General features: G+C 39.3%; 2 protein-coding genes and 5 long non-coding RNA genes across 12 annotated transcripts; all 7 read right to left on the reverse strand.

Annotated features, from left to right (window-relative positions):
• Positions 1–14,964: 14,964 nt before the first annotated feature.
• LOC124254631 lies at positions 14,965–15,707 on the reverse strand. The gene is made up of 2 exons (XR_006892505.1): positions 15,343–15,707; positions 14,965–15,244 (listed from the first exon to the last, which is right to left on the reverse strand). It is a non-coding gene; the product is annotated as an uncharacterized LOC124254631 (long non-coding RNA).
• Positions 15,708–16,468: 761 nt separating this feature from the next.
• Positions 16,469–18,947, reverse strand: LOC124254611. The gene is made up of 2 exons (XR_006892500.1): positions 18,885–18,947; positions 16,469–17,530 (listed from the first exon to the last, which is right to left on the reverse strand). It is a non-coding gene; the product is annotated as an uncharacterized LOC124254611 (long non-coding RNA).
• A 77-nt stretch (positions 18,948–19,024) lies between these two features.
• Positions 19,025–21,619, reverse strand: LOC124254610. The gene is made up of 7 exons (XM_046688445.1): positions 21,103–21,619; positions 20,371–20,656; positions 19,920–20,075; positions 19,609–19,627; positions 19,386–19,438; positions 19,203–19,298; positions 19,025–19,053 (listed from the first exon to the last, which is right to left on the reverse strand). Exons 1-7 carry the CDS (start codon positions 21,109–21,111, stop codon positions 19,025–19,027), a joined length of 648 nt encoding a protein of 215 aa, XP_046544401.1. The 5' UTR covers positions 21,112–21,619.
• Positions 21,620–21,705: 86 nt separating this feature from the next.
• LOC124254634 (location of vulva defective 1-like) lies at positions 21,706–44,380 on the reverse strand. Of its 5 annotated transcripts, none has more exons than XM_046688477.1 (5): positions 44,236–44,380; positions 41,127–41,453; positions 31,181–31,332; positions 29,354–29,700; positions 21,706–22,684 (listed from the first exon to the last, which is right to left on the reverse strand). In XM_046688477.1, exons 1-4 carry the CDS (start codon positions 44,291–44,293, stop codon positions 29,413–29,415), a joined length of 825 nt encoding a protein of 274 aa, XP_046544433.1. In that variant the 5' UTR covers positions 44,294–44,380; the 3' UTR covers positions 21,706–22,684; positions 29,354–29,412. The 5 variants fall into 5 exon arrangements, with proteins under 5 accessions (XP_046544433.1, XP_046544430.1, XP_046544429.1 ...); XM_046688474.1 differs by lacking the exons at positions 41,127–41,453; positions 44,236–44,380 and adding exons at positions 32,887–33,198; positions 35,814–35,895 and having other exon boundaries at positions 22,578–22,684; positions 31,190–31,332; XM_046688473.1 differs by lacking the exons at positions 41,127–41,453; positions 44,236–44,380 and adding exons at positions 32,887–33,198; positions 35,814–35,895 and having other exon boundaries at positions 22,578–22,684.
• LOC124254637 lies at positions 37,269–39,815 on the reverse strand. Its single transcript, XR_006892510.1, has 2 exons — positions 39,675–39,815; positions 37,269–37,494 (listed from the first exon to the last, which is right to left on the reverse strand). It is a non-coding gene; the product is annotated as an uncharacterized LOC124254637 (long non-coding RNA).
• Positions 44,381–53,465: 9,085 nt separating the features above from the next.
• LOC124254635 lies at positions 53,466–58,053 on the reverse strand. Its single transcript, XR_006892507.1, has 8 exons — positions 57,942–58,053; positions 57,521–57,667; positions 57,111–57,138; positions 56,863–56,902; positions 56,394–56,480; positions 55,905–56,012; positions 55,053–55,770; positions 53,466–54,955 (listed from the first exon to the last, which is right to left on the reverse strand). It is a non-coding gene; the product is annotated as an uncharacterized LOC124254635 (long non-coding RNA).
• A 100-nt stretch (positions 58,054–58,153) lies between these two features.
• Positions 58,154–61,421, reverse strand: LOC124254636. 2 transcript variants are annotated; one of them, XR_006892508.1, is made up of 3 exons: positions 61,133–61,421; positions 59,978–60,167; positions 58,154–59,599 (listed from the first exon to the last, which is right to left on the reverse strand). It is a non-coding gene; the product is annotated as an uncharacterized LOC124254636 (long non-coding RNA). The 2 variants fall into 2 exon arrangements; XR_006892509.1 differs by having other exon boundaries at positions 59,886–60,167.
• Between the last annotated feature and the right edge of the window lie 5,871 nt (positions 61,422–67,292).

Genomic DNA, 67,292 nt, shown 5'->3' on the forward strand with positions numbered 1-67,292 from the left:
CAGCATGGTTTATTATGAGAGCTCCAGAGAATCCTCTCATGCCGGGCGTCTTGCAAATGATAACGATGATGGCGATGTTCCCTAAAATGCACCATGCGTTGACTATTCCATTTATCGCCGTCGTAACTGTTGCTGTGACTGTGAGAACTATAGTTTCATTACCGTGACCCATTATAAAAACACGTTGATTGGTACCAAGTGCTACTGTGAAACAAAGTATCGGAGAGAGAGAGAGAGAGAGAGAGAGAGAGAGAGAGAGAGAGAGAGAGAGAGAGAGAGAGAGAGAGAGAGAGAGAGAGAGAGAGAGAGAGAGAGAGAGAGAGAGAGAGAGAGAGAGAGAGAGAGAGAGAGAGAGAGAGAGTCCTAAATGCACATTTCACTGTATTATCGGTGCACATGTAATATGTTACGTGCCCCAATTATACTTTCGAAGGGGCGGATAGAAAATTCAAAAATACGCTCTATGATGGTTCTGGAATCAGCTCCTTGTTGCACTTTCCAGGTCGGTTTTTTTTCCTTTTTTCTTAATCTAGTACTGCTATAAATATAGACACTGTCTATGCTTGAGAGTGAGAGATAATGTGTCAGAGGGAGGAAGGGACAGAGAGAGAAAGAGTGAGAGAGAGAGAGGAAGAGTGTGTGTGTTTGAGAGAGAGAGAGAGAGGAGAGAGAGTGGGATGTTGGGTGGTTTATTCGGTCTTAAGGCCACAGGCCCGAAGGAAATGCATTTCTCAGATTATAAGAAAGAGGGAGAGTATAACTGTACGTGTATTCATGGGTTTGCGGCACATTATCAGTGAGTGAGTTCAGTTTGACGCCGCACTCAGCAATTTTCCAGCTATGTGGCGGCGATCTGTAAATAATCGAGTCTTGACTAGACAATCCAGTGATCAACAGCATGAGCATCGATCTGCGCAACTGGGAACCGATGACATGTGTCAACCAAGTCAGCGAGCCTGACCACCCGATCCCGTTAGTCGCCTCTTACGACAAGCATGGGTTACTGAAGGCCAATATTCTAACCCGGACCTTCACGGGTCGAGTCCAGATAAATGCATAATTGATGTGCAAAAGTGCGCAGTAACATTCCGTCACGAAGAGCATCCACGTTAATCAAACCACGCCTTTCCATAACAAATTGGTAAATATTACGATTGAAGGCTATTGTAGGACATGATTCTTCGTTAACTCTACTGCAAGCATTCTGCTATTAACTCTTAACCTTCTTTAGTCTACATTTGTATTCAACCAGTTATTTGTCCGATATATGACCATTCTGGACTTTGTTTCTAACCTGCATCCCTAAGTGTATGTCTGGCTTTCCACGAGGTGATCAATAAATACTTCCTGAAGTAACCTGGTGGAAAATCACTATTCTGTCCATATTTTTGAAGAACAATGTTGCATTGTTGTCCCAATGGACATGCCAGTGTTAATGGTAAGGGACCCGACAAGGTCTGTTTGTTTTTTCAATATAGATTCTCCCCTGACAGAAGGTTCCAGGTCATCCACGTAAAGGAGATGAGGAAAAGGTGTTGACATCTGAACTGAGGAGGTCGAAGATGAGGAACTTCCTCTTTGTTGACCATAAAGCATACACATTTAGTGACAAACAGAAACGTAAAGGCCTACATTAATCGCCCTGAAATGTATTAAGTTGTTTGTTCTTGAGAAGTCCAACTCCACAGTCCATGTAGTTATGATCAACCAGAGCCTCTGTGTCACCCGCAGTAATGATCTCCACGGATATCACGATCATCACATTTGTCTGAGCGCATTATTTACATAACACACATGTGTTCAGCCATCGTTTTGGCTGAGGCAAGGTTAATGTCTCATTATAATGTGTTTCTTGATTAGTCTGTCTAATTAATGTGTTATCGTTACGGTCAGATACATGATTTGTATTACGGTATTCAATATAGTGTACGTGTGTCTGTCCGTGTGTGCTTGCCTGCTTGTGGCTTACTGCATATAGTAAAGACATGTGTCAAACAATACATCCTGATCAGGAAATACTTACATGAATACACATTCATATTTAAAAAGTAAAGGTATGAGACTCAACGTAACAAAAGTACTAGAATCTGAACTTTAATGAGAAAGTGTAATTCCAAATATAACATATATTACACACATACACTTGTAAACCTAATGTATTTCCTGATTAGGATTTACTGTATATTTGAAACATTTCATGTAGGTTGACACTTATACACACATCTAAACATCAGCATCACCATCACCATCATCATCAAAATCATTATTACGTGTGAAAGCCACAGGTGTCTTTAAGGAAATTGCTAACCGATATCATATTATATTAAATTCTTAGGTAAAGGATCTATCCCGCGAAGTTCTTTATAAGTTGGGCATTGCAACAAAAAGTGATGTTCATTTTCTAAATCTACTTTACATACAGAACAATTTTTTAGAGAGGCATCAATATTTTGCCACCTTCCTACGTTAACATGAGATTATATTGCCAACTATTATGTTGGGAATCCTGCTTTTTCATTTGGAAATAGTTGGAATGTCATTCTGCACATAACACAAGCTAGGACGACGGACGATGAGATATTAGCGTACTCGTGTGAGGTCCCGTGTCCCAAGTAAGAGGTATAATTGTAAAAACAAAAGCTGACATTGTTGATAAAATGGGGTTACCGAAGACTGTTCGGGAAGCGTTTGACTTAAAATCATGTTGCTACACTTTTAAATATTCTAGGAGTGCCGCCGAAATGCATTTAATATGTGATTCAAATTAGGCTTCGGACAATTAAAGTGTACGCCAGTCATGACATTTAAGATACTATTTTCTTAGTTTAGACAGAGTTGCCATAAAATATATTGAAATATCTTAAGACGTTACCTTTGTTCAAGACGTTCATTCCCAGATTAAAGAGCCACACTAGCGAGCGATGCCTTAAGTCACAGTGCACCGTTGATGAAGAATCGCCGGACACCTTCTCATACATGCTGCTAACAGTCCATGTCGTGGTGATCATGATATATCCTAGTGCTGATTGTAGCTCCTCCCACAAGACAGTGCCCGTTCTTCAGAGGAATCCGAGCACACGCCTACGTGAGTATAACTCAATCTCCTTATTATTCGGTCACCGCACTGTCCATCTCCTACCTATACACATCTTCGTTCTACATTTGCAACCTGACGTCTGTCTCCTACCTATACGTCAACATATCAACGTACCGACCGTCTCCGATCTATTCACATCTTCGTTCTACATTTACAACGTGACGTCCGTCTCCTACCTACACGTCAACATATACAACGTGACGTCCGTCTCCTACCTACACGTCAACATATCAACGTGACGTCTGTCTCCTACCTACACGTCAGCATATACAACGTGACGTCCGTCTCCTACCTACACGTCAACATATACAACGTGCCGTCCGTCTCCTAACTATACGTCAACATATACAACGTGCCGTCCGTCTCCTAACTATACGTCAACATATACAACGTGCCGTCCGTCGCCTACCTACACGTCAACATATACAACGTGCCGTCCGTCTCCTAACTATACGTCAACATATACAACGTGCCGTCCGTCTCCTAACTATACGTCAACATATACAACGTGCCGTCCGTCTCCTACCTACACGTCAACATATAAAACGTACCGTCCGTCTCCTAACTATACGTCAACATATACAACGTGCCGTCCGTCTCCTACCTATACGTCAACATATACAATGTTCCGTCCGTCTCCTACCTACACGTCAACATATACGACGTTCCGTCCGTCTCCTACCTATACGTTCAGCACATACAACGTGCTACTCTTCTCTAAACTATACGTCAACAGACACCACGTCTTATATTTCTGCCAACTATACGCTCACATAGTTCTCAAACTGATATGATCAACATTTACGATGCACCATCATCCTCATACTTATACGTCAGCATATACCACGTATAGTCCTTCTCATAAGTACGCGTCAACACTTACTATGTAACGTCCTTTTTGATATATAGTCACATGTGTGATATACCACCCTTTTCCTAACTAGAGGATCACATATGTGATATGCCGCCCTTCTCCTAACTATAGGATTACATATGTGATACACGACCCTTCTCCTAACTATAGGGTCACATATGTGATATACCACCTTTCTCCTAACTATAGGGTCACATATGTGATATGCCGCCCTTCTCCTAACTATAGGATTACAATATGTGATACACCACCCTCTCCTAGCTATAGGGTCACATATGAGATATACCGTCCTTCTCCTAACTATAGGGTCACATATGTGATATACCGCCCTTCTCCTAACTATAGGATCACATATGTGAGATATCGCCCTCTCCTAGCTATAGGGTCACATATGTGATATACCACCCTTCTCCTAACTATAGGGTCACATATGTGATATACCGCCCTTTTCCTAATTATAGGGTCACATATGTGATATACCACCCTTCTCCTAACTATAGGGTCACATGTGTGATATACCACCCTTTTCCTAACTAGAGGATCACATATGTGATATGCCGCCCTTCTCCTAACTATAGGATTACATATGTGATACACCACCCATCTCCTAACTATAGGGTCACATATGTGATATATCGCCCTCTCCTAGCTATAGGGTCACATATGTGATATACCGTCCTGATCCTAACTATAGGGTCACATATGTGATATACCGTCCTTTTCGTAATTATAGGGTCACATATGTGATATACGGCCCTTTTCCTAATTATAGGGTCACATATGTGATATACCGCCTTTCTCCTAACTATAGGATCAAATATGTGATATACCGCCCTTTTCCTAATTAAATGGTCACATATGTGATATACCGCCCTTATCCTAACTATAAAGTCACATAACATATTACACCCTTCTCCTACCTATAGGGTCACATATGTGACGTACCGTCCTTGTCGTAACTATAGGGTCACATATTAGTCCATGATCCAGATGAGATTTGACTACCAAATTGAGGGGCAAACAGTCTCTATGATTTCCATATAGCTTAAGGTCTGTACTTTATGAAACTATGTGATATAACGCCCTTCTCCTAACTATAGGGTCACATATGTGATTACCGTCCTTCTCCTAACTATAGGGTTACATATGTGATGTACCGTCCTTCTCCTAACTATAGGGTCACATATGTGATGTATCGTCCTTTTCCGAACTGTAGGGTCACATATGTGATGTACCGCCCTTCTCCTAACTATAGGGTCACATATGTGATTACCGTCCTTCTCCTAACTATAGGGTCGCATATGTGATGTACCGTCCTTCTGCTAACTATAGGGTCACATATGTGATGTACCGTCCTTTTCCGAACTGTAGGGTCACATATGTGATGTACCGCCCTTTTCCGAACTATAGGGTCACATATGTGATGTACCGTCCTTTTCCGAACTATAGGGTCACATATGTGATGTACCGTCCTTTGCCTATTAACTAAAGGGTCACATATGTGATATACCGCCCTTCTCCTAACTATAGGGTCACATATGTGATTACCGTCCTTCTCCTAACTATAGGGTTACATATGTGATGTACCGTCCTTCTCCTAACTATAGGGTCACATATGTGATGTATCGTCCTTTTCCGAACTGTAGGGTCACATATGTGATGTACCGCCCTTCTCCTAACTATAGGGTCACATATGTGATTACCGTCCTTCTCCTAACTATAGGGTCGCATATGTGATGTACCGTCCTTCTGCTAACTATAGGGTCACATATGTGATGTACCGTCCTTTTCCGAACTGTAGGGTCACATATGTGATGTACCGCCCTTTTCCGAACTATAGGGTCACATATGTGATGTACCGTCCTTTTCCGAACTATAGGGTCACATATGTGATGTACCGTCCTTTGCCTATTAACTAAAGGGTCACATATGTGATATGCCGTCCTAATCCTAACTATAGGGTCACGTATGTGATGTACAGTCACTAAGCTATTGGGAGGATGGTATATGTATATGCGTCCCTCTGTGTGTGTGTGTGTGTGTGTGTGTGAAAATTAATTATTTGTTGTACTATTAGATTATCCATTTGTATGCAAACACTTTGAGTTTCGGTAACGTTTCTACTCCTAGATCTGAACCATCTGTGGCAGTATGACCAGCGGTGAAGATTTCAGTGAGGATAAATTTTTATACTACGAGAAACAGAAGTTAGCCTACTTGAAATTTTGAAATAACATGCGTTGTTATGTCACAGTTTGGGTCCTATTGATTTCGGTATGTGCATGTTGAAACGCATGCAAAAGTGGGGCACAGCAGGCAAACACGCTCAAGTTGAGCAGGAACCCAAAGGGCCTCTGATACAAGAACTATTCCCTCGATTGATGAAATTGGTATCAACCGACAGATCGTTATTAATAAGTTTGTGTTTCTTTGCTAGTCAGAGCATATCCCAATAACGTTTGGGTTCAGTGTTTCAGTTGCCATGATTCACTCCGGTTTGGTTGGAGGACACCTGAACGGTAGTTTAGTCACAGCAAGCTTGATGTGAGAGGTAAGACTAAATATTGGTGAGACTCATCTACGAGTTTACTGAAACATAACCATGGCGAATCCAGGTTCGAATATAGGATCAGAGATTTTTCGGTCTGTCTGCCTCGCAAACCACGATATTCTCTCTTTCACACACACGCACGCACGCGCACAGACACACCCACACTTCTGTACACTTTCAAACATAAACACACACGCCGTTGAGGATGTTGTGTTGGTCTGACTCAGCCTCGCAAACCACGAGACTCACACACACACACACACACACACATGCACGCACGCACGCACGCACACGCGCACACACATGCGAGCACAGACACATCTAGACACATTTGTACACACTTCCACTCGCATATACATGAGCACTATACACTTACAGGCATACACACATTCGCACTTACAAATAGACGCTCGCTCAATTAGTTACGGGGGGTGTAGCCTCGTGGTAAAGCGTTCGCTCGTCACACCAAAGATCCGGGTTCGAGCTTGGGTACAAAGTGTGAACCGAATTTCTGGTGTCCCCCGCCGTGATATTGCTGGAATATATTAGTAAAAGGGGCGTAAAACTAAACTCACTCACTCACTCTTAGTTACATAGCTATTTGCCAGGTAGTACGGGATGGTACGGCCACTTGAAGTCGTATTTCCTCCGGCCTTCAGTCTCGGCCTCAGGAAAAATCCTTGCAACGAATTTATTATCCTTTAGATTTTTTAGGTGCCAAATGTTAGTAAATACCATAATACAGTTATTCTTGAAACGTTTCTCTTCTATTTCTGACGCAGCACATCACGAAAGGCGTCTTGACATGATGAAGTGACGAAGAAGAACATTATCGATCGTTATTTGAAGGGACATAACTCTTGTAGGCTTAAAAACTACTCGTTACTTTAAATGATACCACCGTTTTGGATATTTCGTTAGGTACAATATTTTCCACTTCATAAAAAAGCGTTTTCTGAAAAGGCATTGGTAAAGTACTTTTCGTGTTAACGAGTAGGATTTTAATGTCAAAGGTCGCAAACTGTCAAGGACGTCCATGCCACCTGAAACAGGGTACGATGGATTCATTCTACCTGTGAAACAACTGTGTTGTGTCAGGCCATAAACCAAACGTCTGCAAATCTATCCTAAATTGTAAAAACTCATATACTCATTCGCACGCGCACGAACACACGCACGCACACACACACACACACTATCCGTATCCACGTGTACATTAGAGAGTTTAAAGAACCCAGACATTATTTTCGTATCGTGCAAGGCAGAAAAGAACGCCAACAATTCACTAAAAAGTCTTAAACGTCGGGTGTCTTTACAGGCGACGAAGAGGATCGGGTGGTTAGACTTGCTGACTTGCTGATACATGTCATCGAACCCAGCTGTGCAGATGATGTCAATCACTGAAATGTCTGGTCCAAACTGGAACATTATGAAACAGCCGCCATTTTGGTGGAATGTTGCCGAGTCCGGTTCTAAACATGCAAGCAAACAATATCTCCATAGCACGTGACGTACAACCGTGACTGACTCCCCTCAAAAAGTACACACATGCAGTCCAGTAAAGTGATAAAATGACTTCAAAATGATTGGCTTGTGTTTAGGCAGATACTTAGCGGATTCTCACTGTGTGTATTATGTTTTCGACGTGTATATTTCTATAATACAAACGTTCAGTTGTTGTATATTACCAATTCGCAAATGATAGCATGGCATTAAACTCCACGTGCTGTAGGATGAGCAGTGTTCGCGTATGACGAGTCCTCGTCGTATTTCACTGGTTTCAGGAACCTCCGCAAACACTGTACTCAATATAAATACTAAAATAATACATTTTGTGAGTTATTGATTTGAAAGATTTCATTTTAAAAACGTTAAATCATTGTATTCATTTGTGAAACAGCCACTAGGCAGGATAGAATTCATATGTTATACTATGTACGTTTAATGATAGTTTCCCTAATCTGTCACAAAACATCGTCAGTTAGAGTTAGTTCAGTAACAATACAACTAGATGCTAGAGGCTTCCTCTGATTAATGCGTCCTTTTTTTCTTCATTAAGTATAATGTTAAGTATCCGAGTCTATTAGTCCTGATCTATCCAGGACGCATAACAAACGGTCGGATCTGTAAATCAGACATTTCCGATTCCGTGTTAGTGGTAATAACCTCCAATCGGGGTAGTTTCCATACAGACGTGTCAAGTGTAAATACCATGGTCATATATCGTGCGTGGCAGATGCATCATGTGAATGTCTCCTTGTCCACCAATATAATTTTGTAGAAGCCATCATATGTTGTAGACAGTTCCTGTAGCGCCCTGATGACTCTATTCACTCCTGATAGACTTTGGGCGTCCACCATGTTGTCAGGAAATCAATATTGATGACGTGGTTGTATTGTTCAGAGCATAAACTGTGTGGGTTTCTCAAGGTGGCTCTTTGAAAAATAACATCGCAAACACTATATGTATTCACATGAAGAAGATGTAACAAACACAAACTCCCATGTATTGGCGGAAAGATCTGACACAAGAATGTCAGTTACCATTTGTGTCTTTACTGGTCCGACACTGCAAGGGTGAACACATGTTGCAATTAAGCATTACATTTCATTTAGATTTGCACTCTTGTCTAAAGGATTTGCCTGCGTGGACTAGGTTAACCAAAGTATGTCTGCGCCGTTATACAAGTCATTACCAGTAAATGTAATAGAATATACATTGATGACTTCCCCAGCAAGCCAAACAGCTATTATTGTTCGTCCTTTCATGTCCAGGAATGATCTAATTCAGGACTTTGTCAGCTCTCTTCAACGAGATATTACTGGGACTTGAGTGCAACTATCACGTACTAACTCGCACTGAGGCAGAGCTTAAACAGTGACGGCGGCGGAGTAAATAAAAACCACACGAATCAATTCTCTGAGCAGAACACATTACATATGTAAATGTAGTCTCTCTCACAGTCCCTGAACCACATTATTTTCCCTACTGCCAAGCCCTCTCTGCAGTGCTAAAGCCCTAAATAAAGCAAGTCTAGATTTCTCTGAATCTCTGGTCTCCTTAGGGCTCCTTTTCAATATAAATGGGATATATATTCAGAGACTAAGCCTTAGTCTAATGTAAATGTAATAACCTTTTTCTTTTTGATATCGATAACATACAAGTATTAGCAAGGGATATCTGGAACTGGTTTTAATTACGTTAAATGTCAATGAAATATAACAGTTTATGTAATGGGTACGTTTCTCGCAAATTACAAAGCCAGTGGATAAAAAATCAACAATCCACTTCCGTCCTATACGGATACAGATGCCAATACGAAAGGTCAGCTAGTCACTACTAACAGCTCTTACAAACAAACATAGAGTCACCCTTGTCACTGGACGATCGAGTCAGATTTAACCATCAGGAATCTGGATACTCTACATGGATAATTGCTGTTATTGCGGTGTGCAAGTCAGTGTCTAACTATGAAGTATCATTTACATACTTGTACATCTTCGTGGATATACATCTCGAAACTATATATTTAGCAAGGACTTTTACAAAGACATTATTTGACGATAAAGAGGTTACAAGGCGTTTGTGTTTTGAGTTGGTTAATGTCCTTCATTAGGAATCGGAGCGAGGCAAGCTAAATGCATATTACTAGTTCTTAATACTGGACAGGTACAATCTCAAAACACATACACTGCTTCTAGACACTCACACATTGATGATATGGTTGTTCAGTGATAATATGTCCCATGGTTTTCGTCACTAACGTTTAAAGTGTCTGTTCAAACCTTTAAAGAACGCCCGAACAACAGAATATGTTACTGTGTATAGTGTATAGAGTCCATGTTTCATTATTTAAAATATATCATAACTCTGGTTCATATATTTAGGATCTATCCGCAATGGTGAAATTATTGTGTATGCAGGAAGTACTACCGCTGTCAAATGTAGCCCCAAACCATACATTACCGAAATGTACAATTTCGTCGCCTGAAAACCAGTGTACTAAGTCACAAAAAACTATTTTCGAGAAAATCGATCTAGAAGTTTAGGACAACAATATATTCTAAACTATTCAATCGAATACTTTGGAATTCTTTGCATGGGACATGTCAAACAGTATCAGAAAATAGCAAATTATATTCTCAATCTATTGAACTATATAAGAAGTCCACGAACAATGATTGGTGATAGAACATTTGACCAAAGAAAATCGTGATTTTTCTCAAAACCAAAGTGTGCTAAGTGTCAGAAACACAGCCAAATCTCAGCCTTATTATTATTATATGGATATTTGATTCTTATTTCATTTTTACAAGGTATTTTTATTTTTGTCGTTTAAACCTTTTTTTACTTGCATAAGGACTATACTTAATGAAATAAAGCAGAAATAAATAAAGAGTTAAAATGTTCCATTCATGATGAAAATCACTTCAAAATTGGTAAATCTCAATGTCACGTGATCAAATTGTGCTTGCTCATTGGCCAATTGACAATTTAGAACACTCGAAGACTAACAGCATGTGATTTGTCATGGAGATAGAACAAAGTTTGTGCTTGAAATACCACCTTTAAAGCTAGATAGCACTGTAAAAGTTGCTAGAGAAACAGATTATGCTCTAAAACCTACCCCGAGCATACTAACTCTAATTGTCAAAAAGTGGACTTAGAACACTCTGGTTTCAGGCGATGATTTAGTTGAGTTAGACATGAAACTGTGATTGATATCTGTTCTTGTACCTCTGACATGCACTACTTCTTTACACGGTCTCACCACTAACTTGTCACACAGTACTTCCTTACACGGTCTCACCACTAACCTGTCACACAGTACTTCCTTACACGGTCTCACCATTAACTCGTCACACAGTACTTCCTTACACGGTCTCACCACTAACCCGTCACACAGTACTTCCTTACACGGTCTCACCATTAACTCGTCACAAAGTACTTCCTTACACGGTCTCACCACTAACTTGTCACACAGTACTTCCTTACACGGTCTCACCCATCACACAGTACTTCCTTACACGGTCTCACCACTAACTCGTCACACAGTACTTCTTTACACGGTCTCACCCATCACACAGTACTTCCTTACACGGTCTCACCATTAACTCGTCACACAGTACTTCCTTACACAGTCTCACCACTAACCCGTCACACAGTACTTCCTTACACGGTCTCACAATTAACTCGTCACAAAGTACTTCCTTACACGGTCTCACAATTAACTCGTCACACAGTACTTCCTTACACGGTCTCACCACTAACTCGTCACACAGTACTACCTTACACGGTCTCACCCGTCACACAGTACTTCCTTACACGGTCTCACCACTAACCCGTCACACAGCACTTCCTTACACGGTCTCACCACCGACCCGTGACAGTACTTCCTTACACGGTCTCACCACTAACCTGTCACACAGTACTTCCTTACACGGTCTCATCACTAACCGTCACACAGTACTTCCCTACAAGGTCTCACCACTTACCTGTCACACAGTACTTCCTTACACGGTCTCACCACTAACCTGTCACACACTACTTCCTTACACGGTCTCACCACTAACCCGTCACACACTGCTTCCTTACACGGTCTCACCACAAACCCGTCACACACTACTTCTTTACACGGTCTCACCACTAACCCGTCACACAATACTTCCTTACACGGTCTCACCACTAACCCGTCACACAGTACTTCCTTACACGGTCTCACCACCAACCCGTCATGCAGTACATCCTTACACGGTCTCACCACTAACCCGTCATGCAGTAATTCCTTACACGGTCTCACCACTAACCGTCACACAGTACTTCCTTACACGGTCTCACCACAAACCCGTCACACACTACTTCTTTACACGGTCTCACCACTAACCCGTCACACAATACTTCCTTACACGGTCTCACCACTAACTCGTCACACAGTACTTCCTTACACGGTCTCACCACTAACCTGTCACACAGTACTTCCTTACACGGTCTCACCACTAACCTGTCACACAGTACTTCCTTACACGGTCTCACCACCAACCTGTCACACAGTACTTCCTTACACGGTCTCACCCTTGACACGGTATACTACTTAAAGTCACACAACTAACTCGTCACTTCTATTTCCTTGACAGCAGTTAGCTGTGATGCACTAAGGATGCCAGTCCATCCGGTGATGGACACAGCTTCAACACAAGACAGATAGACTCACCCCATAGTGGGAAACTGTGTAACTGCTATTCGCCTCCGTCGCCCGCTCCCCTCTACTCGTGTTAAAGGTCTCTTTTCACTTGGTTCGAGTCTGACCTGATCTTGACCACATGTTCCCATACCTCGTTTTAATTCGTTAACTATTTCTGACTCTGAACTCATGTGTGTCGCGATTGGAAATATAACGGAGATCACTGATCGGTGACTGATCCCTTTGCAACTGTTCTTTGTTGTTTAAACGTAATTGGTAATTTGTTCTGTCTCTAATAGTGACTGTCTTCTTCACTTGCCTCGCGAAACCTACGACACAAACACATCTAACTATTGATCTACTTGTAACTGGCGACATTCTGTTTCCATTGCTTTCCCAACCTTAAAGCACTCATGAGAATAGCCGCAAATCTATATAAGGATTCTGATGTAATTTTCTTGTGGGTTTAGGATGCATTTTTACCTTGTAACAATACTATGACACACCGTCAGTGCAAGGCAGTGTTACTCTGCATAGGAGAATCCCTACTATGACACACCGGAAGTGTAAGGCAGTGTTAATCTGCACATGAGAATCACTACTATGAGACAAAGACGGTGTAAGGCTGTGTTAATCTTTACAGGAGAATCCCTACTATGACACACCGTCAGTGCAAGGTAGTGTTACTCTGCATAGGAGAATCCCTACTATGACACACCGGAAGTGTAAGGCAGTATTAGTCTGCACATGAGAACCACTACTATGAGACACCAACGGTGTAAGGCTGTGTTATTCTTCACAGGAGAATCACTACTATCAGACACCGACGGTGTAAGGCAGTAATAATCTTTACAGGAGCATCACTACTATGACACACCGGAAGTGTAAGGCAGTCATAATATCTTTACTGGAGAATCACTACTATGAGACACCAACGGTGTAAGGCAGTGATAATCCTTACTGGAGAATCACTACTATGAGACACCAACGGTGTAAGGCAGCGATAATCTTTACTGGAGAATCACTACTATGAGACACCAACGGTGTAAGGCTGTGTTAATCTTTACAGGAGAATGACTACTATGAGACACCAACGGTGTAAGGCAGTGTTAATCTTTACTGGAGAATCACTACTATGAGACAACAACGGTGTAAGGAAGTGATAATCTTTACTGGAGAATCACTACTATGACACACCGTCAGTGAGAGGCAGTGATAATCTTTACAGGAGAATCACTACTATGAGACACCGTCAGTGCAAGGCATTGATAATCTTTACTGGAGAATCACTACTATGACACACCGACGGTGTAAGGCAGTGTTAATCTTTACTGGAGAATCACTACTATGACACACAGTCAGTGTAAGGCAGTGATAATCTTTACTGGAGAATCACTACTATGAGACACCAACGGTGTAAGGCAGTGTTAATCTTTACAGGAGAATCACTACTATGACACACCGTCAGTGTAAGGCAGTGATAATCTTTACTGGAGAATCACTACTATGAGACACCAACGGTGTAAGGCAGTGTTAATCTTTACAGGAGAATCACTACTATGACACACCGTCAGTGTAAGGCAGTGATAATCTTTACAGGAGAATCACTACTATGAGACACCGACGGTGTAAGGCTGTGTTAATCTGCAGAGGAGAATCACTACTATGAGACACCAACGGTGTAAGGCAGTGATAATCTTTACTGGAGAATCACTACTATGACACACCGACGGTGTAAGGCAGTGATAATCTTTACTTGAGAATCACTACTATGACACACCGACGGTGTAAGGCTGTGTTAATCTGCACAGGAGAATCACTACTATGAGACACCAACGGTGTAAGGCAGTGATAATCTGCACTGGAGAATCACTACTATGACACACCGTCAGTGTAAGGCAGTGATAATCTTTACTGGAGAATCACTACTATGAGAAACCGTCAGTGTAAGGCAGTGTTAATCTTTACAAGAGAATCACTACAATGACACACCGACGGTGTAAGGCAGTGTTAATCTTTACAGGGGAATCACTACTTAGGCTCACCATTAGGCTTCAATTATAAAGTCACAATGTTTGCTGAAGTGATTACCACAATTTTAAACCAACAAAATAAGCAGCCTGTAACTGCAGAGGTAATGGAAGATATTCGTGGCCTGGGGGTTCTACGACTCATCAATTTTCATTGGGAAGAATATATTGACCGTCTGACTATGCAAAAGTTGAGTATAAAGAAAACACATATAAATGAAACCCGTTCGAAGCACCAACACAATATTTATTTTGCATTGTGTGTATACCGTTGAAACTCCCAAATCTAACAAAAATAATGTTTGCACAATGCATGTCTGCCTTGTATTTTAGATAAATGCTAGCAAAGTATCAAATAGTATTTGTAAATGAAGAGGTAAATACTCTACATACTATTTATGTATGTGCTGTCTGTTGGGTAAGACAAAATACACGTACTCGACTAGGTAAAGAAGCGCAGACAGTTGTGGCGGTATAACACAATGACAGCATTCAGTCACCACGCTGCACCTCAGTATACAACCCAACGGTGACAGTATTCAGTTACCATGCTGCACCTCAGTATACAACCCAACGATGTCTGTTACTATTCAGTCACCATGCTGCACCTCAGTATACAACCCAACGGTGTCTGCCTTACACAGTATTCAGTCACCATGCTGCACCTCAGTATACAGCCCAACGAATGCCATTACGGCTGTCAATTCAAAACCCTGACTGTTATCAGATCGCATACAAGCGAAGATGCCCCACTTTGCTTTGGTGAATTCCTACCACGTTGCATTATCTGGGGATACTAAAACCAACAGACCGAGTCACCGACCTTGGCTTACAATGCGCACATATAGGCGTGTTCAAAACAACAAGAGCAAGATAGGCCTCACTATCACACTCGACATGACCTACAAAAGACACAATAGATAAAGGGGCCAGTTATTAACTGCAGTATTCTGTTCCCTCAGACATCCACCACATAATCACTATTCACAACACTGCATTAGCCGATGGTTTGGAGCTATCTCACTGTTATAAATATACAATATCGTTTAAAATATACACAACACAATGGGTTGAGTTAAACGTGGTTTGACGGATAGGATTCCCATGCGGTCGCTCGTTACGTTAACTATCCTTCGGTATTCGGAAGCAGGTTCATTGGTGTGCGATGATCACGCAAACATTATGACCCCCAACCGCCCCATCCACCAATATATGTATATATGTGTGTGTGTGTGTGTGTGTGTGTAAATATATATATATCACTTCTCTTCTTTCTCTGTGTGTGTGTGTATATATATACAACACAACCTACTCCATTAAAAACTTCACTTCAATAAAAAACAACTAACCTAACATGGCGGTAATACCCTTTCCATGCAAGAGAATAACGTCATGGTGATCCGCGGATAGTCTCTCAATTACGTCATAGATGCATAGGTAGTTCAGTGAGACGTTTGGCTCAATTATACACTGATATGCATCACGCCTACAGTATTGTTTTACCATCTTGTATATCTAGCAAGTTATACGACACTTCAATCACACAGAAAGTTATAAAAAATACCTTTTTATCTACATTTTGATAGTCTGAAGGACCCTAGAATATAAGTGAAGTTGGTAAAACCAGGGCGTAAAACCGACCATATTTTTTTACATGTCATGAAGTAAACGTAAGTTATTTGGAGTGAATCTTTGTTTTTCTTACGTGAAGTCACCAAACAAGTTAAATAAGAGTCTTGTTTGAATTGTTTTAATAATAACGACAATAATACTCTATTTTCCCGAAAGGGAATTTGTTGTACATTAGATGCTGTGATATATAAAAGCATGAAATAGTGCATGTAATAATATGCGAATCACCAAAAACAACACAACATGTACACAATGACATGACACACACAAGTACCTTGGTTTAGAATAGCGATGCTGGTTGGAAGAAATGAGTTTGGTGCCCTGTTAGTTCTCAAACGTGGCGTTTGGAAGTATAATTGACATTAAAAGAGTTGAATTTCCGTGAAGAGTAAAGTCTTTGTTAGCATTTTTCAGATTTTGTCTGTGTTCGCTGTAAAACTGAGCTTTTCATCAATGATGGTGCCAAAATATCGGATAACCTTCCTTAAGCGATATATGAAAGTAAATGATTTAAATATGAATTTGGTCACACGGGGAAATGTTTTATGATGTTAAAAGACTTTTTGATTTCACAGAAAATATTTTACTTATCAATAGCTTTAGAAAGAGAAACATTGGGTTTGGGTTCGAGTTCTATATCTTATTTGTTGTAAAAGGATCAGTGATTATTACAACAATCAGTACAATCAATCATCTAGAACATTACGCCAAACTTTCATCATAACATAATTGCATTTTGTTCCTTTTTCTGGTATGTTAAGTCTGTTAATCTTAAACACGCGTAAATCACTGAAATCATTGTCTGATGTCATCAAACTAAAGTGTAACGAGACATTTCTTATTTTACGCGGTATACACATACTGCATTTAAACTATACACAGTTACATCTCGTTACATATAGTCATCTATTATGCATACGAACACAGATAAATACACAATTATCCAATCTTGAAAATATATATGTGCGTAAACGTTTGTTGAATCATGTGTGTACATAGTACAAATAATATAATATCATATACATATGTAATAAGGTAACAGTCATATGTTGACAAAATAAACCATATGAAATGTACACAGATTATCAGTTCATTCCCTTTGTATTACTGTCCAGTGATGTCATCTCATGTCTTGTTTGGTTTATGTATTCCCGTAGTCAGGATCTGAAAATACATGAAATATACAGTAGCAAATTCAGTGTGTCTCATTAATTTCGTAAAGAATGTGCCAAGTCAAATTATATTTGATGATCACTTTATTCAGAATTGAAGGCCATTTGGCCAAGAGTACAACAGGTAATACAACATTGTCATTGTGTGTAGAGTTGAAATATAATTCATAATACAATTATTCTAACGTAGGTTTTGCTTCAGGAATATACATATTCCTTCAAGAACAGTTACACTGGGTATCTTCATAGGGGCTCGGAATTTGACAATTGAAGGTGGGCTGTAGAAATAGGCTGGAATACATTGGGATCTGCATCGGTTATAAAATTGATATTCGTCTTCAAACACGTTTAAAGTACATTTGTTACAAACTAATTCTTTACATGGGACAATTATCCCTGAAAAACGTTGTTTTTGTATATTCAAGTTTTGTGTTTGGCATCGGAATTTGATCAACATTGGCATAAGATCTTTGTTTAATGCGCCACAGGAAATATACAGTTCAGGTTCAAGAAGTGAATGTACTATAATTTACAAGGAATGATGAGTTTCATATTTTACTAATCTATACAGCGTTGTTTGAACTCAAACATGAAGTGATTTACATCGCCACAATCTTGGGCTAACCAGACATAGGAGAAAGCTGTAGTAAATAGAAGCATTCGAACATGTGAAACCCAGTTTGTGCCTCCGTTATCATCATAGGCTTTCATCATCTTATAACAGGCATTCGGGTATCTATTTTGATCCATACGAATAATTCGGCACCAATATTTAATACACCTTGAATGGTAATGTACACACAAGTTATATCTGCCAATTTCTCCAAGTACAGCACATGATGCAGTTTTTTTACTGAGTGACAGAAATCTTTTATAGTACTCACTATGAACCTTTTCAATACACGTTCTATAAGCATAGCCCCAAATTTCACGTCCATAGGTTAGAATTTGTAGTATCTTACTGACAAATATATTATTAGCAATAGTTAAGGACATACTTTGATACTTGGCGAACAGTTGAAACAGAGAGAAAAATGCACGTTGGGCTTGTAAAGATGGCGTTTCACACGCTTTGGACCAAACTAAACGAGACGAAAATACAATTCCTAAATATTTTTAATAAGGGGTGGCCTCTACAGGTAGACCTTTAAAAAAACATTTTTCATTTCTCTTAACGCGTCCTCCGTTTCGAAAAACAACCACCTTTGATTTATCCAGATTTACAAATTAAAGCACAGTAAACAATACACTCTACATTAGAACAGATGATGAAGCCAAGGCGTCAGTTTGAGACTGTTCTTGTGTACAATTAATTGCGTGAACTTTGTTTTCCAAATATTGCTTACCTCAAGGTTGAGCGCCGCTGTTCTGGTATGGAGATGCGCTGATTGACTCGTTTGGTGCAGGAGGTACTTGTCTCTGGTTCCATTTCAATCTCTGTTCTCGTCATATGGCTTCGTGTGACGTTAAATAATAACTCACTCACTCACTCACTTGTCTCTGGTTTGGCCTCGACTGAAAACCACGGCACACATTTCCAAAATAACAGTTCATATGTTGTATTCCATTCCAAACACAAGATAGATATAATACCTGCACTATGGCATACCTTCACCTCACATATGATTGAGTTCTATTGTAATGTAAAAACTGTATCCATCTACCATTTGTATTCTCATAAATCTTCAACTGTGTGTAATGTTGTCTTTCCGAACCATCTGTACTCATGCTAGAGGACTGTGCTGGACTGTCAATTTGATCTGTAACAAATCAATATTTTCATATAAAAATTCGAGAAGTATGTCTGTGATCAAATCGATATATCTGACCATAAATATTGAACCTACCTAGGGAGGAGTATCCTATGTTTTCATTTTCTTCCAATTCAGGATTTCTAGTGCTACAAAGGCAAATGAGACAGGTAATTGATCTCACAATGGAAACGCATACATTTATTATTTGATATTAATATTTGATTATAAATTACATTTAAAGTATTTCAAAGCTAATTCTTTCAAAACGGATTATTTATCAATCTGGTGTACCTTTTCGGGGAAGCATCTTGTGTACCTTTTCGGGGAAGCATTTTCTGAAAGGAAGACAATGGATATACAGTTCAACGAAACACACACATCACAAACGGCACATGGCAATCTGGAAATTGTTGGTTACTGATGCAAAGGAACCATGAATCATATGAAACGTTATGACAGACATACTCCTCAGAATCACTAGTCCCGCAGTTATATGTCTTTATTGTTTGTGTATACAGTACCAGGTTCATAGATAACTTTCAGGTCCACCATCGTGATCAATTAAATTAACGTTGAAATAAAACATCACGACACACTACTTCTTGCCAATGAGATTTAACAACATACCTGTCATGACGTTTCCAAACCTGAACCCCTTCCTATAGAGGACAGCCAGAACTAGAGCTCCAATCAGTAAGGTGAGAAGTAGGGTTCCTATTGCGGTTCCTGCTATTACACCTGTCATGTTACAGTCGGCTTTGAGTGGTTGTGGGTTTATTGGACCTGCGGTGTAGGATGAGTTGTAAATAAATCATGTACGTACATTTAATTTTTGATAATCAATTAATCATTGTCCCAAGCTTTGTGTTGTCTCGGTTTCAAAGTTTGACAAAGGTATCATCTACATCAATAATACAGCTTCTAAAATGCCATCTGGGAGAAAATGACAAAGCCTAGCATGGCCAAAAACTTCAGGGATCTCTAACATAGAAAGGATGAATCATCCATACATGTCTCAATGACAAGAGGGTATCCCTTGTACCTGTCAGTCCATTCAGAAACAGTAAGCGGTACTCACAGCTGACGTTGAATGTCCTGGCATCAGAGTAGTTGTATCCTCCATACTGCCACGTCCCCAGACACTTACACTGTTGACCATTCTGACTCCTGCTGACAGTAAAGGAGAGAGTAGATGTCCTGGTCTGACCACTGTCACTGACCGATGCTGATCCAGTGCCAGGACAGGACCACGTGATCGTAGCTAGAGGATTTCCTCCTGTCACCGAGCAGCTGATTGTCTGTGGGTCTCCATCAAACATCAGAGCAGGAAACTGTGTGATGGAGGGAGGGACACGTGGGGGGATCTTAAACAAATATGGTTTAACCATGATAAACAGAACATGAAGTGTACATGTAACAGCGAGGACCATGAATATATCTGGGTTGTTTCACGAGATCGATGGATTTAAAGCCTGGTCTTACCACCGTTTCCGGTGATATGTTACCTCTAATGCCCTGTGGAATCCGTTACACTGGATAATCAAAGTTTGATATTAACGTTTTACATTAACGCTAGTGATCGCTAAAGACAATTATACACCACAGAAATGTGTAGTAACACCATCTTGATATGGCAGTCAGCTTGCAAATACAATTAAATACATCAGTGGCATACGCTCATAGTGCAAAGTAGAAAACTGAAAAAATACCCCCCAGAAACTGGCATAGGCATTATGATGTCCAGGAAGTATTTACATGATGGAAATGCTTTGCGTTATAAATAAAATCCTCGAAACACTCCTGAACTTACATTTGACATCCAGTGACACAGAACCAGTCTTAGTTGTGGATGTTATGGTGTTTCTGACGTGACACCTCACACTTGTCTTGCCTTTGTTTGGCCTGAAGATGAGAGTCTGGGACCACCAAGTAGAAGATTCTGCTACAGGTCCTGTGCTGCCACCTACGGGTGTTCCATCACTGTAGTCCCAGGTGAAGGTCAGGTTGGGGTAACCGGTGGTACCACAGGTCAAAGTGATATTTATGTTCTCTAAAGTTACATTGTTCTCTGGCATTGTAACATCAACCTCCTGTGGTCCAACTGGAATACAGTTCAAGTATATAATTACTGTGTTGTTTGTTAAACTGTATCTGCTTATATACAGAATCTTGCATACGTCTGACAGATACATGTTCAGATCAGCAATACCGTTATTCTGTTTCTCTGCATCAAACACCAACGTGGCGTTCTGGAATATGCGGACTTGTTGCAGTCATTCACAGTGGATCTGAAGACTTTACTTACTTTATACATTGCCTTGATAGATACAAGACTGTTGACACCAAAACCTGTATGTTTCATACCTCACACGCTACATCTGATTGATACCTGATTACTTAAACCAAACATGTAGTGAGGCTCTGTTGAGTGAGGGAGTGAGTTGGGTTTAACGGTGCTTTTAGCAATATTCCAGCAATATCACAGCGGGGGACACCAGAAATTGGAGGCTCTGTTGAAGATGGCATTCATACCTGACACGCTACTTACAAAACATTTGATTGATACCTGATTACTTAAACAAAACCCGCAGTTGGCTCTGTTATAAGATGGCATCTCATGTTCAGCGTTTCTCTCTTGGACTGAGTCATCATACGCCCAAACAATGTCTACACCAAATCTCTAGTGTGGCTCTGTGACTCTGTGTCTTCTCACATCAAACATTCCTTGTAGCTCTCTTACACCTAAACTCCAGTGTGGCTCTGTTACACTGTGTCTACTTCCACCAAACCTCCAGTGTGGCTCTGTTACACTGTGTCTTCGTACACCAAACCTCAAGTCTGGCTCTGTTACATCGTGTCTACATACACCAAACCTCCAGTGTGGCTCTGTTAGGCTGTGTCTACTTACGCCAACCCCCCCAAGTGTGGTTCTGTTACACTGTGTCTATTTACACCAAACCTCCAGTGTGGCTTCGTTAGACTGAGTCTACTTACACCAAACTTCCAGTGTAGCTCTGTTACACTATGTCTACTTACACCAAACCTCCAGTATGGCCCAGTTAGAATGTGTTTACTTACATCAAACCTCCAGTGTTGCTCTGTTAGACTGCGGGGATGTCTGACCGTTGATGTTTACAGATTGACAGCGAAAGCTTCTGTCCTGGTCACTTCTTCTGACAGTGAATGTGACGGAGCTTGTTGTCTTCACCAGGACACCAGATGTCGTCTCTGTGCTGACTGTAGGTGTCGTTCCTGGCAAGGCCACCCAGGTGACAGTAGAAGTGGGGAAACTGGCTGAGGTCATGCAGGTCAAGGTTAGAGTTTGACCCACTTCCTGTCCAATCTTCAATTATCAGACTTGATGTTTGTGAGTGTCACAGAGCTGACCGGGACTGTAAAAACAGCAGACGCAAGAAACTTTTACTTTAAATAGTTTTTGACACATGCCACTATTTCACGGTCATATTCCAAACAGTGGATAATATTATGTATTTACCACATATTATAACAACTTAAGAATTTGTTATATTCAGCGGCAAAAGTTATTGTAACATGGATGTTTTCACCAGTATTCTTGTGAAAGTGTTTTCTTTAATTTGAAACAGAGACAGAGGGCGTAACAGTGGTCGAAGGAACGCATCCAAACATCTGTTGTTCGAATTGTACGAAATTTGAACGTGGGTATTCGAGTATTGCGAGCAATGTTTCACTTATAAAGGCCAGACAGCTTCTCGTTTCCACTCAGTGGGGTCTTAAGACTCGCAGAAGCCAGGAAAACGCCTGTGGAACATTTGTCTTTCCATGGAACACAATTTCTTTCGCGCCAGTAAACGTGTAACATTGATTCGGTGTGTTATTTGAGTATATAACTTAATTCGACCAATCAACTCAACGTTGTAAGTAGGAAAGATTTCTCTTTCAATTTCTCGTGTCGTCATTTGTATAATAGAATACGACAATCTGTCGTGTTTTCACGTCAGAGATTTGAATACAAAATGTACATACACATATCTAATCTATACTACTCATGCAGCCGATAGAATTCTACCACAGTTGGATTTCTCCTGATTGCACAAGGATGTCATACTGAGAAATGGTCTGTGGAACGTTTCCACTTACACAGTGTGTAATCGTTTCAGTGAGACTGGTTTGTGCCAGGTTACGAGAGGCAAGCATTCGCATGGACGATAACACAAGACCTCATCATGCTAGGGTCGTTAATATGTACGTTGAGCACGAGTCCATTATGCGCATGGGGAGGCCAGTCAGGTCACCAGCCATCAACCCTATCAAAGACGCGCAGAACGAGCTGCAAGACGTCCCCCAGTGACGCCGCCTTCCAGTAACTCTACGGGAAGTTGGCAACGTTTTTAGTAGTCTTCCAAATATTAAGATATTGTTCTCAACCATCTACATCAAATGATCTAACATGTCTTGAAATACAGCATATATGCATATATCATGTCACAAAACTCAAGCGTAATCCTAGAGATTTCAATTATATCTCAATACTTAAAAATACTTTGATTCTAACATGGTTATCAGATGGATAATATAAAAAAAATAAGGATGATTTCTGCTAACTGTAGGGGTCTGGCAAATAAAAATAAAAGGAAAGAAGTTATGAATCTCTATAGAAAGAAATCATACTCAATCATTTGCTTACAAGATAACCATATAGCCAAAGAAGATGTTAATAAAATGAGAAATGAATGGGGATTGCAGAGTATAATTGCACCTTTCAAGTCCAATTCAAGAGGTGTTGCAATACTTTTCAATTATAATATTGATCTCACTATACATAAAACTCTGGAAGATAAAGGTGGAAATTTTATTATTGCAGACATAACTGTAGAAGATAAAAGATTTACCCTCACAAACCTTTATGGACCAAATATTGATGACCCACTATTTTATGTAAAGCTTTTCGAAAGTTTATCCAATTTTGAGAATGAATCTCTGGTTATGGTAGGAGATTGGAATCTGGTTCTTGATCCTTCCATTGATTTAGAAAATTACAAAAATATCAACAATCCCAAGGCCAGAAAAGTAGTTTTAGACACAATTGCAGCTTATGATCTTGTGGATATTTGGCGTGATTCGAATGATAATCTGAAAAAAATTTACATGGTGGAAAAAACATCCAAGACAACAAGCCAGACTGGACTTTTTTTTTTAATCTCACAAGATTTGCTGAACCTTACGCTTGATTCCGATATTCTACCAGGCTATAAAACGGACCACTCGGCTATTACCTACCTACTTCAAATACTATTAACCAAGAAAGAGTGCGGGGATATTGGAAATTTAATACGTCTTTATTGTTACAACCTGAATATAGCGAACTTGTTAGATCCATATTAAAGGACACAGTTGAAGAATATTCAGATATTGATGTATATGATGAAAATGCTAATGACCTTAATATAAAACTTAAGATTGATGATAGTTTATTTTTAGAAACCTTCCTTATGAATGTTAGGGGAAAATCAATTTCATTTTCAACCTTTCTAAAAAGGAAAACCATTGATAAAACCACAGAATTAGAAACTAAAATTAAAGACTATGAAGAATCAATAAGAAAGGACTTTCAAACTATAGATGAAAATTTATTATCTGAACTTGCAAAATATAAATTTGAACTACAACAAATTAAAGAAGATGAAATAAGGGGTATACAGCTCAGAAACAGAATTTTATGGTATGAAGAGGGGGAAAAGCCAACCAAATATTTTTGCAACCTAGAAAATAGAAATTATGTCAGCAAATCAATTAATAAGATTGTCACGGATAACAATGACGAAATTACTGACAGCTTTTCTATCTTAAATGAAGTAAAAACATTTTACAAACAACTTTACTCTTCTGGCAGGAAATATGAGGATGAAACTTGTTTACAAGATGTGGTAACTCCCACTTTAACTGGCCATCTTAGAAACAAATTAGAAAAGATATTGACATGGAAGAAATAACATTGGCTGTTAAACATATGAAAATAACAAAAGCCCTGGTGTAGATGGATTTCCAATAGATTTCTTTAAATATTTTTGAAAGACCTTAAATATTGGATCTATAGATTTATTAAAGAAATTTTTTAATAAGAATCAAATGTCTTTCACAATGAAAAGAGGTGTTATTACATGTATACCCAAGCCAGATAAAAACAGAACCCTTTTAAAAAACTGGCGACCAATAACTTTATTGAATTCACTGTATAAAATAGTAAGTACTTGTATTTCTAATCGGTTAAAAACAACCCTGTACTCTCTTATACATGAAAATCAGACTGGTTTTATACCTGGTAGAATTATAAGCGAAAACACAAGATTACTCTATGACATTATGTTTGAGACAAAAAGAAGAGACATCCCAGGTTTATTAATTTTGATCGATTTTGAAAAGGCTTTTGATACTGTCTCTAAAGATTTTATAAATTTGGTATTAAAAAAGTTTGGGTTTGGTCCCCAAATTATTAGGTGGATAAATATCCTAACCTATAATACAACTTCTTGTGTTATTCAAAATGGACATCTCTCAGAATTCTTTTCAAATGAACGGGGCTGTAGACAAGGGGATCCGTTATCACCATATCTTTTCCTTTTTGTAGCTGAAATCCTTGGATGCATGATAAGACAAAATGAAAATATCAAAGGTATAGTAATTGATGATACAGAGTATAAATTAGGACAATATGCAGATGATACTGAGTTGTTTTTAGATGGTACAGAAAAATGTCTATATTCTGCTGTTGATGCAATTAATACTTTCTATGGGATGTCAGGACTAAAAATAAATATTGATAAGACTAAAGCTATCTGGATTGGATCTAAAGCAGGTTGTGGTGATAAACTATGTCAGGATTTGAATATTGAATGGCGAAAAAATGAATTTGTTGTTCTGGGAATTATACTTAATGCTGAACTGAAAGATCTATGGATCATCAATACAAAGAAAAAACTAGAGGAAATTAACAGATTATTGGCAGTTAACAGATTATTGGCAGTGTGGAGAAAAAGACATTTAACATTAATCGGCAAAATCACTGTTATCAAGACACTAGCTATGTCAATATTAGTTCATATTTTCAGTACTTTACCAAACCCACCCCAAGATTTTGTTACCTCCCTTGATAAAATATTTTTCAAATTCATCTGGACTGACAAAACTGACAAAATTAAGAGAAGTACCTTGAAAAAAGATTATATACATGGGGGTTTAAGAATGACCGACATAAAAACCTTTATCAATGCCTTGAAACTATCCACTTTGAGACTTTATTTAAGAAAATCATCAATATGTAATCCATGCAATTTTCCATTACATGATATCATGAAATTTGGTGCTAACTTCTATAATATTGCTGATATTCATAATCCATATTGGAAAGATGTTTTAAAAGCATGGAACATGTATTGTACTAACATTACCATAGAGGAAAACAACATTGATGAAATTTTAGCACAGCCATTATGGTTTAATCATAATTTTAAATACCAAAATCATTATATCAGTCATTGGGCAAATAAAGGACTATTAACCATCAAAGACATGTGTGATGAAGAAGGTTTGATGTCTTTTTGAATCATTAAAAGTAAATATGCAATAAAGGGACAGAATTAGATCATAGATATGTTCTAAATAATATACCTGAATCATGGAAAAATACAATAACAAATCACAGGTGTATAAATAACTATGACATGAATCTTAACTCCTATCAAAAGAATTTTATGAAATCATTACAAGGATCAAGATTATTTTATGATATATTGTTATTTAACAATAATAACCCTCATATGTGTCATAAATGGGAGAATGTGTTTGAAGATACTGACTTTGATTGGCCAATGATTTTCAAGTCTTACAGACAAGACATTAATGATGTAAAACTCTTAAAGTTCCAATATAAATTTTTACACGGTATTATCTATACCAAAAAGGAACTTTTAAAAATGAACCTTATCCAGAGCGCCTCATGCAGCTTTTGTAAAGATGAAGATGAAAACTTGTGCCATGTTTACTGGGAATGTAGTGAAACTAAGAAGTTTTGGAAGGATCTTCAAATTTGGATTAACACTTATTTGATACAAAAAGTCAATTTGACAAAATATTTGGTGTATTTTGGCTCCTTAAGTAAAAACCCATTACTTAATCATATAATCATTTCAGCAAAAAGACAGATCTATGTCTCTTCTTTGAAAAACAATATTCCAAAATGCGATAACTTTATAAAGACTTTAAAAGATATTTTTTCTGTTGAAAGCTTCATTGCCAAACGAAGAATAAAATGAAGAAATTTGCTAATAAATGGCATCCATTATTCCCAGTATTTCAAACCTGCCCTGTGTATGCAGCAATTGCTTCTTTTGTAAAATCTTGATCTGTTTCCCCTTTTGAAAAATTATCATTGTTTTAGTTATATATTGACTAGTTAGTTAATGGCACTGGTGTAACTTTGGGGAACACATATTATAGGTTGGATATAAGACACAATATACAACACAATAAGCCGGATGTTGCGCAATATATAACACAACACATTAGATGTGACACAAGACACAGCATGAAATGTCAGAATAATTGTGGCACTATATACAACACATGTTAGATAAGACATATTTACAACGTATATCAGATAATACATTATGTACAACACGATAGATTGGCCGTGACACTACAATATGCTATGTCGGGTGTTGCACTATATACAGTATGATATGTCAGATGTGGCGCTATATACAACGTGGTATGTCAGATATGGCGCCGTATACAACAAAATATGTTGAATGTGACACAATATACAGCTTGATATGTTCATATATGATGCTATTTACAATTTGACATATGGGATGTAATACTATATACTTATGATATATCAGATATGACATTATATACAACTTATGATGCAAGAAAAAAAACCAAAAACCCCCAAAACAAAAAACTACTAATAACGAAACACTTCTAGAAAATTATGCACATATTTTTACCATGCATCAAAATACCTCCCAATTCAGTAAGATATATTTTTGTAGGATTTCCCCATGTACTATGACATCATATATATTTGTTGTAAACTCAACCTTTGTTATTGTATACATGTGTAAATGTATGTGAAAATTGTATATATGTTGTATACGGCCTGTGGCCTATAGACAATAAAAAGACTTGACAAAAAAAAAAAAAAAAAAAAAAAAAAAAAAAGTTGGCAACGTTCTTACTGAGGTTTGAAGTAAGCTTGGCAACCGACTGACTCTTACTAGGAGTTTGTGACTTCAGAGCTACATACATACCAGCCTCTGAGGGTTGGTCTTTTTTGTGGCAATTCATGACCTTTTCATGTTTCAGTTTTTGTCAGATACATACATGTACATACATAGTGATCTGACAATTGATCATGTGTTTGTTAGCATTGGGTGCCACGTGACAACTTTTGCTCATTACTATTCATGCAATATTGTCTCTGGTTATATCAACAGATGCACACAAATTGACGTTTTACCTCCTAAAATGGTGATCCAAAACTGAAAGTATAACACATGTCTACAACACAAACCGGCCTTTAAAGGCTGACGAACATAATATATTTTCAAAACAAAACAACGCTGTAGTTATCACCAACCTAACTCTCTGTGAAATGAATGCTTTGTACTCCTCCCAAGTGTACGCTTCAGTACCAAATCAATATGGCTGACATATGAAAAATAATTCATACATCATATTTAAACAGGTCGGCTTATAACATTCTTGCTGTGTTTGAAATGTATTGGGTGACATACACGTAAAGACATTTTCAAAAATGTTACTTCGAAGACTTTTCCCAGGAGGAAGCTTACTGCTGATGTGATACTTACCCTTCTTGCTGCAACATGGGCGATGGGGTAGCCTAGTGGTTAAAGTGTTGACTCGCTAGGCTAACGACTCGAGTTTGATTCTCACACGGGTACAATGTGTGAAACCCATTGTTGGTGCCCCTCGCATTGATATTGCTCACTCACTCTTGTTGAACAATGATACTGATCATGAGTTAACAACAGGAAGACTGGGAGTTCATATGTACTCACCAGGGAACTGTATGGTGTTTGAAGTGACGGACTTGGTATACGTGGGAGGATCAAAGGAATCATGTTCCACACTGACAGTGAGAGACACCTGCCTGTTGTAGAGACTGACTGTGTTCCCTGGTAGAGACAGGGTGTTGGTTGTCTGGACCTGACCTGGTGGACATGATCCCTGGGTGGAAGATGTACTGCTGGGAGGGACGCCACTCACACCCTGTAAACACAAAACAGTAGCTAGACAGACTGACTGTGTTCCCTGGTAGAGACAGGGTGTCGGTTGTCTGGACCTGACCTGATGGACATGATCCCAGGGTGGAAGATGTACTGCTGGGAGGGACGCCACTCACACCCTGTAAACACAAAACAGTAGTTAGATAGACTGACTGTGTTCCCTGGTAGAGACAGGGTGTTGGTTGTTTGGACCTGATGGACATGATCCCAGGGTGGAAGATGTACTGCTGGGAGGGACGTCACTCACACCCTGTAAACACAAAACAGTAGTTAGATAGACTGACTGTGTTCCTTGGTAGAGACAGAGTGTTGGTTGTGTGGACCTGATGGACATGATACCAGGGTGGAAGGTGTACTGATGGGTGGGACGCCACTCTCACCCTGTAAACACAAAACAGTAGTTAGATAGACTGACTGTGTCCCCTGGTAGAGACAGGGTGTTGGTTGTCTGGACCTGACCTGATGGACATGATCCCTGGGTGGAAGATGTACTGCTGAGTTGGACGCCACTCTCACCCTGTAAACACAAAACAGTAGTTAGATAGACAGACTGTGGGCCCTGGTAGAGACAGAGTGTTGGTTGTCTGGACTTCACCTGATGGACATGATCCCTGAGTGGAAGATGTACTGCTGGGTGGGGCACCACTCACACCCTGTAAACACAACACAGACTGATGGACTGAAAGTTGTCCGCACCCATCGGAATATTTACAGCTGGTGGGACGTCGCTGTATTATATAATTACCCATCTAAGACATCTTTGAGAGGCGTTTTAGAAGTTGTATAGATGAAGGATAACCAAGTTTTATGGATAGTGAACTTCTTTATTGCAATGAGTTCGACGTTTCGGTGTAGGTACTAACACCGTTATCAAGCAAGTGCTTGACGGTGTTAGTACCGAAACGACATTAATTATTGTGATAACTACTGCCCACTTCAGTTAAAGATTAAAGATAATTTTAAAGGATACACTGTTGTAAAAATTATTGTTATAATGAAAGGAATTACGATACTTACAGCCCTGTTTACGGCTAAATTTGTTTCATCCTAAAATGCACAGTTGTTTCTTGTTTACCTCAAATGAACGAAATAAGCAGTTTTCTTCGGATTACTCCACGTGCATGCAGTGAAACACACGATAATCAGTAATTGGATTCAAGTGTCACTTTCGGTTACAATTCATGTCCTCAGAAAGCATAAAAGATTTTGATATTTCTTTCAGGTTTGGAGATTTTCCAGTTTATGTTTTTTCCCAACGGAAAGATAAATAGATCTTTAGCATATATATTGATGTCAATGATGATGATGATGTCAACTAAATCATTGCAATACGTTTATTCATGACATGATATCATGTCAGTGAAATACATAATATCGGGTCTGTAAATAACTACCCATGAATCATTTGTCATCATGTAAAATTGGAATAGTGATAAACCCACTTTTGAAATTTGATACAGAACCACTGCGCAGTAGATATCTCAACTTATACATTTAAAGCCACGGGTTTGTGTGTTCCAAAAAAGCAGTGGGACTACAACCGAAATATCGCTGACAGATACATACACACGATGATCTAATACATGAAGATGAACATACGGTTCCTACCTGTTGGTATCTCCATGTGATGACGGCGGCAGGTGCAGCACATGGAGTGGTCACAGTGACGGAGATGTTGTTCTGTGGTGTAACGGACGACGGGAGAGATGTCAGTTGTGGAGAGAAGGTCACAGAGCTCCAGTTCAGCACAGCTGGTAAGAAGGAATGATAAAATTATATGTCTTGTGTAAATCTATAAACGCCTTGTGAGTACGCAGGGGCCAGTCAGCCAGGATATGAGCTGTGGACCACGCTGCATGGCCGCCCTTGATAAGTGCAGCTCATCGTTCAGTGGTGATTCTGTACCTGGTAATGCAAGTACAGCTCTGGTTTCATCTGACCAGTATATTTGTCTTGATGTAATTCATGAAATAACCGAAACCTATATATTTAAAAATAATTATTCTAGACTATGTCATGACAAATACATGCGAGATTTTGCAATCTGAGCGTAAGGGTGAGCTGAGATGTCTCAACACGGTTTGTCATCACTGATTTTCCGTGATCATTTCTTACAATTTTCATAACTATTTTTCCCTTAACATCAAACGGAAATTGTCCAGTAATGGTATTCTTTCCAACTGACGTCCTATATTTGACCAGTTATATCACGATGTGTGGCGTTCCCAGGTATGTGGACATGAAACGTTAAAACATTATTAATCAAAAGGAAATATTGCCATATAGAGTATTTGAACGGCATTTAGAAGTGGTACACCTAACGATAAGAATGTTATGGATGTCAGCTTCTTTACTTTGATGAGCTCGAAGTTTCAGAGTATATTCTTACTCCTTCATCCGATGAAATATTGTCAGTTCTTAAACGTTGTACTTTACTAACAGCCGTGGGGTATACCAATTTGTCGAGTTACGTGATTTGAATAAACAAGAAACGTTTGCAATTACAAATATACCTGTTCGATATCACATTATTTACTTGAAGTCTTATGCAGAAAAATCCAGTTGCACTAGGAACTAGCATAAACATATTGGTCATTCAGTTTGTATTTATTATATGTTTTCCACATAGGTTTGCAGCTGTTGTAATAGAGCATCATATTGGACATATTTGAACATATACTATAAACACTTGTTTGAGATATTGTCTGGATCATACAGGGGAAATGTTTATGATTGTGGAAAGAGTTATATTTATACATAATTACCAACTTTTATACATATTTAACAACTTTCTTCTAATATATATGCTTATTATGTTTCTTTTTGTCAATTTGACACGAACCTTAGGCTCCCTCAAGTAAAAGCCGCTAAAGCATTTTACAATACAAAATCATCACTGAAAGCTCCGGAATATTCCGACTTGGCGATCTGAAGGTGAAACAAGCAACTGTAGGTTGCTCTAGGGACTATCTTCTGCAAATATTAGTTCCAACATTATTCAACCCGTGAAGGTCCGGGTTAGAATATTGATCTTCAGTAACCGTACAGAGGCGACTAACGGGATCGGGTGGTCAGGCTCGCTGACTTGGTTGACACATGTCATCGGTTCCCAATTGTGGAGATCGATGCTCATACTGTTGATCACTGGATTGTCTGGTCCAGACTCCATTATTTACAGACCGCCGCCATATAGCTGGAATATTGCTGAGTGCGGCGTAAAACTAAACTCACTCACTCACTCCAACATTATTCACAGTCAACGTGTTTCCAGTTGTAAATATATGATTGACACAGATACAACTGACCTGCAAACTGTGACAATGTTATGCTGTTAGATGATGTAGCACCATCAGTACATGTCCATGTCCCGCTGTCTCTGGTGGAATTTGCTGAAGCGATGTCTAGAGTCAGGATCCTGGATGTACTGTCCAGACTCACATTGTATCCTGACACATATGTCCCACAGCTGCCTGATGATAGGCAGCCTCCCTGGTTAGAAGTAAGACCCTTGTAGAAGAGAGCAGATCCACTGATAGCTGCATCTAGTGTACAGGTGATGCTGAAACTGACACCTTCGACAGGAACACGTCTGTTGGTGGCAAGAACTGAAGCTGACTCTGAAACAGTATGACGTGCTGGTTGTTTGTTTCAAATGTTGCTAGTGAGCGTGTTATGCTTTGAACAGTCTTTCAGTTGCACGTTAGTGTGATATGGGGAGTATTTGTGCGTTGTCATTTAAATAGCACACACGAATAAAATGGTTTTGAAAAGGGGGGGAATTTAGATTTCGAGCGATCATTTATATCTTTTGCCATGGATCATTCATATTTGCAGTACCAACATTGTGGAACAGTCTTACTTCTCCCATAAAAGATGCTTCACCCTCAGACTCATTCAAATCGGGACTCAAAACCTTCCTTTTCAAAACATTCTACAACGAATAACTGCCAACTATTCTGATGGTCATTTTGACGAACTGTCATATTTTCCTCATAAACTATTGTGACTCTTTTGTATGTAGTGCTTTGAGCATGCTCTGGATTGACTATGATTGACAAGAAATATCCATTTATTATTATAATTATTATATTATATCGCACTTTTACAGGACCGATTTCCGACCAAGCCCTTTTGTGTAACAATCCAAATCCACGATTTTATTTTTCTTTCTTTCTAAAGTCTGGTACAGATGCTACCTTGTTAAGCTGCAACATATCCTCATTTCAGGAATCAAAGTTCGTTCTTGGGTTAGAAGTTTGTCATCAAAGAATATGCCAACGTGCCTTCATGCGTCTTGTTTTCCTTTGGTACTAGATAATCAATTTTTTTCAGATATAATACCGATCTGAATATCACTTGAAATACGTTCGTCAACATCTGTTCAACAGGAATTGTGCCGATCTGCGAATCTAATCTAACGAAAGGGAGGTGACTCCAAACACCAAGTCCCGCTTTTCGGCAGGGTCGGCAGTTTTCATATTGAATGCTATTATTTATGTTTCAAAGCCCAACGATTATAACTAGAAATGTAGCGTTACCATCCAAGTCGGCTAATGTTATATTCTGGCTGGAAATAAAAGCGTCTGTTCAACCAGATAATCCCTCGGACAAGCTTTGCCTCTCAACTGTCAACCCAGCCAGAAGGTCAACATGTGCATAGTGTTTAGGGTACGTTTGTTGTATAGCAAGACATTACGTGTAAGCAGCAGTATGTAGCACGGACCTGCACCTACCACAAGGCCGTATGTGAGCAGTATCCAGCAGAACAAGCAGTGGAATTAACTCCAGAAACACACGTAGACTCATTTCATTGCTTGCAGCCTACCTGCATAGGTGGTGTCTGACAATACCAGCTGACCCCGGGTGGCTCAGTGGTAGACTAGGGTGCATAGGTAGTTGGATGAATAGACAACTGTAAATGTCCCGACTTTCCTTTCATTATGAGCGTATCAGACTTCGAAAAGCTATAAATGCATTGTAGTAACACTGGATCCATGTCAAATATGCAATGAGGAACTTAAATTCATGTCTGTATATTGAGAGTAAGTTGGCCACATTTAGCAACAGTCAGTCCATTTTAAAAGAGTCCTGTAGTTGAAATACAACATTAACTGCAATGTTCTCTGTTACACAATACATATTCTATTTTTATATTGAAGAAACTGAAAAAAAATGTAAGCCAAACTCACACTTATATGATGTGCATTCGAGACACACAATGTCTATATTTACAGCAACTTGGGCATGCTCATGATAGATATCAGATACGCCCGAGATACATGATACATGTTCAGTATATAAAGTGTCAGTGATAAACATCTCCCACTGGTACACACATATCAAAATACGAGATTATTCAATATTCAGTTTGGTACAGATGAACAGCCAATAGTCATTCTAACCCGTATTTGACTTAACAGCAGGAAATGATGCACACGCTTGTCATTAGTAGGATATATCTGGAATACATGACAAACAACATCAGTTAATTCACTTATTCTCTTGAGCCAATCAGCTGCAGGCAACCAATGTACATAGTTTCTAGGTCCTTACTACTACGTAAATAGCGAGTGAGTCTGGCATTTGAATGGCTAACCAAACATTTGTTACAACTTACACACGCCGTACTTTACGAATCGTGTCAGGATTGCGTCGTGGTGATGCAAAGAAACAGTTTATAATAGATCACTTGCATAGGTATGATGTCAGTAAATACGTCGTATTTTACAATCATGTAGTTTCTTTTCAACCCGGGAAGACACACATTCAATGGTAATCATGATTAACGCGAGTGAACGTTTCACACAAACTATACAAAGTATTGTGTCCCTTACGGTTACTCGTAGTAGACGGTTGTCTCAATGTTGCAGCTGGTTTTAACGCATATATTCAGCGACGACGCTGTATAGGCTGCTGTCTACATAATGCGACCCAGTCGCCTATTTATGTTGCATTCTTAGTTGTCAGTGCTTGGCGAGTGGGTGCGCAAAGAGTAGTCTACCTTCAGCCGTCGCCCCAATATATACTGAGAGAAACAAATAAAGGATCACAGGAAAATTCAAGCGTTCCTTAATTATTTTCCAGTTTCCATCACCACAGCGCTATTCAACGCTGGTGATGAAAACTGGAAAATATTAAAGGATAGCTTGAATTTTCTCGTGATACTTTTTTTGTTTCTCTCAGTATATCTCCTACCTGTGCTTGGTGAGAGTGTGTGCAAAGTTTATTTCACCTTCAACCGTCGCCCCAGTATGTCGCCTATTTATTCCTAGTGAGTGGGTGTGCAAAGGGTATTCCATCTTAAACGTCACAGATATATCCTGAATTGTGTTCATATAGGGCATAGTATTATATCCACCAAATTATCACTTTATAGAATCTCATAGCTTAGCATTTCCAGTAAACACCTTGTTCAAACTACATCCCATTTACCCATACTTCCAACATCGAATTCTCACAGATATTTCGGCCCCACCTGGCACGGGCTGTCAGACGCAACAGCAAATTCACAGATGTATACTGAATTATGTTTAATGTGCAGTTACAATACAACATGCAAAGATAAATTGCCGTTAAAGTAAAACCCATTTCCCTCTACATTTCCAACATAGCCACAACAGTTTAGCTGTTTTTTTCACAGGAGGTTGAGCTAGACGGAGGTCATGGTAAATAGGTGAAGGACATCTTTAAGTCGTTGTTGTTTGCTGCAGCTATAATGCTGCTGTTGCTGCTTGAACGCCCTTGCTGGTCGAATGCTGCCGCTAGTTGACTGCTGCTGGGACTCAAGGTGATATATACGAATATGATGTCACGTGTCATGGGCCTAGAAATACAGGGACACGTGTTGGCAGAAGACCGGGACTATCCTCAGGATCTCCAGGAGGATAATCCCTTGTCCCCTCGAACATGTTTGACTGAGAATGACAGAAGACATGACAAAACAATTCCTGGAAGATCTAGTTCTGAGAGGGTCTACATCTGATAAAAAAAACTCATCACAGGTCTTCAGTCCAAGTTGAAGTATATGATTCATTATCAATATCTGAAATTTTACCTCTCTTTGGTTCACAGGATGTTCCAAATCAACCACGAAACTTGGCTGGAAGATTACATTGAATTTTAACCCATTGTGGTGTAAGTTCAAGATTCATTTTGAAAAAAATGATGACTACAAATTGATACCTTTATTCAGTCTTCGGTCCTCGGTGAATTCTTCATGGAGATCAGTATAGCTTACCTTTCAGTGATGTTCAAGAATGAGAAGATTAAATGTAAAGACGCTTGCAATGGCTACTTCTCTCCGGTTCGAATTATTATAATAACGATGACAATGGTGAGTGTATGTGCTCTTTCCGACATGTTGAATATTTTCCCCAAGCCCAGCCAGTCTGTCAGGACATTGATTGCTGCGTGTAATTTTGGCTGTTTGATGTTTTTTATTTTATATTTTATTTAGCAGGGAATTTAAGTTTGTGTGACCTGTTTGTAATGCAATGACTGAAACACGATTTATTGTGGCGATAGTAATCGATATGGTCAATCAGATCACTGGGGTAGTTCTGTATAAGCGTGAATTGGCTGTGGATCGGAAAGATCACTTAGAAGAACTGTATGGAAATAAATCGTCGATTGTTGATTCTCGATCATTCCCCTTTATTACGAATCAACACAAATGATCACACATGACGATTGGAAGTTGTCCATTTATTGGGCGCTTCAAGACATTTTACAAGCGATTCTTTTGGTTTTTTACGAGTCTCCTGATGAATTTATCCGGTTGATACAGGAGTAGTTTGTGTCACAGAGCAAGTGTTCAACAAGGATAATTGCCTCTTCGAAGTTTTGATTGACTTATGTAGTTACATGCACTGTGTCCGTGCCATCTGCTGCAATTCAGAAGCTGGGTGTAACGTCTGCAAATAAAAGAGAGGAAAATCAATAATAACTACAATGCACAAGTTCTTGTTTTGTGCCCTAGTTATCGCATTCAAATTCTAGCTGTGTGAGCCGAAATGCCCCGTTCCCTATCACTATATACTAATTATTATTTTACTACAGGTTCAATCCTGGTGTTCTTAAAAGACAGTTACAGTGGAATGTTTGGACCAAGGAGTGATTCTTCACTCAAAAGGAAAATAGCCAGGAAATAGTCTCTTTCGTGTTGATTCCATTGTGTTCTTTCCATGTCCATCGCCTTGAAAACAAACAAGGGATAAGGCAGATACGGTCGAACCGTTCTTGGTAGAGGACCGTGCAATGAAATGTACAATCTTGTAACGTGACTGAGTTTAGTTTTACGCCGCACTCAGCAATATTCCACCTATATGTCGGCGGCTTGTAAATAGGCTTTTTTACCCTTGTCAATGGTTTTATTCATAGGATCATAGTGGTTTCTTTGGATACCGTTTTTTTCAGTGGCAGCATTTGTTTCTCCTCAAGCATTTCTTGAGACAGATTGTTCGCAATGACACGACCACTTGTCAGTTTGACAAGGGATGATGAATACATTTACACTAATCATAGAAAAACCGTGAGGTCACAGGGCATGAATATTTAGTGAGGGAGCCATGAGATACCTCATGGGTTAAAACACTCGCATGCAGCCTGGATTTATTCTTTGTGAATTTGATCTTTGAAAGTATTACGTCCGAGTCAGGAAAGTACAAAGATTGCCAATTCAGACCTCCCATGTGACTAATATGTATATGTTTAAATATATATTCCCGTCCCTGTGCAAAGATGGTGACAACTGAATGAATGTATATATTATCTATTACTTAATTATTTTCCAATAGATGCCTCTTTTTGGTCAATTTTCAATTTTCACTATTCTAATTACCCTCAACAGTTTAGGTAAGTATGCATGAAATTAAAACATGTAAGAAATTGTTATCAATGCAAATGATAAGGTTATCTACAGGAATATAGCTTATTGTTTCAGCTGTGAAAGTGAAATAACAAATTCTCCTCAAAAGAATAAGCAATAATGATATTCAAATCAGATTAACACTACAACTGAATATATATGTCCCTCTTCAACTGACAAATGGTCTGCAGAGTGATATAACTTCCTCAGAGCTTTCGTTCTTTTCCTTTTCATCTCTGTTCTTATTTTTAATTAATGTCTAAAGTCACATTATTACGTGAAGAGTTTGGATAGAAGAAAACACAGTACAGGACACTTAGACAGACATGTATAAATGATTAAATTTTCTGTTGACACATCCATAGTAATAAGCAGTGGTTTACTCATGCACACATGCGTGTCGTGTTTCGTGAAGCTGAACAGGCTGCGATTTTATCTTGATCAAGAATTTGCTTGGGATTTCATATTTGGAGCCATATGAATTATGTTTTGAGCTTCTGTTCTATATCCTACAAAGAATGCATCAACGATTATTGTAAGTGGACTAATGGTCCTTCAGGACATTATGTTGGAGGAAGTAATTGTTTGTTATATTTCTGGCACACATTGTTATTCACCTGGCTATGGCGTCACAACAACTGTGTCAATAGAGATTATTATTATTATTTATTATAGGATATTTATATAGCGCACATATCCAGGCAACTAGAGATACCTAAACATAGCTAACAATATACAGTAGATATACAACAATCTGTCGACAGGCTATCAGATTTGTGGTTCAGAGTTAGGCAGATGCAACCAGACAAGGGGAATCCCACTTCCCTGACGAGGTGTCAATAACATACATGTTGTGCTTGCAGACCCTTTTCTTGGGTAAGACTTCGGCAACAAATTCTAATACTAGTTCCTGGTAGGTCAGGCCAGTTGGTGATAAGAAAGTCTTTGTAGACTTCTGACACCGCGCATAATGTTCTCCCGGGTTGCGAATGCGTACATAACATACCTGTGAGAATTGAACTGAACATACTCTTTGTTTTGCATTAAAAGGGAGACAACTGATATCAGGATGATACTGTCTTTGTCAGCTGTGTAAATTTGATAAGACCCAACTATGTGGTAGGCCGAATGCAACTTGCACAAATGACCCTGATATGATTTCAGTGTGCACCAAAGTATAGCAATATATTGTGATACTAGACCCGTGTGTTGGTCCGCCCTCCTTACCGTTTTGTGAAGGATGGTTGTCAGTTGTACAATAAATCTCACTGGATCACGAGTTTTGCTGTTCCCTGTCAGGCGCTGGCAACGTGGCGTCATTACAGTATACCAACAAATAGTTGTGCATGGGCATTGATATATAAATATACAAATAAGTACACGTTTAAAGAGATCTACGATTGCACTAAGTGGCAGTCACTGATTGACTATCTTTAACAAGCACCCACACAAAACACACGCACACACTGTCTTTATATATTTGGAAGCACACACATGCACATCCACAACTCAAGCGAACGCAAACACATGCAGACACAAACACACACATACGCGGACGAACACAAAAAACTAACAAGTACACAAGAACACACACACAGTCGCTGTTATCGACCATAAAAGGCGTACAGACACAAACTATCTCTGTTACGTACAACCTTAGCCTTCTCGAGCACCTGCTTATAGTGAGCCGCGGTTGATAGATCCTAGATCAGATATATGATAACACATATATCATTGAAGAGGACACACACACACGTACAAAAACACTCTCACAATCTCTGTCACTCTTCACTAAGGAGGAATAAAAGATTATATTACAGTTTTGGATGAACTGATTTGCATTGCCTTTAATATGACTGTAGACATTATCATTTAACGTGCCATCCTGTATTCTCATCCCATTACGTTGTTGTTTTTATCAAATGGCATGTATTTCTCTGATTACAAGTTATAATTTAATATACAAAATACTGCTCCAAACGCAGTTTGTTGACCATGTGCATGGTGTGGCGAAAAGGGTCTATTGACATAGTTGCATGACGTACAGACCAAATTCATGATAAGCATGCATGTTGTGTAGTGAAAATACAACGTACGTGTGCGATGCTTCGTTCTGCATAGTTGATTCGAAATTAACATAAAGCAGTTCTTCAACAACGTTTGGTAAGACGAATGACGGTTTTACTGTGATAGTTGAACTTGAAAAGTCCCTATGAGATTGCCAATGTGATACAGAAATATATGTTTGTCTGTGTCATAATCATCTGTAACACAACACAACTGTATCGATATTATTTTATTGCCAGAACTGATGACATTTCGGTGTTGATCCTAACAGCGATATCAAGCAAATGATACACAACATCATTCACAAGGAGAATATATACATGAGGGACATATGGGTTTATGCAGTTGACGAGGTTGCAATAAAGAAGTTGTCTATCCAATAAAAGTGTTCCTCTACATATCCAAGTAGTTCTATCACGTGTCACAGATACACATGTAACTGTCAGAGGATCGTGTCAGGAAAGGCGAAAACATAATCAGATGTGATTGTTGGTGTTGGTGGTGGACAACGTGGCGGTGGCTACAACGAAATAGAGGTTAGGTATTTAACTTAAGGAATTCTATGTCACATTCATATTCAGTCTATATTCTATAATATACTTTAATACCAACCTGGGACATCCAAGTTAATAGAGCTATCCTTTCCACCAAAAGCTGCATCACATGTCCAGGTAGTTTTGTCACGTATCACAGATGCAGATGTGATACTGAGAGTAAAGCTAGTTCCAGGACAGTCGAAGACGTAATCAAATGGAATAGTTGATGCTGATTTTGGCGTTTCACATGTTGCTCGTGCCACCTCGTAAATAACACTTGCACCTCTTTTCCAAATAATATGTGTCTCAGTGGCAGAACCAGTTTCACAATTTAAAACACAGCTGCTTCCCTCAGTGACTACACCCCCACAGGATGACGTGAGAACATACGACTGTCCATGCACTGAAACAGATGAGAAGAGACTCCTATAAAAGCGCCTATTGAAAAAACACATTGATTTTATGTAATTTATCATTTTATCAGAATAATATGTATATCAGATTCCTTCCCCAATTTTCTCTACTCAAATCACTGTAATATACTTTCAATAGTGGGCATTATTTCAATGTGCTGATGTTTGTTGTATGAAAAGCTGATGATGGCTTCCACAACCGAAGGACATAATTATGTTAAGAGAAGGACCATGTTTTCGACATCTTCTGCAGTGGTAAACACAGTCGTAATTGTATGAAACTTGTTGCCATGGAAGCTTGGAAAAGACATCATTTTTTGTCATCGAATTTGGAAATGCACTCTACATGTCCACCATGAAACTTTTTGAAAGCTTTACTGGGGCCTTGAATGTTGTGACCTTGAACTAATGAGCAAGAGTGGTATGTCGCCGTTTTTAGTCTTGCATGTTCGATTGTACCTCAAAGGTTCTGAAATGTAGACACAAAAGGCTGGACCTGTTGGAATATTGGTCGATATGAAAAATAAACTTCCAGGAGGTATAATGTGTGTGAGAGACATTCCATCTGGTCAAAGGGTATATTTGAAATAGATGGTTATGTCAGTTTCCGCCAGAGTAGAATAAATAACGAGCAATCCAAATGCCACAAATCCTCGTGGGACAGGCTGTGCAATATTTGTAAAGTCAGACTTGTCCTTCAGCGGGCATAAGTTACCTAAAACTGTTTTCGAATCCAATGCAGTTTGAACTTTCTTCGAAGAAAATAAATCAATCTCAGTGATTCTTGTTTACAATACGGGAAAGCCTAATGTAAACAATTTTAATAGTCACAGTGTGTTGTTGTATGCAATAAAAGAGACTTTACTGGAACGGTTGTTGAAAATAGACCTGGTGATTTTAAATGATGGTATAATGACCAGAATGGATTTGGGGAGATGGGTGTTTTCAGGCCATGGAGTCTTGTAATATATCCCTCTCATTAGCTCCTAAATATAACTAGGATGTATTCCAAAACAATGCTTTAGGTGGTGATCACTTCCCAGTATTACTGAAAGTCAGCTTAGCTTTGAACGTACGCGTCTCATGTTCGAAATTTAAACATGCAAACTGGTGGGAGTTTTCTTCTCTTTATGAGACACATAATACATACAAACTAATAAGACGTTGGTGTTTCAAACGGTAATGTTATTTCTAAACTTACTGGAGACAACTATAGGAAAATCATCCAGACTTTCATTTCACTGGTGGTATGATGGATGAGAAAAAGCAAATAAAACACGAGAACAAGCCTGCAATAGGAATTGTCAATTCCATGTGAACTGGATATGTTTAGGAAGAAACGTGCCGAATTCCAACGTATAATCCACATGACCAACGCTCTAATTGGCGTGGTAATCTTCCAAGTATAAATAGATTTACTCCATTATCTTCCTCTTGGTCTAAAAATAAACTCTCGGCGATTCTCATATCCGTTGTCCTACACCTGTTCTAGGCAGAGACGGCAGTATTGTGACCAATATTCATAAGGCAAACGCGCCAGCTGATCGATTTAAAACCAGGGGCGTAGTAGCTACCACTATAAAAAAAGCCCGGGCTTACACATGACTTTTACTAAAAATCACCATGAAAGTAGGACAAGCCCTTTACGCTATCTAAATATAAAGCTTAGCAGCCTATCGGGTTTACAGGGAAAAAAATGGCTTGGTAGGCGCATGAAAAGTGTAGCTCTGATATCTTCAGAGGGATTTTAGAGAAGTCAAAGGATCCATTTCAACATTTCACTGTCCAAGCGAAAGTAGGTATTTTCCCCTAAACATTTGAATTCTGAATTTCATACAATAACATTAAATTACGAAGCATATCCAAGTTTCATAAAGGAGCATGTATAAGTCATAAAATGGGATTGACGATTGGTGAAAACGTGCAGATGAAATGCCTCTTACTTCACTTTCCACACGTCAAGTTTTAGACAAACCAAAATAACGCAACCCAGATGTGAAATGCAAACCAGCTAGAAGAACGAGGAATGGTCATGAATATCAGAATGTTCAGAGATACAATGTGCGTTGTGTCATTGCACTTCGATTGCGTACATCTCCGGCCTAAAAATAAAAACCCATTTTACAAGCAGGTATAAAAAGCTAAATATAGAACGTCAGTGCAAAAGAATACACTCAGTCTTGACTATACTCAGAAACAAATTCCGTTTGGTGTAAAGGGAAAATTAGCCGTGAAAATACTATGATTATACCACTGAAGTCAATAATGACACAAGTTTTCGCGGAAAGGTTAAGTATGTGCTGCCCTGCCAGTAACAGCCGCCATTCACAAAATATGCCTAAAATTGGAAGTCTTCATTTTATCTGACGCTCTTGCCATGCGACGGCTGCATGTAAACAAACCAGGCAATCAAGTGATCGATCGGCTGGAAAATACAAAAAAGATAATTTTGAATTTGTATGCAGAAGAATACACATTCAGTTTTAATGTCACGGGACACATATTTCTTTAGCAGGCACGGTTAAACATGCCAGAGCGCTTGAGACTTCAATACACCAGGTGAGTGAGTTAGCACTCATTGTTAGCAATATTCCCGCAATAGCACGGCGGTGGACACTAGAAATGGGCTTCACACACATTGTGCCCATGTCGGGAATCGGACCAGGGCCCCCAACATGACGAGCGCACGCTTTTAACTACTCCAGCACAAATACCACACCGATCCCGTTGAATTAATAAACCACTCAATTCAAGAATGTTTAAGTGACCTACCCACCACAAATCCAAACTGTAAAGACAAAACGGCAGTCACTTGTAGAAATATGTTCATTTTCGAAACGGAAGTTATTACTGTGGATTGTTGGGATAGAACGATTTCGGTCGAGTCTGTTTGTATCAATCCACTTTCTCTCACACCACTACACCTTTATCGTGTAAGCTTCTGTGCCTCTTTGAATGTACATGTATGGTTTGACTAAACTGGCTGTTATCTTGTGCCCGACAAAAAGTACTGCTGGGCACAACTAAGCCAGCCTGGTTCCCCGGTTATGCTGCACTGGCGCTACTTATCAGCTGGGTCCCGCCTGTTGCATTGTCCCTCCCATTGCAATAAGGGACCGTTCATAATTTATTGCTAGGGGTGTGGATGGGGTGTGGTGTGCAAGTGTGTCTGTGTGTGGGTGGGTGTGTGGGGTTTGATGAATATTATGGAGAAGACCGTAGAATGCCCCCCTACCCCCTAAAATTTATGTGCCAAGTAAGTGACACCCCCAGCATGTCATGTACAAAACTAATGACACCCCCCAGTACATGCGTACAACCTACCTCTCCAGAACAAATGGGTGACCCCCACTCACCCCACCCCACTCGACACACACACACTCACTCAAACAGTTAAAATGACATTTCATAACAAGTCGGCTTTATGCCGAAACAGACTGTGCACAAAATACAAAAAAGTGATGACACTCATAGCATAGGAATGGATTATATAAAGTAGGTGATTGCATCGAGTGTACACGAAAGGTTTAAGCATGCCCTGCTACCGTACAACCTCAGACGCGCAGCCGCTCCGGTTTATGCATGTGAGTGAGTTATTCATCTAAATCCTCAATGTCTGCATGTTTATACACTAAGGACTATTATAAATAGAAAAGGGGTTTGGGCTCCTTACGTTTTATTCATTCAAGAGAAACGGTGATTAGTAGCAGAGACTCATAATTTTATTCACACCTGATAACCGTCCAGTTCGAAACGAAACATGTAAGAGGGCAGTGGCGTAGTCTTGCTGTTGAAGGCACGGGTTCCATCCCGACATGGATAGAATGTGTAAAGCCGATTTCTGTTGTCCCCGCCGTGAAATTGCCGGAATATTTCTAAAAACCCAACGCTCGCTGTAACAGAGCTGTCTGTCGACTGATTGACATCAGGGGATGCTATCTTCCCGGGAATACATGTACAACAGGATTGATAAATGTATTTTGGATAAGAGATATCGTTACTCATTAACAACGAACTTGTTTGTCATTAGGATTAATGTCCAAATCGCATAACATTGGTTAAACGTACTCTTTCAATTTCCGACAGGGATTTAAGAACACATCCAACCCTTCGGGCTATTGAATCAGTAGTGTGATGATAGTAGTAGCAGCATTTGCTGCTAATGATAGTAGTAGTAGCAGCAGCAGCAGTAGTACCTAGTAGAAGTAGTAGTAGCAGTAGTAGTAGTAATAGTAATAGTAGTAGTAGTAGTAAATGTAGTAGTAGTAGTAGAAGTAGTAGTAGCATTATTTGTTTATTGTTGAACCCATACTCAAGCAATACATAATGGAGTCTAGACCAGACAATCAAGTGATGATCATGAGCATGAATCAACATCAGGAAGATTGTCGTTTATGTACCTGAATTGTCACGGTGATATTTTGAGCACACCACATTGAGCAGTAACATCCAAAATGTACGAGACATCTCATCCCCGTAGTATCTGCATCCACCAATATGCTGCTTTCGTTTTGGTCTGTGATCTTTTCTCAGCTTGAAAAACCGTTCCAAAAGTTAAATATCGTTTGAACTTCTGAACGATCGATCTGAGCAGCCGATTATACATGTACCTCGAGTCGATCCTATCTGGTAGATTACAGGATAACAAGTAGTTTCTATAATATGTGTGTGTATTGTTTTACATTCTTTGTCAGTCTTGGCATTCATACCATGGTTATGGTCAAATGAAGTTCAACATATAGTAAAGCTAGCAGGGAGCTGAATACACAGCTGCTACATTGATGGTGATGGTAACCCTATCAGATAAAACCAGAGAAAACAATGGTAACACAGGGTCAAAGGCTCGGTAGTTTAAGATCCGCCATGATGAAGATTCTCAGTGTGTCTGCGTCATGCCTTTCATCGATCTGTTTGTCATTCCATCCACGACTGAAAATATGTCTGATCTTGAGGTTATATACACGACCACTTGAATATTGCAGTATCGCCCAGTGTACCTTGCGTAACATATGAGACAATATTCGCTGAATACCAGCTTCAATGGAGATCTTGCCTTGAAACAGAGGACATGGATATTGTACCATGAATAAAGTTTGACTGAAAGGTTTCATTTTAGTAAATATTTATTGACCAAATTCACATTAAACATAGATATCATCTGCATTTACAACAATAACCCGTAAATGTCATTTTCAACGCTTGCTTGCTGAAGAATATTGATACCTTTACACTGTTTGTTTCATAATCATTACTTTGAATTTACAATGGAATACAGGATCAGATGTCATCAGAGTTAGTTTCACAAAGAAGCTTGGAAAATGTAACTGGCAAAACAACATAGATGCGGTTTCTGTGAAGTGATTCTTGTGGGGACATTACAGACGGATTGAAACATGAAAACAAAAATATGAGCTTAAAAATGTCCGAGGCTTATTTTAATTACCACTATACCCAGGATCAATGCTGTATCAGAGCACATTTGCTAATAAAATTCTCAAGTGCATTAAGACATCATAAACAGCCTAGAGGATGTTGTTCCTAATGTATTCCTCTATACCTCATCACGTCACCCCGAAGACCCAGGTTCTTTCCCCACATGTGTGAAGATTATTTCTGGTGAATATAGATAAAAGCGGCGTAAAACTAAACCCACACCCGCACTCACTGATTGCGTGGAGGTTAATTGTAAAATTGTTGCTTTGCTCAAGCTTTGTTCATGGTTAAGCAAAATAGTGTTTATGATCCTGTGACCTGCTAAACAACCAATATGTGCACAATTGAAAAACCTTGTGATAGTTACTGTCACGCAAACATACGTACTGTGAATGCATTGAACGAACATGGACGTGAAAATTGGTAATCACAACCTCAAAATAGGTAGATGTCCTTATGAATTTGTATTGATATATGCGTTACTTAAAATGTAAAATAGATTCATTTGTATTGAACTTTATATGAACTTTATAAGCACTGTTGTGTCTGTATACCAGTGTCCACGAATATTCAAACAACTCGCTCAAAAAACCGCTTTTGGGTAAGCTCAAATCTTGCCCAATGTCAACCAATATGACGCTTCACCATGTTAGCAGTATATGTACCACGTGATATCCACTGACAATGCATCCGGTTGTATGTGCTTGACAAAGATGAAAATCTAAAGGCAAACATCTGGTGGGAGCATGGTAAAACTTCATCCAACTCTCAACTGAGTATCTTCTCTCTGGTTTGGGTATGTGTAAAAAGATCTTCAGTTAAGATCATGACAAGCTTATATTCGTTTGTATACCTTGTAAGTTCTATCAATCTTCCAGAGTGATCTGATCCTAGTGACTCGCCCATCTGCATTTCGGAAAAGTATCCGCCATTTACAAAAAGAAATACGTCCGGAAATAGCATAACTAAAACTCAATGGTTAAATCATTTCAAAGATGTATATTCAAACGGTGAGATATTAGACTCAACATTCGACGATGAAATTAACTCTGTAGATTCCAATACAGAAGTAGATCAACTTGTACTACTATTACTATAGTCCTATTGCTGAACAGGAAATATTAGAAGCGATAAATCATCTTAATAAGGGAAGGCTGCTGGACCTGACTTTATCATAATAGAAACGATAAAGTGTGTTAAATTCGAAATTATGCCGCTCCTTACGAAATGTTTCAATAAGCTGTTTGAACATGGACTTTTTCCCTGCAGTTGGTCAAGCTCTATGATAAATCCACTTCATAAAAGGGCGACAGAAACGATCCAGATAATTATCGGGGTATATCATTAATGAGTATCTTGGGGAAGTGCATTTACGTTGATATTGAACAATAGACTATCAAACTGGGCGAATATGCGTGATAAGATTCCTGAATCCCAGGCAGGATTTAGAAAGGGATATTCTACAACTGATCTTATATTTACTCTGTATGCACTAGTCCAAAAAATCACTATCAAAAAGAAAACATAAGTTGTACATAGCATTTGTAGATTTTAAAAAGGCATCTGACTCCAGTCAGTCGTTTTAAATTATGGCATTGTTTACGCAAGGCAGGTTTACGAGGGAAAATTGTTAGCATTCTCAAATCAATGTATTCTTGACGTTCGATCTTGTGTGCGTTGCAAAAGACGGGGTTACAGATTTTTCGATTGCCGACTTGGTTTAAGACAAGGTTGCTGCTTAAGTCCACTCCTGTTTTCCTTCTTCATCAGTGAATTATATCACGATGTCAATTTAGCTGGAAAATATGGAATCCAAATGTACCCAGATCTTGTAGAAGTCCTAATGCTCCTTTTTGCTGACGACGTTATTTTAGTTTCGATACTGTGATCGGTTTTACAAAATCAATTAAATATCTTAGAAAGTTATACTAAAGAATGGAAGTTAGCAGTAAATTTAAGCAAAACAGAAATTGTGATATTTAGGAGGGGCGGTCCCGTGGCCACAAACGAACGCTGGTTTTATGATGGTCAGTTGATTAATGTATCCGATCAATATTCTTACTAAGGGTTTTGTTTCAAAACATAATGAACTTGAATAAATGTGCACATAACTTAACTCTTTACGTGGAAAAAGGCTTTAATACAAGTTTTATCGGTTTTATACAAAGTTGGAACTATGTCACCCAATTTTGTTTTAAGATATATAATTCTCAGATTCAACCCATTTTATTATATGGATCTGAAATATGGGGTTTTCAGCGTTTTGATTGATTCGAGAGAGTACATCTTTTTTAGCCTGTAAAAAGTAACTCAATGTAAGCTCAAAGACACCTAACTGCATGGTATATGGCGAATGTGGCAGATTTCCTTTGTATATCAATTCTCAAATACGATGTTTAAAATATTGGTTTAAGGTTCTAAATATGCACGAACAACGTCTGCCAAAATTAGCTTACAATATGCTTTTAAATCTGGATAATTTGGGAAAACACACTTGGTAACTGATATCAGAAAATTATTATTTTCTCCACGGTTTCAGGTTTCGTATGGTTGTGCCAAACAATTGGCGATGTGAACTGGTTTATTAATGAATTTCGTGTTAGATCAATAGATATGTTCAATCAAGAATCACGATATGAATGTTACAGGACCTTTAATGAGTTTGAATGGTCGGTCCATGACGACCTTTGTGGAAGCGACCACTTCCAAACAATTCTTACTCCTATGAACCCCACGGATGAACCACCATCAACAAGATGGAATTTTACTAAGGCCAATTGGCCTTTATTCCAAACCCTATGTTCAGAAAAACTTAAGCCGGACAACTTCAGGAATGTTCCTGACCCCATGGAACTATTTTCAGACGTCCTAAATGCCATCGGAGACAAAACTATTCCTAAGTCCTCTGCAAACCCGCACATACGCAAACCATGGTTTGATACAAACTGCAAACAAGCTAGGAAAAATAGAAAGAAGGCGGAAAAATATTTCCGACAACATCCTACAGTGCATAACCTGAATGCTGTTAAAATGACAAATGCCAGGGCAAAACGTACCTTCAAAACAAACTAAACGCCGCTCATGGAGGAAATATGTGTCCAAAATCAACTCCCGCACACCCATGTCCAAGGTGTTGAACATGATTCAAAAGATCAAGGGCAAGGTCAAAATCAGGAGTTCACCACCTGAAAGATGGTGACTCCTTCTAACAAATAAATCTGAAATTGCAAAATAAACTTGGCGAAACTTTGGCAAACCACTCCTCCTCATCAAATTATAACCCTCTGTTCCAGAAATATCAAACCCAACAAGAAAAGAAACCAGTCAATTCTAACTCTGATAATGGGAGGATTACAACGAAACGTTTTCCCTCCATGAATTACGTACTGCCCTAGGACAGGCTCACGACACTGCGGCAGGAGCTGATGAAATCCATTATCAGCTTCTGAAACACCTCCCTGACATAGGCTTGGAAACACTCCTAAATATATTTGATGACATCTGGACATCCGGACACTTCCCTTCGTGGCACAATGCCATCATCATCCCTATACTAAAACCCGGTCGCGACCATACTGATCCCTCAAACTACCGTCCTATATCACTAACTAGCTGCGTTTGCAAAACCATGGAGCGCATGGTCAACAATCGATTAATCTGGTAATTTGAGACCAATAACCTCCTCAGTGTCCTCCAATGGTTTCCGAAAAAACCGAAGTACCATTGACCATCTGGTGCGTCTGGAAGCATTCATCAAAAACTCCATTGTCAACAAACAACATGCAGTATCTATCTTTTTCGACTTAGAAAAAGCATATGATACAACATGGAAACATGGTATCCTAAAAGATTTACACGAGTTTGGATTGAGGGGTAGACTACCGCAATTCATATCTCGGTTTCTAAATAACAGACAATTCCAAGTTCGGGTGGGTTCCACACTGTCTGACTACTTCCACCAAGATCAGGGCGTCCCCCAAGGCAGCATCCTGTCTGTCACACTTTTTAGCATCAAAATTAACAGCCTCACTAACGTTCTGAACAGTTGCGTTGATGGGTCGCTTTTCGTCGATGACTTCAATATTTCATGTCGTGGTAAGAACATGCATCGCAATAGAAAGGCAGCTACAACTCTGCCTTAACAAAATCCAAAATGGGCCAATGAAAATGGTTTTAGGTTTTCAAAATCCAAAACAAATTGTATTCACTTTTGTCGTAAATACAAACCACACATAAGGATCCAGACCTAACTTTAGATGGTACTCCCATCACAGTAGTAGAAGAGGCCAAATTCCTTGGACTCATATTCGACCGCCACCTGACATTCTTACCACACATAACATATTTGAAAACAAAGTGCTTGAAGGCTTTAGACCTGCTAAAAGTAGTTTCAAATACAGAGTGGGGAGGGATCAGACCACCCTCCTTCACTTGTACAGATCATTAGTCCGCAGTAAACTAGATTATGGCTCCATTGTCTACGGTGGAGCCTGCAAAAGCAATTTAGAAAAAAATTAGACTCTATCCACCATCAAGGACTGAGGCTCTGCCTGGGAGCTTTTAGGACCTCTCCGGTAGACAGTCTATATGCAGAGGCCAATGAACCTTCCCTTGAACAACGCCGCATTAAACTCTCACTGCAGTATATCACTAAATTACGTTCAAATGAGCCCAATCCAGCATACAATTGTGTTTTCAACCCGCTCTATCAAAAACTTATTTCCTAAACTGCCAAGCCTGGTTCCACCACTTGGAATCAGGATCAAACCACACATATCTGCAGCTAAAATTGATCTCGACATCATTGCACCATACCGACTTCTGTCCCCACCACCATGGCAAATGGTGAAACCACAGGTCGATCTTACCCTCACCAAACTCAAAAAGTCTGAAACAAATCCCTTGGTGTTCCAACAGGAATACAACCAGTTACGTTCGAAGTATAACACTCACAGATCCATTTTCACAGACGGATCCAAGGACGATGGCCAAGTTGCCAGCGCTACAGTCATTGGAGCCAAGACTGTCTCCTCTAGGATCCCCGACAACAGTTCCATTTTCACCGCTGAAGCCAAAGCTATCTTCTCAGCTTTGACCTACATTCAACAGCAAAATCAGTCCAAAAACTTCATCATATTTACAGATTCATTATCCTGCCTTCAAGCACTTCTAAACGTGACTTCAAGTCACCCAATCATCCTGGACTTATTAGAACTGTACAACGACCTTTCTACTAGCCAATATGACATCATCCTCTGCTGGTTGCCGGGTCACGTCGGCATAGCAGGTAACACTAAGGCCGATGCTGCAGCAAAAGCAGCTCTCGAAAAGCCCCTATCTCCACTGCTAATCCCGTACAGTGACTTCAAACCCACTATCAAAAGCTATACTCGGGACCTGATGCAAAAAAGGTGGGACACTCAAGTAGGAAGAAACAAACTCCATGAATTGAAGCCAACAATCGGTTATACCTACTTGGGTTGTCAGTCAAGACGCGATGAGGTAATTTTACGACGATGTCGTATTGGCCACAGTCGATTTACACATGACTATCTGCTGAAAACGGATGGGGATGGACCCCCCATGTGTGTCTCTTGCGATGAGGTGTTCACCGTCAAGCATATTCTGCTTGAATGCGTGGACTTATCGCCTGCGGCAGGGACTCACATTATGATGCAACAAACCTAAAAGATCTGTTCTCACGCGTGAGCGCCCATCTGATACTGAACTACCTGAGGGAAGTTGATCTGTATCATAAACTGTAACTGTGAAATGTAACAACCATAAATTGTAACTATGAAATGTAACAAACCGCCTGCCTATAAATTTGATGCTATGATTTTTTCTGCTTTCGAATGACAATGCAATAAATAAATGTCTTTGAAAAAAACTCATTCCGAGTATGTACTTACAATATTTACTAATGCAAACTTGTTCTCGTCACTATATGGCTGGAAAATGACGATGTGACGTAAAGCTCAACTCAACTCAACTCAACTCAACTTTAAAACGTTACTCCAGCCAGAAAAATACTTATCAATAATTACAACATATAGTTTGAGAACAATGTTCGTAAAGTATCGTTTAGGTTTGTTATCTTTAATGATTAATGAGGGTAGAAAAACCTCTGTCCAGAAAGAAAATCGATACTGTCCTTTATGTAATTCATTTTACCCTGATATGTCCTTGTTATCACGAATTAAGACAGAAATATATACCGCACCATCTTCTTGCAAAGCAGCCCCATTATGCATATATATCTTTGTTACACAAACCAATAATGAAACTATTCTTGCTCAATTGTCCTTATATATAAAATATGCATTAGCTAAAAGAGATCTTCTTATAAAGCGAATTGTATACCCTTAAATATATATGTAAATATCCAGAACATTCCTTTATCACTGTAACTCTCATGTTTATGGGCTGGAGGCCTTTCATACAATAAACATCTTTTGACTTTTGACTTGACTGGTATAGTTCCTGGGATCAAATGTCGCTCAGGATCAAAGCGCTCCTTCGGGGGTCAGATCAATGCCTCTTAGGATCAAATCTCATAAGAAGCCCAAAATACACAATGCATATATTATGGGATGAGATAACTCAAAAAGGGGTACAAAGTGCCACATTACTGAGAAATAGATCCATTGTATCGTGTGCGTGGGTGTATGGTGTGTGAGGGTGGTATTTACATGCTCCATTTGAGAGGTATGTCAAGCTCCTGGCAAAGACAATTTCCCTTTCGTATTTGTGCCACACCACTCCGGCTACCCCTTCCTATAACTAGAGGAGTAAGTCATCCTCGTCAAACACTAACACACACCTGTAAGACACCAATATGTGGCGCATGATACCCTGTTATTTACAGTTGTCATCAAGAAGACTGAAAAATGCATGAACATGGCTTGGTTGATAAGAAGTCATGCAGCTACTCTCCCGTGTATACGTTTACAAATGTCTAGACAGATTTACATATTTTATAAGTAATATGTAAATAGTGACACTAAAGTCAGCAAAGGAAAACATCAGGGTCTGGCACAGTTGGCGCCCTGACGACATGCAACTATTATAAGATAACAGTCCCACGTTGACCTGTCCGTCCTTTGTGCCGGTATCTAAAATTACCTTGAAGCTAAGGAGCATGAACTGATATAAACGGAATCGTATGTCAAGGTCCTCAATCAAAATAAATTCAAGCAATGAATTCATGTTCAAGTAAATAAACTACTGATACTGGTCAATGATCCAGTGTAGATGTAATATCATCATTCCTGAAACAGGTTCGGGGAGTAAATGTGGTAACAGACATTACCCCTGCTTTGACTGAATGTTAAATTACAGCTATGCACTCGAAGATCCGTCAGTTTAAGCCTTGAGTCGGATCATCCACACACACGACAACATAGGTGTTTGACGGGGCTAGGTCCAAAACCAAAAGCACCGTTATTCCTTTATGTAAAGGATATACTTCAACGGATGGTGCCATTCAACTGAATATCAATTCCACTGATTCTTTTCGTTTGTTTTTTAACCTACAGTGACATTATGCTATTCTGGGGATAGATTTTGACCTATCAATGTATTGTTATGTATTACCTATCTCCTGGAGGTAAACAACACCTGCTCATGTTTTACAACACTTACACGAAAGTTTTACCGACGTTAAAACCTGTGCCAGTTTGATTGATGTGTACATTCTTTCAAAAGGATTTGAAATAATAATTCACGACGTACGCAGACCCTACAAACAGTTACTTGGTTGGTGTAAAGTAGCAAAATGAGATTCAGCATGCACAAAACGACAGAATATATGTGTAAACAATACAGCAGGAACGGAGTTTTACATTAAACTTAATCCTTTGGTATGTCTGTGTGTTTGTGTGTGTGTCTGTGTGTGTGTGTCTGTGTGTTATTTGCAGAGTACAATAACTGTACATCTTCATTACATATCATTCGGCTTGAGTTCTTTACTGATTCATGTGGTAATAAATCATGTTTCTTTGATACGCTGTGTGTGTAATGATTTCATCAGTTTATAGCTGATGATATTGCTAAGATACTGTAAACGTATTATATTTTCGCGCAGGTTTTATTTTTCGCGCTTTCGCGCAAAACATTTTAGCGCGAAGATTTATACACCGCGAATAAACCTATACTTTGGGGACGCAGTGCGAAAATATGTACATGTGTAGTTCTAATTGCACCATGTAAATCAATGTGTATGTTTCCACTAGGCATTTACGGTAATTCAAACTTGAAAATATAGAAAGTTTGATTGACGCTATATGCCTTGTATTCAGCAATGTGTTCTACGCCATATAGCTGAAATATTGCTGAGTGTGGCTTAAAACTAAAATCACTCATTCACTCAGTAATGTGTTCTCTTAACTTGAAACAAGGAATATTGGGAAGCAGCTTCACCCAGGAAGAGACTTGGCAAATAATGCCCCACATACCAATATCACTGTTGTTGTCCTTAATCTAGTGATTGTATATGGAGGTCTATACAATATATATGGAATACATGTACATTGAAGTCTGTTTGGAACAATATTCTCCATTCTTTAAAGTTTGTACCAAAGCACTTTGTACAACAACATGTTTCTGAATCAAATCCTATGAGAAAGTATGCACACAAAGTTGCAATATTGTAGTGGATCATAATCTGTGTGTAACGGGTTGTACTCAGAGAGATGTTTCAAGAGAGACTTCAGTTCCTGAAGATGATTTCAGGAGAAATATTAAAACGTGCTAATGATGTAATATATGGACGCCTGACTTAAGTGAACACTGTCTGCAAAGTTATCCTTTCATCTTTGCTTGCCTTATTCAGTTTGTTTCATCTTGTTGATTGCACATTGGCGTACGTCGGATCTGGAACAATTAATATAATGGGTCCAGCTGCACGTTATGCCAACAACAGAACACTTTCAACAAGGACGGGAGACTAATGTTCACAGGTTATAAATCACAGGTTCACAGAAAGTAGATTGGAATAAATGTTTCACCTTTTACTTTCCTGTCAATGTTTTCGTACGTATGTAACGCCACAGTTTCGTAGGTGGCTGGCGACCTTTCCTGTAGACCTTCATACTCCGGCTCATGTGTCACACGACCTTTGTAACATGAAGAGTCCATATACTTTATCACCTTCTACATACATAAAGACGATTGTGCAGCTATACCGTTTGAAATATAGAACGTCAGTGCAAAAGACTACCCAGTATTGACGATACTGAAAACACGCGATGACACCAGGCGAATAGGGAATCATGTCCTGCCCTACCGACAGCACCTGCCATTCACAACATTTACCATATATGCATATATTGTATGTTTCCTGGAGAATTTGATTGCTATCAGCTGGTTTGTACTCAACGATAATACTGGTCTCCAACATACAGACATGTCTATTTCAAAACCAGGTTAGAACTGATCTATCATTGCTTATTGACACTTGACAAGTCAAAAATTATTCATGTAAGTCATTAACTCACCTTTTGTGTTTTCATAGATCTTCAACTGGGAATATGGCTGTGAGACACACTCCTCAAACCAGGCATACTGACTAAGGTCCTGGATATCTGAAGTGTTGCAGACAGAATACAAAATGTTTGTAAGAGCAGCGGGCTTATACTGAGGAACTATATGAAGGACCCCTTCACAAAACAATACTTTGTTCAGGACAGCCTCGGGTTTATTTAAAATATATTAGTAGAATGTTGTGTATGGAATATCCGGATACCAAATCTAAATTGAGTGATTGCTTATGGAATTGTAAGGTTCTTTTACAGTGAAGGCTCTTAATTTTGACCTTGCATAGCAGCATGTTATTGAAGATCATACAAATCACTTCCTTTATATCTTCCGGGTTTTCTAGATATTTGATATGATACTGTATTCTGTGCTACCTATTGAACTGTTTACTGTACAAGATCAAATCAAATACCAGAATATATGTATTACCTGAGTTTTCATTATTATCAATTGTTCGCTCCCCGTGTCTCTGAGAGAACAATACAAACATCGATATAAAAGAAACCTTTCTATCGAACAATTGATTTTGATTGTTGTTTGCCTTGATTAGAGAGCATGAGAAGAATGCCTTGAATCGATAAAATCTTTGCATAAAAGTGTTCTTTGCTTTTTCTGTAAAAGAGCTACATATATACAAAATAATTCCACCCTATTACAAAGTGCTTTGGACAACTTACCACTCTTGGATCTGAGCAACAGTTTTACCTGTAGTAAATAATGCATCTCATCACAGTGGAATCACCAAAAGCATCCTTCAAGCACATTAATACAGTTTACGTATTGAACCTCTTAAACTCGGCAGGTAATAACATCTATATAGTTTACATTAAATGTTTTAATATATGATTAGATACATTTATCAGATAACGCCATCCTATGACTAATGCACTCAACTATCCTTCTGAAGCACAGGCGTTGCACTATCTGTGAAAAAATACGGCGCAGCAATTTGCTAGGCAGGGCTGCGTCCTTCAGGAATGCTACAAACATATCATCTTGGATTTACTTGCCTATCCCTTGTTGTAATGTTTAACTGATGGAAGACATCGGAGAAACCGCAGAAAGCCTCCATCATTGTCCACATTACCTCGATCACGTGTTGACAATAGGTGAGGTCTTCTACGATAGAACAGCGCTGCCACCAACACTATGATAATGATGATGCATATCCCTAGCCCCACACCAAGTCCACCTCCAAGTGATGACTCTGAGGCATCTGTCTGGTTTGGAGCAGCTACACAACATGAAAGTGTACGTTAATTTTCTCTCATTTCGTTGCAATGACATCAGAATGATAATTAATCTATTTTAGAGACGTTTGATACGTGATATAGTATCTTGCCACAAGAACACCCCACCCCTGGTACTAATGTTTAAATGCACATTTAGGCAACATGTGGTCACTATACTTGTCTAGGTTTACTATGTTACAAGTACTACTGTGACTGTAGGCATATGCATATATTTCCAACCCTCATAAACTATTCTGTTTTATGTATTATACTTACATTTTGTGTCCTGTGACTCGACCCGTGTGAACGGCCCCTCGTTGTTCTGATCCTGGTGTTCCTGGCCTTCACCTTGAACTCATATCTAGTTCCTGGCTGGAGGCTCAGACGTCAGCCCCATCATGACCAAGTCGCATTGAACCATTTCAAGCTAAAACTTAAAATGAAAAATACTTTCATCTGGAACATGATGTCTGTTTTTTTACTTTTTGGGAATTTCCAATTATGTATAAAAGCTTGATTTACAAAAATATTTACACTGTCTGTGTAAATGTATATCACAGTGTACATTTCTGACCAGTGACATTATCAATAGTCTTTATTTTGAGTGAAAGATACAAATTCAACACCAGAAAGATAACCAGCTTCTATTATCCACTGAAACAGTTCCCACTGGGCCTAAATTGCAAAATATATGATATATAAATAGGGATGTAATGCATTACAGTGAGGTAATTCTATTACGTTGTTTCACGTAAGATTTGATAGAGTGAGTGGAGTGAGTCAATATTTAACGTCACATCGGCAATATCCCAGCCATATCGTGACGAAAACAATTTATACAATAAAAATGAAACAGAAATGAAAAGAGATTCGATGGAACTTTATGACATCATATTTGAAAAATACTCACTTATACTAATTACGTAACTTATATAAGCAGTATTATGGACATGTTGATGCTTTTAGTTACATTATCTTGTTGATCACCGCATTAATCTCTCTTCTCTCATTAAATCAAGAGAAACCACCACTTGTAAAAAATGCAGTGTCTTGTCACTAGATATAGAACCAAGACACGTTTTGGAAGCTTAACTACTGTTACTACAAGGTGAATATTACTGCTATTGCATCTTATAAAACCATTGAAATTCTCCTGAATGCTGAACTGTTATTCTAATGCGCTTTGCCAATACATTATACTGCAGTAATTTGTACTGATTTGCAAACCTAGTTCAATTTTCATATACTTGTTAAGTGTTTAACTATAGTTGGTATATATTTGTATCACACTGTATTCTTGTAAGTGTAGATTTCTTGTGTGAAATTTGAAAGTTGCCACTTAACAGAGTGATGACACCAGGTCTTGGAGGAAAGGATAGCACCCGCCATTCGGACAATTTTCACCAATAAGGAAGTGTTTGTTGGGTGGAGCCGCACTTCTGCCATTCTGCAAACAAGAAATGTAGACCTGAAAACGGAAAACCTCCTCTGACTTATTTCAAGGAAACTAAATTCAAACCCGATATGTTATGTTGTAAAATGACATATGTACAAATTTTGCTGATAATGAATTTAAAAAGACAAACGTTTGTTTTTTTAAACTACCTGCTGCTGTCAAGCTGACCTCTGATGAGTTACAGCCAACTACATTACACACAGTGACTGTGTAGACTCCGATGTCCTGTTCTTGGAAGTTCTTGATGTCCAGAGAGACACTGAAGCCGGCATGTTGCACCTCCTTGTTGTTCTTCCTCAGTGTCACCTTCCTTGACCTGACTGAACCTGACCTGTTGACGGGGTGTCCAGTGGTCCAAATGTCCAGTTGTATGATGTGTAGTTCACCTCACTGTTGCAGAAATTCTGAACCAATGTTGTGTTTGTTCCTACTTCAGCACCGAATATTTGTTTGGAATCTTCAGTAAACTTCGGACGAGCTTGGAAGTTTATATCATGTTTATGTATCAGATGCCTTATACATAACATAACACCTCTTTGTGTCGTCGTTATCATCTTACCTTTAGTATAATAATTACACACTGCATGTTTGATTGATTGTTTCTCGTGACATGTAGCAGGTCCCACTGTGTGTTTCTCTACACTCATATATAAAGCACGCTTACCCTTAACACACACTGATTCTATTCCTCTGTACTACTACTATATTATCCCTGTCTGTGACAGTGTTGTCTACTCTACACTCATACACAAATGTACACCTACCTCTAACATTGACTCTCTTCCTCTGTACTAACACATCATTCCTGTCTGTGACAGTGTTGTCTACTCTACACTCATACACAAAATACACCTACCTCTAACATTGACACTGACTCTCTTCCTCTGTACTAACACATCGTTCCTGTCTGTGACAGTGTTGTCTACTCTACACTCATACACAATGTACACCTACCTATAACACTGACTCTCTTCCTCTGTACTAACACATCATTCCTGTCTGTGACGGTGTTGTCCAATCTTCACTCATACACAAAGTACACCTACCTCTAACTGACTGACTCTCTTCCTCTGTACTAACACATCATCATTCCTGTCTGTGACAGTGTTGTCTACTCTACACTTATACACAAAATACACCTACCTCTAACACTGACACTGACTCTCTTCCTCTGTACTAACACATCGTTCCTGTCAGTGTCAGTGACTGTCTTGTTCACCCTACACTCATACACAAAAGTACACCTACCTCTAACACTGACTCTCTTCCTCTGTACTAACACATCATTCCTGTCTGTGACAGTGTTGTCTACTCTACACTTATACACAAAATACACCTACCTCTAACACTGACACTGACTCTCTTCCTCTGTACTAACACATCATTCCTGTCTGTGGTGGTGTTGTCCAATTTACACTAATACACAAAGTACATTTACCTCTTACACTGACACTGACTCTCTTCCTCTATACTAACACATCATTCCTGTATGTGACGGAGTTATCCAATCTACACTCATACACAAAGTACTCCTACCTCTAACACTCACTCTCTTCCTCTGTACTAACACATCATTCCTGTCTGTGACAGTGTTATCCCTTGTACACTCATACACATGAAACACCTACCTATAACATTGACACTGACTCTCTTCCTTTGTACTAACACATCATTCCTGTCTGTGACAGGAGTTGTCCCATCTACACTCATACAAAAGTACACCTACCTCTAACACACTGGCTCTCATCCTCTGTCCTACCACATTATTCCTGTCTGTGACAGTGTTGTCCACTCTACTCTCATACACAAAGTACACCTACCTCTAACATTGACACTGACTCTCTTCCTCTGTACTGACACATCATTCCTGTATGTGACGGAGTTGTCCAATCTACCTTCATACACAAAGTACACCTACCTCCTAACACTCACTCTCTTCCTCTGTACCAACACATTATTCCTGTCTGTGACAGTGTTGTCCACTCTACTCTCATACACAAAGTACACCTACCTCTAACATTGACACTGACTCTCTTCCTCTGTACTAACACATCATTCCTGTCTGTGACGGAGTTGTCCGTCCACTCTACACACATACACTCCTGTGTCCAGGTAGGTGGCAGCACCAACACTCCATGTGTAGACACCTCCAGTTAGTGTTCCAGCTCAGGTGTCAACTGAAGTATTTCCTCAGTACTGAATGAAACTACCAAAGGTGTATGAGGCAGGGACGACATCTGGCTTCACACTGTCAGTGTCTGTCCCTCTGTGATGTCCACGGGTTTGAAGGTGATGTCAGGTGCAACAGTTAGATCATTATATCTCCTGGTGCCTCTCCCACCATGCCTAGATAAAACATATGGTTACATTCCAAAGAACATGCATTGCCTAAAAATACGCTCTGAACGGTCAATACACTACTTTAAAAGCGGCATATATACATTTTGAAAGCATTGATTTTGAATGCATATAAGGTCAGGGATCCGAAAACAACTATGAGTATTAAAGGGTGTACAGAAGATACATGGTGTTACATGGTGATGATTTGAACACGGGATTTCACACAGGATTTCGCCAGGCCATTTCGTGGAGGGGTGATTTCACCGAAAGATATGGCAACCTGAAGATGGTTAAGGTTCCGTAATTTAATTTGTATGAATTTATAATTTGGAATTTTGACAAAGGTGGTAGGTCTATCTGAACTACAGGGAGGTTTGGTTGGTATGCTTTTGTTGTTTTTGTATGCTGGTTTTGTTTTGTTTAGTTTGTGTCCTTTCACGTTATGTGGTTTGGTTGGGTGTATTTTGTGAGTTTGTTTTTTGCTGGCCCTAGTTGGACATGTGAGATTATATGCGACCAAAAGGCTAGTTTAGATTAGAAATATACCTAAGGCTTTGAAGGTTTGGGTGTTATATAGTGGGCTTAGGAGTGTTTGTAGAGTTGGGTGTGTGTCCAGCGGAGCTCTCTGTAGCACCATTCTGTGTTGTTGGCAGTGTATGCAGTAAAGTTGGACATGTTGACCTCCCAGTAAACATCCATGTTTGTGTAGCTTATGTGATAGAATCAAACACTATCTGTCCTCACAGTTGACAATGACCTTGACAGTTGACCTCCCCAGTAAACATCCATGTTTCTGTAGCTTATGTGATAGAATCAGACACTATCTGTACTCACAGCTGACAATGACCTTGACAGTTGACCTCCCCTCCAGACCACCACCAGGGACACACACACTGCCTGTGTTGACTCTCCCAGTACAGGTGTACTCCCCGTCATCAGATCTGTTCAGGTCAGCTTTCATCACACTACTTCCTGGTATGGGGAACCATTGAATGTCCAGGAGATGACGGCATTGTCAGGATTACCATCAACTGAGCATGTGAGAGACAAGCTCTCGCCTTCCTTCCTGGTCTGTGTGGCAGCTGGAGTTACTGATGGTACTCCCACATCTGACAGAGAATTGTGTTTCTTATTACTGATAGGCTTGTCTGTGATTGGTTTCCTTTAGTGTTTGTATCAAATGTTACTTGATGGTAGTTTGAAGAGACAATGACATAAAAATTATTCAGTTTCCAATATAATCGGAAAAGAAAAGGCAAAGATTACAAATGTAAAACAATCTGAAAAATATAGAAGGAACTGTTTTGAAGTTGTTTTGAATTGATTCTGTGGCATTTAAGTTTTGGGAACAAAGTACAGTGAAGTACATCAACGCAGAGAATTCAAACATGCACTCAGATTTGTATCTTGTACGAAAATCATACGAACTGAAGACTAACACAGGGACTGAGATTGTCTCGTGAAGGTGAGTGAGTTAGGTTTTACGCCACTTTACGCCATATTTCCGCACTATCACCAGAAAATGGGCTTTCCACATTGTACCCATGTGGGAATCAGAACTCAGGCCTTTGGCGTAACGAGCGAACGCTTTAACCACTAGGCTGCCCCACCGCTCTTGAGGTATGAAGACGTACTGACAGTAGTTGGTGAATTCAAAAGTCTTCCATATTCAATATCTATCTAAATGAATGCGAGGGGCCAATAAGCAAACTAAAGCAAACTTGCCTAGTAAACAGCATTTCGTTCTTATCTTTAATTGTGTTTCCACCTTCCATGAATGATACGAAGTGGCTGGTGGCGAACAAGCTTCAACATGTTTCAAGAGAGTATCTCTTGTTGCAATCTCTTGTTGTACCTTGTTTGGCTGTGAAACAATTTCAAGATCAGTGTACGGTGTTCACAGGTAAACAAATACGTGTGTCGAAGATGTACTCTGCAAGCTGCCTCTTAACTCGACTCCAAGATACATATAACTGTTCAATACATATAACTGAAGTAAAACCCAAGCTGTATTTTTCGTCAGTTTGTAAGACGATGTTTTACTCATCGGGCATACATGTCAACGGCGGCGATGGAAACTGGGATAAGTGAACATGGGACAATGACAATTTATATGCCTCTTTACAATAAACACTGAGCTGCCTGGCATCTGACTATGGACGTGAGGACCCGGCTCTGTCGGTGTAGGTGTTAACAGCAGCACATCTGATGTCAGCTCCGTTGTCGGCCTTCACCTACACTTCTGTACACTTTCAAACATAAACACACACGCCGTTGAGGATGTTGTGTTGGTCTGCCTCAGCCTCGCAAACCCACGAGACTCTCTCTCTCTCAATACACACACACACGCACGCACGCACGCACGCGCGCACACACGCACGCACACACATGCGAGCACAGACACATATAGACACATTTGTACACACTTCCACTCGCGTGTACGCGGGCACATACACTAACAGGCATACACATTCGCGCACCTTACATATAGACGCTCGCTCACTTAGTTACGGGGGTGTATCCTCGTTCGCTCGTCACACCAAAGATCCGGGTTCGAGTTTGGGTACAAAGTGTGAAGCCCATTTCTGGTTTCCCCGCCGTTATATTGCTGGAATATATTAGTAAAGGGGCGTAAAAGCTAAACTCACTCACTCACTCTTAGTTACGCAGCTATTTGCCAGGTAGTACGGGATGGTACGGCCACTTGAAGTCGTATTTCCTCCGGCCTTCAGTCTCGGCCTCAGGAAAATCCGTGCAACGAATTTATTATCCTTTAGATTTGTTAGGTGCCAAATGTTCGTAAATGCCATAATGCAGTTATTCTTGAAACGTTTCTCTTCTATTTCTGCTGCAGTACATCACGCAAGGCGTCTGGACATGATTAGTGACGAAGAAGAACATGATCGATCGTTATTTGAAGGGACATAACTCTGTAGGCTTAAAACTGCCCGTTACTTTAAATGATACCACCACCGTTTTGGATATTTCATTAGGTACAGTATTTTTCCACTTCATAAAAAGCGTATTCTGAAAGGCATGGGTAAAATACTTTCGTGTTAACGAATAGGATTTTAATGTCAAAGATCGCAAACTGTCAAGGACGTCCATACCACCTGGAAACAGGGTACGATGGATTCATTCTACCAGTGGAACAACTGTTTTGTGTCAGGCCATAAACCAAACGTCTGCAAATCTATCCTAAATTGTAAAAACTCATATACTAATTCGCACGCGCACGAACACACGCACGCACACACACACACACACGATCCGTATCCACGTGTACATTAGAGAGTTTAAAGAAACCAGACATTATTTTTGGTATGGTGCAAGGAAGAAAAGAACGCCAACAATTCACTAAAAGTCTGGAAACGTCGGGCGACGAAAGGATCGGGTGGTTAGACTTGCTGACTTGCTGATACATGTCATCGAACCCAGATGTGCAGATGATGTCAATCGCTGAAATGTCTGGTCCAAACTGGAACATTATGAAACAGCCGCCATTTTGGTGGAATGCTGCCGAGTCCGGCTCTAAACATGCAAGCAAAGAATATCTCCATAGCACGCGATGTACAACTGTGACTGACTCCCCACACATGCAGTCCAGTAAAGTAATAAAATGACTTCAAAATGATTGGCTTGTGTTTAGGCAGATACTTAGCGGATTCTCACTTTTGTGTATTATGTTTTCGACGTGTATATTTCTATAATACAAACGTTCAGTTGTTGTATATTACCAATTCACAAATGATAGCGTCAGACACAACCATATGAAATAAGTGACAATATTCGGTAAAAACCCGAAATTAGTTGATTTCATTTGAGGGAAAGATTCAGAAAATATATTGCCCGATTAGTCAATCAAAACTTAACATGGCATTAAACTCCACGTGCTGTAGGATGAGCAGTCTTCACGTATGCCGAGTCCTAGTCGTATTTTACTGGTTTCAGGAACCTCCGCAAACACTGTACTCAATATAAATACTGAAATAATACATTTTTGTGAGTTATTGATTTGAAAGATTTCATTTTAAAAACGTTAAATCATTGTATTCATTTGTGAAACAGCCACTAAGCGGGATAGAATTCATATGTTATACTATGTACGTTTAATGATAGTTTCCCTAATCTGTTACAAAACATCGTCAGTTAGAGTTAGTTCAGTAACAATACAACTAGATGCTAGAGGCTTCCTCTGATTAATGCGTCCTTTTCTAAGTTAAGTATCCGAGTCTATTAGTCCTGATCTATCCAGGACGCATAACAAACGGTCGGATCTGTAAATCAGACAATTCCGATTCCGTGTTAGTGGTAATAACCCCGGTCGGGTAGTTTCCATACAGACGTGTGAAGTGTAAATACCATGGTCATATATCGTATGTGGCAGCTGCATCGTGTGAATGTCTCCTTGTCCACCAATATAATTTTGTAGAAGCCATCATCTGTTGTAGACAGTTCCTGTAGCGCCCTGATGACTCTATTCAGTCCTGATAGACTTTGGGCGTCCACCATGTTGTCAGGAAATCAATATTGATTTGGTTGTATTGTTCAGAGCATAAACTGTGTGAGTTTCTCAAGGTGGCTCTTTGAAAAAATAACATCGCAAACACTATATCTATTCACGCACGAAGAAGATGTAACAAACAAAAAACTCCCATGTATTGGTGGAAAGATCTGACACAAGAATGTCAATTACCATTTGTGTCTTGACTGGTCCGACACTGCAAGGGTTAACACATGTTGCAATTAAGCATTACATTTCATTTAGATTTGCACTCTTGTCGAAAGGATTGCCTGCGTGGACTAGGTCTCATTTAACCAAAGTATGTCTGCGCCGTTATGCAAGTCATTACCAGTAAATGTAATAGAATATACATTGGTGACTTCCTCAGCAAGCCAAACAGCTATCATTGTTCGTCCTTTCATGTCCAGGAAGGATCTAATTCAGGACTTTGTCAGCTCTCTTCAACGAGATATTACTGGGGCTTGAGTGCAACTATCACGTACTAACTCGCACTGAGACAGAGTTTAAACAGTGACGGCGGCGGAGTAAATAAAACCACACGAATCAATTCTCTGAGCAGAACACATTACATATGTAAATGTAATAACCTTTTTTTTTGATATCGATAACATACAAGTATTAGCAAGGGATATCTGGAACTGGTTTTAATTACGTTAAATTTCAATGAAATATAACAGTTTATGTAATGGGTACGTTTCTCGCAAATTACAAAGCCAGTGGATAAAAATCAACAATCCACTTCCGTCCTATACGGATACAGATGCCAATACGAAAGGTCAGCTAGTCACTACTAGCAGCTTTACAAACAAACACAGAGTTCTCTTGTCACTGGATGATCGAGTCAGATTTAACCATCAGGAATCTGGATACTCTACATGGATAATTGCTGTTATTGCGGTGTGCAAGTCAGTGTCTAACTATGAAGTATCATTTACATACTTGTACATCTTCGTGGATATACATCTCGATACCATATATTTAGCAATGACTTTTACCACAAAGACATTATTTGACGATAAAGAGGTTACAAGGCGTTTGTGTTTTGAGTTGGTTAATGTCCTTCATTAGGAATCGGAGCGAGGCGAGGTAAATGCATATTACTAGTTCTTAATACTGGACAGGTACAATCCCAAAACACATACACTGCTTCTAGACACTCACACATTGATGATATGGTTGTTCAGTGATAATATGTCCCATGGTTTTCGTCACTAACGTTTAAAGTGTCTGTTCAAACCTTTAAAGAACGCCCTAACAATAGAATATGCTACTGTGTATAGTGCATTGAGCCCATGTTTCATTATTT

This window comes from Haliotis rubra, unplaced genomic scaffold (assembly GCF_003918875.1).
Source record: "Haliotis rubra isolate DU_JTF1 unplaced genomic scaffold, ASM391887v1 Scf578, whole genome shotgun sequence".
Taxonomy (NCBI): Eukaryota; Metazoa; Mollusca; class Gastropoda; order Lepetellida; family Haliotidae; genus Haliotis; species Haliotis rubra.

Bases quoted from the DNA above. Each gene is read 5' to 3' on its own strand.
- LOC124254634 (XM_046688477.1), bottom strand. From the start codon at position 44,293: ATGAACATATTTCTACAAGTGACTGCCGTTTTGTCTTTACAGTTTGGA. The intron at 41,454-44,235 runs GTAGGTCACTTA...CATCTGTTTCAG, and splicing joins ACAGTTTGGATTTGTGGTGG to TGCATGGACAGTCGTATGTT. The intron at 31,333-41,126 runs GTTGGTATTAAA...CCTTCTTACCAG, and splicing joins TATTAACTTGGATGTCCCAG to CTGTGCTGAACTGGAGCTCT.
- LOC124254610 (XM_046688445.1), bottom strand. The intron at 20,076-20,370 runs GTGAGTACCGCT...CCTACACCGCAG, and splicing joins CAGGACATTCAACGTCAGCT to GTCCAATAAACCCACAACCA. The intron at 19,299-19,385 runs GTAGGTTCAATA...GATTTGTTACAG, and splicing joins CATAGGATACTCCTCCCTAG to ATCAAATTGACAGTCCAGCA.